The sequence below is a fragment of the Cinclus cinclus genome, chromosome 5 (genome assembly GCF_963662255.1).
Source record: "Cinclus cinclus chromosome 5, bCinCin1.1, whole genome shotgun sequence".
Classification (NCBI taxonomy): Eukaryota; Metazoa; Chordata; class Aves; order Passeriformes; family Cinclidae; genus Cinclus; species Cinclus cinclus.
In genome coordinates this window covers 58955152-59024299 of record NC_085050.1, presented here as the reverse complement: position 1 = coordinate 59024299, position 69148 = coordinate 58955152, and the positions used below count along the sequence as shown (strand labels likewise).

General features: G+C 40.5%; 1 pseudogene; it reads left to right on the top strand.

Annotated features, from left to right (window-relative positions):
- The first annotated feature begins 22943 nt into the window (after positions 1–22943).
- LOC134044432 (U4/U6 small nuclear ribonucleoprotein Prp31-like) lies at positions 22944–61876 on the top strand (annotated as a pseudogene).
- Positions 61877–69148: the final 7272 nt, after the last annotated feature.

The window sequence follows — 69148 nt, the reverse complement described above, 5'->3', positions numbered from 1 at the left end:
AAACAGCAAGTACTGGCTGGCAGCATCTCTGCAGATACTCAGATGTTCAGAGCAGGAGGAACCTTATCTCTGGGTGCCTCCATAGAAGCCTCAGGGGGAAAAAAGGGAGGTTCAACCCACCTCAACTCAGCCCACAATGACCTTTAAAGTCTTACATTACTTCACATTTGACAAGTAGAAATCCATAGACTTATTTTGAACATATTTGCTATGAACATTTCAAGCAAAATTACTCCCTTTGCTTTGTTATGCACAATGCAATGTTTATCTCTTTCAGTACAAAGAAGCTCAAGTAACAGCAGCACTTGGTGATCTGCTGAGAGACCCCTCTGAAGCAAATCTCTACCACTTCCATGTGTACCCCAGAAGGATCTTGGCATCACAGATGGGGACGTGGGAACATCCTGCCTCAGTGTATCAGAGGAACTGACAGAGTCAGGACCATGTCTGCACTGAAATCCAGAATTACCATGCCCATTTCCCAGCTGTCCTGTATGCATCCAGAGGAGTATATGGATATCAAGCAGGCAGGCACATACTGTACACAGGTAGTGAGCACCCACCCAGCCTCAGAGAGTATCTTGGCACTGTCCCAACTCAAATAAACACAGGCAAGTCAGAACCAAAGGCTCAAACTTGGCAACCTCAGAGGTGCATCTGCTTCCATTCCTACTAAACTTAGTACCAGAGCCAAGATTTGTGTCCTCTCTGCATGCCAACCCCAGTAGGACCTAAACTTTAAATAGACATACTTTTAAACAGGAATCGGTATAGTTTTAATGCTGTTCAGAAATATTTTATGTAAACGGTAATTGCCTCTGTCACTTAAAAACATTAACCATACTGACATAAATTTCCATGCTAGAATACTGGAGACAATATAGTCAAATTTTGTAAAAGCAGATGTGTGTCTTTCCACTGAAAAAGCCAACTCTAAATAAGCACCATTACTTTGTAGTTAACACTTCCATCTTCTGCCCAGAAAAAGCATTAATTCATACTTAAAGAACTAACAATTCACTTTTTTAAACCAAGTTTACATCAGAAAAACAGATTCCACAATCCTTCCTACGCATTTCAGAAAGCAGCAGTGTGTATGTCATGCCACCTAAATTGTTTTAGTAAATGAAAAAATATCATGTATTAGTAAATGAAAAATAACACCATTGTGGTATTGCCCTTTTCAGTAAAGCTCTAAGCGAAGTGAATACCATCCCTGAATTTCTAAATCTGCACCAATACCAACACTATACTTTGACTCTAAAATGAACTCATAAGGGGAATGGAATAGATTCATGGGGTCATTATCCTTTAAAAGGTGAATCTGTGCATGGATGCTAACACCTACTACTCCAGCTTGTACTGAAGGAACCATTAAAAGCAAAGCCAACTCAGCTGTGCTGCATCTACAGTCTTCACACTCCACCATCATAGCCCACAGTAAAAAGGTGAATGAGCCTTCCCTAAAAGCATTTTAAGTTCATGTGTCTCTTTCTGGTCACTACTGTGCTATGTGAGCTGAAGGAGAACCAGAACTGAAGTCAAGAACACTTCAGCAAGCAACTGGTTACCTTCAGAGACCTGAAAGCCAGCTAAAAACAAGTAAGCATCTTCTACTGACATTGCTGCACCCCAAATGAAAAAAAGGGAAAACCAAATTAAGTTATTCACCTAAAAGGATTTTTTTTTTTTAAAGGCACCAACTAGTAACAAACAACATTCCCTCCAGGTTTTAGACAGGCTACAAAAAGAGAGGGTGACATTAACTAGGACTAAGACTTCAGAAAAATAATCCAGAGATGGCAGGTCCTGGATCTGTAGCTACTCAGAGACTGTGCTGAGCATGTTCATGTTTAGAGTTCAATTTATCTAATTTAAAAGAGGCAAGATATCCTGAGAATATAAATTTCTCCTGCTATGAATGACAGAGGTCATTAACAGCATAAAATAGCATCAAGAACAAACCAGCAAAATCTACCTTTCCTTATTAACTCCCTTCACAGTAAGGAGAGTCTGTGTTTTACGTAAGCCACTATCTGCAGAGAACAACATCAGCATGCCCAAGGGAAAGGAGATTATCACCTCCAGACAGACAGGCCTTACTGTTTCACATTACTGCAGCCAAAACAGCAGAGAAGCCTTGCCACCCAATATCCCAAAAGTGCCCCATCTCTCTCCATATGACCATCATGCCTCTGCAGCGTTGCCTTCTTGATTTTTTTGTTTGTTTGTTTGTTTGGTTGGGTTTTTTTCACAAAGAAGAAAAGGACACCTTTTTTGCCTTGCTTGGAACCTTCAGGTTTACCTATACCAACACCATCCTGCATTTCAAAAGCAACATGTTTCATCAGTGCAGGAAACAAAATGAAGCTTAAATCAGTGTCTCACAAAATCAAGCAGCTCCTTATTTGCCAAAGCACAGACTGTTTGAGGATTTATTTTGGCAGAACAAGGTGCATTCTGGAAAGTATGAATTACATGAGTTGACTGCTAAAAGAAGCAGCACCACAGATTATTCCGTTTGCAAAGCCAGTTCAGTAGAGATGGGTGAAAGCTACCACTGTGACTTCAATTATTTTACAACTACCAGTTATGGACAATTTTCCCCAAGGAATCATACTCACAACCAACCTGTAGAACAGACACAGCAGAAAAGACAATCTAAGATAAATTAATCCAGCCTCCTAGTAACTTCCTTTTTCTCTGTATCTGCAAGCCTAACTACACCCTTACTTTCTCATCTGCTCTTGGTCAGGTAATGATTTGAAACGTAACTCTACTCTTCTAAGTTGGAAGGTAAAATCTCTGGATTTCAACCCCATAGAAAGCAATTTTTTACATAGAGTTGCCTGGTTTATCAGCTTGGTCCATCATTCACCCAAATTTAGGAACCAAGTTAAATTAGAACAGATGCAGTCAGAGTTAGATTTTTCAGATTCTCTTACAACAGACAGTGGTTCTCAATATTTCAACCTTTACAAATGGAAAAATACAATTAACCTTTTAACAAAACAGATTAGCCAGTGCAAATAGACAACACTGTAGCAACAGTTGGGTTTTCTTGAAAACACGAAGAACTTAGAGCTTTGGGAGGTTTGCAGAACAGATGCCCTGATTATTGTCTTGTGACCTTACTTCTCTTCTTATATTACCTCTGGCAAAGCTTTTCTAATTCTTCACTTTTTTGTTTTCAATTATTCCTAAATCCTTTGTTGTTTCAAAGACATAATACTGCTGGTGCCGCTTCAGTGCTATTAAGTGTAAACAGCAAGATTCAAAAACATTTATTTGACCTTGCATTTCCTAACAAAACAGTCAAATGCCCTGGAAGTTTCAAATAAATAAAAAAAAAAAAAACCACTTTACACATACAGTTTTCAAGTTGACACAGAGAAAAACAATTCAGCACAGATAACAGATGTCAGACATTGTTTGTGGAAGGCATTCAGCTTCACAGCAATAGGCTGGTAATGGAATCTGGACAAAACACATCAATGCCTACAAGCACGAACACACTTTGCCTCTTCGTATGATGAAATTTGACACGTGTTTCAGCAAAACAAACAGGAAAACTGCTAATCCAGTTGCTATTTGTGACTAGACACTGCAGTAGAACAGCATCACCTACCTACCTTGTGCACCAAGGCGTGCTGAAGAGTCTAAGTACCAGCCACTGAGATATCAAACATCACCAAGAGTCCTTTGCCAGGGTATGGGAGAAAGCTCCAGGAGAAGCCAGCTCATTCAGAAGATGAGATCCCCACACAAATACCTGCATCAGGAGCAGAGCAGCAGCAGCAGGGCTCCTCTGCCCTGCACCAAGAGCTAAGTGGAACCACAGCTGGCCCGATGGCTCCGTCCTGGGCCCTGGGCTCACTACAGCCCTCCAGGCTCAGCCCATGCTGAAGAGATACAGACCAAAACCTACAGATAAACAAAAGCAGCTAGAACTTGGACATCTCCGCTTTGCACAGACAGAGGAACAACTCCAACAAGATGCTTTTGCTCGCAGCTCTATTTCTTCAGGAACAAAAACATGTTTCCGGCATTCCAGCTCTCTGCTAAATTGGATGCAGATGATGAAGGGTTTTTTCCAAACATATGGAAGACAATGCAGCTGAAATCTCAGCTAGGCCTTGAGAAATCCTGTACATAAGGCATTAAGCTTTCTACAACACACAAGGAATCTAGGCGGCAACTATTATGATTTCATTTCAGAGTGTGATTTAAGATGATATTACGAGACAGAAATGTTAAAAGAAACTAATAAAAGCCTTTCATGTACTCTCAAATGAAGTCAGATGTTCATATGCCATGTATCTGGACAACCTCTGTTTTCAATGGAAGTCTGATCTCCACTTCAAAGGGAGGAAATTAGACAAAAGGGGAAAGAATGTACACCTCTTGGTACTAGAAGCCCCAGGAAACCCAAGACCAAAGGACTAAATCCATCACTTTCCCAACACCCCCAAGACAGACAAGCCTACAAGATATTTAACCAAGAGAGGTATCGAAAGCACAAGCATTTGCAGTCCTTCATCTCAGCCACCAGTACATAAACTTCACTCATTTTTTCAGTAGTTACAGCATAGCAAAAAATATTTCTGTGCATTCACTGCTAATGTAACTTCTGCTTTTTGCTGTGAAAAGAAGCCATTCCCTCCAGCAAGTGTAGGTGGCTTTCTTGCTTTAATTGGTGTTGCAGGCAGGATATATGCTTAGTTTTCTCAACGTTTAGTCTGTACTCAAATATTAACATAACAGTGACCAAATCCAAAACATTAAAAGCAGAGTTAAGTCCCAGCTCCCCAGGGTCTATTGTTTTTTTTTTTTGGTTTGGTTTTTTTCCCTATTCTGAAAGTACTTCTACAAATTAGAAGTTATTTAATGGTGAACAGATTCTTCCTCTGTAGCTCCATCCTTTGGTACATACCTTGACAGGAACTAGTTTTATCTGTAGGCTCTGCAGGAAGTAGTTTAGACACTTGGAAGCAGAAGTAAATTTTTCATGAGATACCTTGCTCTAGTACTTGCTGATTAATCAGAATTTTGTCTATCCATGCTATGAGTGGATACTTTAGTCCTTACACAGTCCTTACATATTCCTCCAGAATATGTCTGAAACCTCTCAAAAGGAGCAATTATTTCTGCCTTCAGTGGCACAAAAATCTTGTGAATAGCCTGAGAGTTCAACCATTACCACTGCATTCTCAAGAACACATTCACTCTGATGTCCGAAGAGCATCAAATATTTCTCATCAGACAAATATACACTTCACTGGGACAATTCACATGACCAAAACACATTAATATGGCTAGTATTACTGATTTAGCCATACAGATAATCGTGTTCACATTGAGACAGATTTCAGACAGCTAATGAAGAAGTTTATTTCCAAATTCCTTAAAAATATCTGTGCACTGCTAACTCTCCTTCTCAACTCCAATGACAAGACAGACATGACTGCATTCATCTGGAACTGTCACCAAAACTCACTGAAAAATACAGTCAGTTTTAAAGCTAAGCACAAGACAGAGAGCTGAATCACCAAACTACTACTCCTTAATTTCTATCACTATTATCAGATCTTTGTAGAGACTGCACCAAAGTTATCCTTAGGCTTGACATTAATCAATGTTTTCTTCCAGCAGAGTGGGAAAAGATCCAGTAAGCAGTTTTAAAATTAACAATAAAATAAAAAAAGGACATCTTTTACTCTCTAAGCAAATAATTGGAAAATTACACTTGCAATAATTCACACTGTTATTTGAAGCTTGTTTAACAACCTATAAAGATACAACAGCTTTTATTTTTAACTTTTTAATAGTTTTACAGTGTGTTTTGGTAGATTTGTTTTGGGAGGGGTTTTTTTTTAATTCTAAAACCATTTTGAAAAACTAGTATGAGCAGAAATGAGGCCTAGGTTCATTTTCTCCACTCAAGAATCTGCAGGTGGAAGAGGAGTGTGTGTGACTGGTTTCAAAGCACCTCCTTTTGTCCTGCCCCCTCTTCAAACTGTTCTTTTGTATTTTCACCTCGATTTATTTTCTTCTGCTCAAAAATGGCAAATGAGCAAGCATTCCCTTTGTAAATATTTTTGTACAAGGGAAATAAATACATTCCCAGGAATCTACCAGGCAATGATTTGGTTACTGCTCCTTTATCCCTCTCAGCCACACAACTTTTCCTGCACAAACACCCACGCAGGGGATCCAAGCATAACACTGGCACAGCTGTGCAGCTGTGCTCAGCCCTTCCCAGCTCCACACCTGGTCCAACAGTGCAGAAATGCAAGGGAGGTAGGGATAAAACTCCACCTGCCCCTCTCAAACAGGGGAAGCTAAAACCAGTCCACCTTCTGTCCCCACTTCCTAGCAAACCTGTACACCAGAAAGAACAGGGTAAGAAAATCCTCCAGTCCACACTAAGTGGTTCATTTCTCCAGGAAGGGTAAGAGCTAAGAATGCACAGTTTTGGTAACAAAAAAAAAAAAAAAAAAAAAAACCTGTCTTCTGTCCCAAGAGGGCATTTTATTTGCTGGTCCTGTAATAAGAGTGACAAGATCTACCATGGGTACACAATTTTTTGTAGAAAATGGCACAACAGAAATTTAATAACTATATATAAAATAGAAGTAGATATATTTGTCATGGCAATCACCTAGTAGTAAATTTCTGTATGTGAATCACTGCCAAATCCAGGTACAAGCTCAAGTACACATAAGAGCTCCTGAGAAGATGAGAAGCATCATTTTAAGACTGTTAAATGTGCAATTATGACTGCATTCTTATTGAGCCTTAGCATATTGTCAAGAACCCCCCTCACCTCTCTCAGGCTTTTCTCCTCTCAAAGGTGAATCTAAGTCCTACTTTTCATTTAAACTCATTATTTCAGATCCATTCCATTATCCTCAAAGTGAACACACACTATATTATTTATTACATTAGTTTTACAACATACTCTCAAAATCAAGCAGTGATTGCACAAATAGGAACCCAACAGCATAAAAAAGTGACACACTTAACAGCTCCTCTGTGCAGGCAGAACTCCTCAACTCCAACTCAGAGCAGATGCTGAAGGGAACCTGACCATGTCCCCACATCACAGTTTATACGGAGGACTAAGCCACAATTTATCCTTTGAATTACTCAACTGTGAAGAACACAAAGTGAAAGGAAAAGAAGAAAACAGATGCTGTCACCACAGCTGATAGACAAAGGAAGGTCTAGACACATCTGGATATCATGAAAGCCAAATATTTTTAATATGTATTCCAGCTCTTCTCTGTGGCAAATACGCATTAGATACCCTAAACTCGAATCCCAAGTTATCTGAATTAGTTTAGAAATACACACCGAAAAAACACAACCACCAGGGAAAAAAAAAAAGGGGGGGGGGGGGAGTGGAGCAAATTTCTGCTGGAAAAAATCCCACAATAAGCAGCACAGCACACAATGGAATGAAGAAAAAAAAAATCAGAAACAGTTCTAAGATTTCAACACAGCCTTCTAGAAACAAAGCTGGTTTTATCATCTTTACTATGGTTCACTGCAGAATTTTATTTTATTTTTCCTGTAAGGAAGGAAGGCTGCAAGTAGCTCTCACAGCACCGTGACATTTCCTGAGAGACTGCCAAGGAATCTGGGGTTTCCCAAAAGATATCTCAAGTCTGGGATCTGGGGAACATCCTGGCATAATTCACTTCATGGTCCTGATTTCCAGAAGAACCTACCATTCAAGCAGCCCATTCAAGCTTAAATCTACAAAGCAAAACCATAATAGCCTGTACCAGTGACCTTGAAGAAGAAAAAAAAAGAAGGCTCAGATAGTGGTAATTTGGAAGTGATGGAATAATTTGCAAAACTCAGATTTTGTCAAAACTAACATGAATTTTCCCTTCCTATCCTGAGGTAGTGAAGTGATTGCTCTTGGACAGACATCTTACCTTTAAGATTTATAAGACAATCTGATCCTCATGAGAACTGCAAAAATCACATTTGAAGGACAGAACGAACAGAGAAGACACTGCAACTCTTAGCTATTTCTTGCAAGATTCACATTTGAAAAAACACTATTTGCCTTCTCTGATAAAAATAGCCTGGAAGGAAAACAGAATAAATATAAATCTTTTTTCTCCACTAAGTTCCCTAACAGTTGTAATACATAACAAGCTATTTGCAAACTCACTTTCCAATTCAACACGGAAAATAATACACTGTATCAATGCATCAAGATCTTGTTTACCAAATTTCATTTTTCTCCACTGGAAACAACAAAGACAGCTTGGCAGGCATTCAGGGCAGGGAAACCGAGATGAGCATTTGGTTGGACTGACACCCTGACAGCCAAGAACACAAAACATTCCACAAATGTTGGAAGGGTGCAAACAGCAAGGAGCAAAAACAACTTTAAAGGGAGGATGGCACACCTCAGCTCACTAAAGCACACAAATCAGCAGCTCAAGAAATACATCGGGAATATCTCTGGCAGCAACATAAACCAAAGTTACCCTTCCCACAACAATCCTGAGTGAGCAAATAGCCCCTTGTTCAGAGAACAAAAACAAGCACCACCTTTGTGCTGCGAGGAAAAAGCCTCCAAGAATTCAGTGAGGACTACTCCTGCACCAGATAATTTCCTCAGAGCCAGAAATTCGTGTACACCATTCAACACAAATTCAGCTTGTCCATGCTTGACACCTGCACCCAAATTTGCACTATAAAAAGATGCTCTGAATAGTACTAAAACATTTCTGTCATCCAGATGACAGTTGCCTAAATCCAAAAGCGACAGTAATAATTCTGCAAACCATCTCACTAATGAAGTCCACTCTATGGAAAGAAACCATCCCATTTTATTATGGCATCACCTACACTGTACAGGTCAAACAAAAATATTTAAGCATATGAAGAAACCAGCGGATGTGTGGTAGACAAAAGAGCAGTAATGATAAGCATTTTTACCTGTGAACAATTAAAAGAATTTTTATTCCATGAACTGCATGACTTTATTTGCAGGCAGTTTTCCTCTTTCAGTCTGCAGATTGTCACAAACAAGCGGAATTACCATAAGAATGTGTAGCACATTTTTCAACTCACTACTGACTCAATACTCTACTGAGATTATTTTACTCAATTCACCTGATTCTTCTTTTATTGGTATGTGTTGCCTTTTTTTCTCAGTAATACTTTTTCTGTCCTTTTTATTTGGTTTCAGTAGATATCGAACACAATATAAATGGAAGTTTTCTTCAGGGAAAAATTACTTCACCTATCAAAAGCCCAGAGCAGACAGATCTTCTGGCAATGAACCAGATCCCTCATGCAAACAGAACACCAAGATAGTGTCAGCAACACTTAAGGTAACAACATCAATACCAAGTCCAGTGGTGATACCTCTTTTTGAAAGAAAGATGTGCCAAGATACATTGGTAAAATAGTATGGCTCATGGAGCTGATTCCACCAACCTCTACAGCAGGTCAACATGCTGAATAACACCAAGTCCATAAAAAGTGCTGGAAGCACTTAAGTATCCACACCTAACTGTCCCCAGTTTTCTGCACAGCAGCCACTGGGTCTCTGGCAATTTTTAAGAACCTGTGTGAAAGCAAATGTGGCAAAATCCTGCTACAGAGAAAGGACAGGAGCTGCTCAGTGGGAAAGGCCCACAATTTTATCACACATGAAAACATATCCTAAACCTGCTAATGAAATTCTCAGAGCCCTCTCCCATGTTAAACCTGCCGCCCAGTACATCACCTGACTGAACACACAGAGTAATGAAATATTATTTCTTCTGCTCCATCATACATGGAGTCTGCAATTACAACCAGTTCTCAGGTAGTTACAAACACAAAGACTCTTGGAAGATCTGTCAGAGCTTCTCTGTCCTCCACAGAAGACTTTTTTCATTTGACAGTCCTTCACACCCACAAATGGGCCAGTCAAGAATGATAAAAATCTGCTCTTATTACAGTACACTGTATTCAACCATCAGCTTGCAAGAGTTTTTTGTACTTTGACAGCAACTAAAACTTTCCTGATTGACATTTTGTCCATTTTAGCTGCAAAAAACCCACCATAAAATTAGTACAACTCTGCAAAAAAGCCTAAACTATCCTGAAGATCTCAGTTGTAAATTAATAACTGAGAAGTGACTGAACCATTCATAAGGTACTTTATAATTTTTTTATGCTTAAGCCTATTTATGTGGCTTTTAAAACTTTGCACCAAATCCTAACTGGTAACAGGAATCTACAGGTGGTTATTTGAAACAATGGGGGACCCACTTTCATCATGGCTTGAGAAAAAGCAGCAGTTTCAAGTTCATCATAACATTTAAGAAAATTCTCAAGGCACTAAAACACTTAAGATCATTTGCAATCACTTTACTCAACTTTCCATTCCCCCATCCCACATGCTCAAATTAATGAAGCGCTTCTGTAAAATACCAACCCTGAACTATGCAGTATTTTCCCAAGTTCTACAGCAAGACAAAATACAATATTTTGCTTGGTTGTGCTTGGTGTTTGTGATCAATAACACTACACTACAGTGTCTGCTGACTGCAGAGAATTTATTTTCTTTCAAGGGAACACTTACACACTTGCCACATTTAATATTTTCTTTCCACAAATGCCTAAAAAAAGTTTAAAAGCAGTGTGGAGTCACACATTCATGCTACTAAATGACATTGAGCATGACAATTAAGAAGAAGCAAATGCAGGAAGTGCCAGCTTGAGTAAGGTGAGGTGGTACAAAAGACACGGAAATTAATGATTTTCTACTACCAAGGAGATTTCTGCCCACCTTCAGCTCTGCAAATGACATAATTCGTATTTCCATCTAAATTTTTCATCTATACAGACAACCAGAATAACAATTTCTAAAACAGTTCAACAATGACACATTTCGAGGAGGCAGCTCAAAGTCTCTTATTTTTCCTGTAACATGTTTAAGACTCCACAATTCACTTTCAACAGAAAGTTTTGTAGAACTATAGTCTTACACATCATTTTGCAGACAGCCACATTAACTTACCTCTCTGCAAATCAAGGTAATTTTACAAGATTTTCCCAGAGCAAACTAGCATTGACTATGGCAGATCAATGGGGGACAAAAGATAAATTGGTAGAAAAACGTTATGAGAAAATTAAGCACTTTTAGACTGTGCATAAGAAAATATATAATGCTAAAAAATGTAATGATATGGCAAAAAGAATCAATCACAAACATCTGAAAGTCATTTGTTAGCTGACGAAATGGTGCCAAGTCAAACAAAGAAGTTATAACTCACTTACAAAGCCAAATTTAAAGCTAGATACAACTGGCAGGAGCTGCCAACAACAGATCAAGGAGTGTTTTGAGGATGTCTAAACCAGAGTAGCACTGATGCATCTATAAACACACAAAGCATGCAACAAAAATCCCTGTCACCTTGTCCATGGACTCCTAACCTGAACAAGAACACTTTATCAAGGGTATTCAATGCTGCCCTGTACAAATGGCTAAAACCAAGGCCTTCTTCCCCATTCTCCACTTCAAAGGAAAGTACTTTAGTATTATTGCCCCATCTCTAGAACACCTACTGTGAGAAATGTTTCCATCCCTTATTTTCTGATTTACAAAATTCATGTTTATGACGAAAAGTAAACATTCTAATGTTACAAAGGAACCCAAAAGTCTTAGAGAGAGATACTACTTAAGAGTAAAGCTTTTTTATTATTATTCCAAAGGTAATTTAAACCAATTAAAATGAAAATTTTATTGACATATATATTCTATGTCATGCGGTACATTAAACAGTGCCAGCAAAAAAAAAAAAAAATACTCGGACCACTCCAAGCCATCAGTAATTTTACCCTGTGCTTTTTTTGTCCCAGGATGGCAAATGAGTATCTTCTATCCTAGAATTCTGTAACCTTTTAATGACAACTTGGTCAATACTAACATATTTTCACACAAGCTTTCAGCTGAACACCCATTTGTTTTGTAGAGGTGTTTCAGCACTACCACCACCACAAATATGACAAGTTAGTGCTTAAAAACATTCTCCAAAGAGCTCTGTTGAATTTTAACGGCTCATTAAAGGGGAAAAAAATTACAGGACCATGTCCCAATTTACACACTACTTTTACTTTTTCCTACCTTATTAGCCAAAAAAAATAATAAAAAACCCCCTGCAAATGACAGGCTAGCCAAAAAACATTTTCTTTCTGTTCTACTTTCAATAAGTCTCAGAACAAACTATTTGCTCTTATCAGTTTCTAAGCAATCTGTCTAGGCATCCAAGTTTATCAACAAGAACCATTCAAGTCTCCTTGCTTTTAAACATACCCAAAGTGAAAAGCTTGTTTAACTGGCTTATTAGGCTCAGTGATTGATTTCTTGACATTACCAATAAATCATCTTTCCGGCTTTGTGATAAGACTTCAACCCTTCATTGCTTACAATCTGTATAGCAGCTGCCAAAAAAGCTGTGTTTTTAGTGCTCCTGAAAACACACAAAAATCTACTTTTTCTAGACCTCCAACAGAACATACAGCCTGTTTCCAAGCTTAAGGTCTCACTGTATTTTTTAAGCACAGATACCAATTTCCCATTAATCTACAGACCAACCTTCCTACCACCAGCTCCACACTAAATATTTTCAAGTTAGCATCCAAGACTGCTGTGCTGTCATGCCATGGACAATACCCAACATATACTGTCTGAAACTGTCAGCAATCTCCCCACGCAAATCTGCTTACTTGATCATGTTTTTAGGAAATTCTCCAACACCTAACAAAGCTCAGTAACACAGTAAAAAGTGTTCCATGAGAGAGAGATGTAGATTTAACAAGAAGCATCACGTGAATTTTCTGAGTACAGGATTGCTTTGCATAAAATGCACATGAACCATCTCTCACCACTATGGAGCTCTGATCCTCAGAGAAGAATGAACCATAGGACACATGCACATGACACTGCACACACATTACTCTGTTTTTCAGGTACATGACCCAGGGGAAACTTGTCACATGCACTATAGTCCAGCACGTGGCACCTCCACGACTCAGAAGAAAAATTCTAAATTCTTTCTCCAAGGAAAAAGTACAAAAAGAAGAGCACTGTTCTTGCAGCTCAAAACCAAATCACTCATTGAATACACTGTTATCACAGATGCCATATTTTCCCCCCAAAATACTAATTAACTTACGCTCATAACTGAGTGGCCTCACAGGTCTCAGACACTGAGTTTTGGCTTATTTCTATACAATCCCTCCAACCTAAGACACTCAGCTTCAAGGCACAGGAAGGTGCTCAGCTCCTTAATGAGGTACAGCACAGTGCCACAGTGGTGAGCTCAGGTGCCGGAGCTAACTTTTCCTCAGAAGTCTAAGATCATGGGACACCAGAGGCCTGATCCAGGTGTGCATTTTGAGCAGCATAATCTCCTACAAAATACCTCTTCTAAACCAGGAACCCTTCCTTCCCCTACCAAAAATGCTGTAGGCTTGGTGCACAGCCCTTGCCAGACTAGAAATTATTTCCTTTCCTGGGTACTTCCACCAGTTATTGCACAGCACTTTTTCACTGCTTACTGGACCTAAATAATGTACAGAATACTGCCTAGCTGTATGTGGACTAACAATATCTATTACGTTGTTTTGGCTAATCTGTCATTTTTTTCTAGCAGTCTTTATGAAAGTAAGAAATGGTAAAACTCACGTTTCAGAGCCTTCCTGTGGGTGCTGGGAGATGAACATCTCCAAAGCAGTGTCCCAGGAGTGACACCATCAAACATGATACAAATGTCTGAAGTGAGTCAGAGAGGATTTAGGATTTTATTTCCAATGCTGCCAGAGGATCACACCTATGCCCAACTCGCCTTCTACACTTTCCCAGTTGCCAAGGAAAGGTGTCAGAGCTACATGAAACTGCATTGTACAGCAAAGCTGCACAGAGGCTTAATCTTGTTACGTGATAAACAGTCTTGTCACTGAACGTGCCACGTGCTGCACGCTCAACTGGCTGCTTTAGTCCTCTCCTGGTGTCAGCTGAGTGCACTATGAGCTCTGTGAGCCCAGCCTGACAGCAAGAGGCAGGAATTCAGCCCATGGGAATTCAGCACATACTAAATACGAGAACAGCCAAACGCATGAGAAACCACCAAGCTCCCCAGCTTACAGCAGCATCATCATCACAACTGTCCCTGCTCCTTCACAGAAGTGTCCCTCTCCCCTCATGCCTGGCAGAAGGCAGCATTTGAAGGGACCAGCTACTCCCATACAAAGAGCCACTGATCACTGCAAAGGGCAGAGCAAACAACCCTTTCCCAGTATGGTAAATCCTACCAGTAATACCAGCTGACCAATTCGGGAGTTGAATCACCATGGCAAATGACCACACTTGTAACATCAGTGCTAAAACCTAGGAAATTCTTCAAAAGCAGGAAAGCTGTTGAGAAAGAAAGAAGTGACATCACTATCCCTGAAAGCATTCAAGTAGTGACTAGATGTGGCACTTAGTGCTGTGGTTTAGTCAGCACAGTGGTTGGTGCTCAAAAATTGGACTCCATGATCTTGGAGGTCTGCTTCCATCTAAATAGCTCCATGATTCTATTAAATTAACTAAAAGTTGACTCATTGCAGGATGGAATAATCACAGTGAAAATAATAAGGGTCCTACTACTGATGTTGATGTCAATTATATTTTTGTCCTAGCACATCCTACAATGCTTGTAAAATATTCCCACGGTTCAGAAGTAGAATTATTTTTTCCCAGCTGTTCACATATGACAAACAGGCAGGACAGGAAAGGATCTCCCTAGTCATTAAGCCCAACTTCTAAAACTCCAGTGCAAGCCAGCAACAGCTACTCTCTGACAGAAAAAACATCATCAGAACAGCTATTTTAATACTTCCCCTCACCCCCAACCCAGCAGGCCCAAGGCTTCCCAGGAACTCCTTACCCTGTTAGAATTTTTTTCTTTCATCACAGCACACTTATGGACAGGCTACATAAATTTACCTCTTATCACCCCAAAATAGTCCTGTTCTCTCCTTGATGGTTACACACCTGACATACTCGTGTAGAGTCTAAGGCTGCTTTCTCATTTCCACAGAATACACAAAGCTAGGTCTGAACTTCTCTGAAGAAAGAGGACTTGAGCGAGGCTGGGTAAGTCTAGGCAGGAGACATCACACACATAGCAGGTTACGTGGAGAACTAAAGAACCCAAAATCACCAGGTCTCATCTGCTCACAAACAGGTATTTGTTTTTCTTAGGTATTCATTACTCAAAAACACTACTTACAATGCGTGCCTTCTTAGAACTTCTTCCTGCTTACTCAGTTGTGACCCCCAAGAGAAAAAACCCAACCTAAGAAAGCTACTGGCATCAAGAGACATAGATGTCTATTTATACAAATGTATATTTTCCTAAACATCAGTTATTAAACATTTCTGGGGGATGAGGTTAACTGATTCCAATTTGAGCCCTATATTCTCCCAGGAGAAGGGGTTTCACCATTGTGCATCAAATGTTAATAATGTTCTACATTTCAATTAATTCATTGACTTCTAAGGAATTTTTACTTGAGCTGTATTTAAAATAGCACTTTCAAGATCTTCCACAGTCGTATAACAGGCTTGTATTTGTTTTTTTTAAAAGAGTGAACAAATGCATCTTACATACGCACAGAGTTAGTCCTCAAGCTTGCAATCAGTTACTGACAGGAGGTTGGGGGGGTGCTACCTTGTTTTCATTCCAAGATTTCACTTTTAGCCACAGGGCAGAGCTCTGTCACAAGTTTTTCTGACCAGGATGTTTCCTATTCACTTCTAAAATGAGTAAATTAGACATTGAAGTTGGGTCCATCTGGGTTCCAGCAATGCTATTAAGATCCCAAATGACCCCAAGCAGATTCTTACTCTCAAAGTGTATTTGCAAAGCTCCCACTTAAGGACACTTCCATTCAGCTCTGCAGAGCCTAAGCAGGCTTTGGACTTGGCAAACAAAGTAAGAATTCACAGTCATTTTGAAAGAACGAAAATTACTATGTCCAAACTGAAAGGTATTGCATTTTCTCTCTCCTTCTCCAGGCAGGCAGGCCCTTTAACATTTCTGCCTCAGTTTGCTTACTCCTTAGCAGAAATTAAAAAAAGAAAAAGAAAAAAGAAAAAGGAAAAAAAAAAAGCCAAGAAAGAAGAAACATCTGTGGGAACAGCTGCACAAATATTGCAACTGCCAGAGGAATTATTTCTTTCTAGCATCCAGGATTTCTGGGTTTGTGTGTCGCAAGAACACTTAGTAGTGGATAACCAGTGACCATCCATGGATCTGACACACAATTTTGATCTCAATCATGCATAAGAGGCAAGGGCTCAACACCAGCCCACCACAGACATACAAACACACAGGGAAAACAACCAGAAACCCAAACTCTTGAAGGAATTGTCTAGTGGCTCCAGAACAAAAAAGCTTATACAGCAAGTAGGCTGCTTGCTCCAACTTCTGGACAATCAAAATTCCATGGTAGCTAGTTTATAATTACAAGCAAATGTACAACACAGCTTTTCCCTTCATCGTTATCTCACCTTTAACAACAACACTAAAACCCAAAATTGCTCAGAACACTTTCCAAGACAACACTCTGAAATAAGGCAATGATGTCATTAAATAAATAAGATTTCCAGAAGTGTGTCTTCATCTCCTAGATACATGTCTGTGCTCACATACTTGTCTTTGAACTGCAGCAATTTGTTATGCTCCAACAGGAAGGATTAAAAATTAGTTTTATCATGTTCTGTGTTACGTATTGATAATTACACAATTCTTATTTCTCAGTCCATGCCCAAGTATGTACGGTGAATATGATTAAAACTCCATTACAGTAATAATCAACAAAATTAAAGTCACTAGTTCTAAATATACACAGTAATAAAGATCTTGAAGCTACTGTACAATGCACAGTTTTGTTTGGGAATTACTGGAAAAATTTTTCCCCCAAAATACTGAAAGAATTATCAACAATATGGCCATGGAGGGAAGTCACCTCATCCAGCTGATCCACAGAGCAGGATTTGAAGAATGAGAAGCAAAGTTAATTGCCTGGAGGTTCTGCATCATTTTTCTTTCTCAAGACACTCGAGAGGGGCCTTAAGCATACTTTGAGTCACCCTTGACTGTAGCACTCTCCCATTTGCTAAGCAATCATTTAGCACACTGTGATTGCTGCAGCACAGCAGCACTTGTGCTTCTTCATCTTCCACCTCTACACAGTCAGCTGTCAAGCTGGGTACATAGAGGAAGCCTTATTTGACCAAGCTCCAGCAGGCTTCAGGGGGTCTCTGCTCCACTTGAATTTACATGACCATTGTTATACACTTTCTAAAGTCTCATCCTGTAAGACTATGCCTACACATTCCTGCAGCACTGCCTGGAAACAAAATGGCAATGAATCGTTTGATTTTTAAAGATCACAACTTGTTTTGCACCAGCAGCTCTTATCCTTCCTTGTATCCACACATTCCTAGCTGAAGAAGGCAGGCCTTCATGATCTGCCGTGGTCATTCAGCTCCATTTCATCAAGCCACACTAACAGAATATGAGACCTTTTTTTCCCCCATATGAGTAATACAGAAACAAAGAGGGTCAGCATTAAACAAATGGAAGGCTACAATGGGACAGAAAAAGCCCATCCAGCCCAGCATCCCATCTCCAACTGTGACTGAAGTAGAATCTCAGGGAAACAGGATAGCTAAGTCAAGCAAGCAGCAATACTTTGGGTTAGCTACCCCTTAAAACTGAGTTTTCCTTCTACTAACCCCTACACTGATGTACTTATTACACCTTACTTACATCTTGTGCACAGCATTACCTCCTTTAATTTGTTTTGAACCTGCCACCATCACTCCTGGACACACCCTGAGACTTCTGAAAAATACATGAGGAAGAACTAGTCTCTGTTCACCCTTTACCTGACACTTGTTAGTGAAGTTTTCTCAGTCATCTCATCTCCAGGCTGAAAAGTTCCTTTCTGCAGCACTGTTTTTTGTACAGAAGCTGTGCTGCCCTTGACCATTCTTTTCATCCTTTTTAAGACCTTTTCCAGCTTCAGCTGCCAATTACTAGAACTTTCCTCCCCTGATGTCACCTCTATCCTCCACGTTTTTCTTCTCACAGCACAGCATGTGGTAGCTGGGGGAGGTCAAAGATACAGCTGGAAAGGCAGCTTACGGAAAATCCAGGATGCTGCTGCCAGAGCTGAGGTCAAGTCAACCAAGGAAGGATTAACTGGATGGCTACTTTCTCTGCCTGCTGCAGGAGCACTCTGCCTCTACCCGAGAGGCAGTAAGATTCCTCTAAGTACCACTAACTGGGAGAACCAAACGTGCTTTTTTTCTTTGTGTCGTTTGTGTTGGCTACTTCCTTGTTTTGAGCTATTTCCCTGTTTTGCAACGAGGCAAATCACTGGGTTTTATTAATGCTTCATGACTGCTCAATTTGATACCCCAAGAACACCACTCCACCTAAAACTTAAGTTCTATTTTCTTTTCTTTTTTAATTAATTGCTGTTCTAAAAGCAAAGGTAAATGTGGGGGGAAAAAATGGGAACACACCAACTACTGCTTGGAAGTAACACACATGAAAAATGTCTTTGCTAAAAAGCTACTAATCATAATTGCCATTACACAAAATCACACAGAACTCAATATAGGAAAACGAAAGGTATTTCATGACAAGAAACTGCACACATTACCAAGGAATTTAACATGTGCTGATGTTTGACTCACTGAGCAATGGAGCATGAAAGCCCCTCCAAACTAACAAATACAACAGTAAACAGAAGTTTGCTAAAGTTAAAAGCAATGGGCTCGTGTGTTCCTGCTCATGTGTTCCAAGATCTCTGGCTTGATGGTGCATGACATTTTCATTAGAAAACCTCAGTGAAACTAGAGCTGAGCCAAGCAGACAAAATTAATTCAAACATTTAACAGATGAGTCGAAGACCATGACCATAAACAAAAAAAAGCACCACACTGCAGGTGGCTTCCAGTCTCCAAGCAACTATCTTACTGTGTAGTGTAACCAACGACTTGGAAGAAAAACTAAGAAGAAAAAAAAAAAAGAACATGACTGCAAAGTTGTGCAGGTGACAAATACCAAAGAAGCTGTTAACTACAAAGAGGAAAGGCCACCGACAGCCACCCTCTGTCTGTCTGTCTGTGCACCAGTCTGTGTCTCCTTGTTCAGCAGGTGCTCAAGTTGGGAAGCGCTGATGGTAGCTGAGAGCATCTTCTCCGGAAACCATCTTAAAAAATGTTGGAATAGAGAAAGAGAGAAGAAAATAAAGAAACTGTGTTTTACACTTCTAAAAAGAGAAGGTAAAGAATAAACAGTAATTCGAGAGAAAGTAGAAATTTGGATAGAGAAGGCTATTAAACATACAAAGAGCTAATAAGGACCAGAGCTAACAAAGCTGGTAGTCAAAAAAACGCAGGAAAGCTAACTGATGATAATCACACCAAATGAATATACTGGAGAGTCTATCAAATGACTTTGCTGGCAAAACAGGGTATTCTTCACAACTAAATGATCTAGCTCATAATGGAAGCTAATCAAGGACCATTATGGCTTATTCTGGATCCATAGTCAATTAAATACAAAATCAACTTACAACTTCACTCCAGTCCTTGCCACTTTGATCACCCAAATGTAACTGGCAAAATGATGAAACAGAAAAAAAGAGTCAGGAAATGTACAAGAAGCTGCTATGCTGCTGAAGCACATCAATCTTTGAGATGCCTGATACTTTAATGTATTTTTTTAGTGCTTTCAATTAAAAAGTAGTGCAACTTAATCAAGATTTTTTTAAATAAATGCAGGCAACAACTGCAAAAAACAATTCTAACTTGAAATCCTTTAGCACGATAAGAGAAGCTAACACACTAAATCCTACCTCTTGCACTTTCCACAGCCTTATAAGAAGGAAGAAAATCTAAGCTGGAAATTTGGCCTCTATTGCCTTTTTAAGTTTCTGTCTCTCCCAAGACTGGAAGCAGAGTAGCAAGTGTCATTAAAAGCTGTGTGTTTCTTTATCATCCAACACAATCAGACACTCACCTTACCTGGAGTCTTTGACATAACAGAACATCAAGTTCCAGACTTGGAACTGTTCCAGATACACTCCTGCCATGTTTTTCTTGGTTTACAACACCAAAGGACAACCTTTTGTTTTTCTCCCTGGCTGAAAGCTAACATACATTCACCCTCAGAACAGTGTACAACACAAATGCCACCCCAATATGATGAAGTATAACACTCTGTTCCAGGAGATTATTTTAAAATAAAAACTGCATCAAGCATTCCCTCTGTTCAATACAGAGAAAGCCAGTTAATAGCACCAGGAATGTTCCAAAGGCCATCAGCTCACAATAAACACAAGAAAGTCTACAGAGAAGACAGTTTAAGTTAGCAGATGCAAATCGCTTCAAACTACACACTGTTAATTTCAACCCCCCCTTTTTTTTTTCCTTCCACCTGGTATGTTTAAACAAAAAAAAGAAAAAAAAACTATTTTGAATCGAGCAGCAAGACGTGCTTGTATGCTACAGCTAGCTGCACATGGAGGTCACAAGGGGTTTTGATTCTGGCTTCTTCTGAAGACATGAGCTTATCAAGACTTCAAACTATTACCTGGTCCATTTCTTAAAGGGACCCTAATCTCTGTCTTTCTAAACTCCGTCTTCAGAAAAATGAACCTAGCTATAGAGCGACTAATAGAAGTAATCTTCATGAACCAGTCTGCAAACACAGGAGAGGCACGTGTCAAAGGAACAAGCCACAGCCTCCCTGTCACCTGGCCCCAGCAGCACATCGCCTGACAGCACAAAGAAGTCATGCCTTCCACACATGATTATGTTTTCAGTTGAGTTTTCTATTGGCTTTATATTTTTTACTTAATTACCATGTCATTTTCTGGGGGTATTTTTTGTTTGATTTGGTATTTTTGGATGGGCACCCCATTTATTCCAAACTAAACCTAGTTAGTTTCATTAAAAACTCAAAGTCAAGTAAAGAACAGGAGAAAAAAAAAATGCAGCTGAGAAACAGGACAACAGTCAAAGAGGAGGCAGTCTAATAACTTTAGATACATGCACAAAGGAACAAGCTCTAAGCACATTTATTTTTAACATTAAGTCACTATCACGTAACAGAATATGCCTTTTGCAGTAACAAACCTGCCACGACATGAAAATTTCATGGGACTGGAAGCAGGCACTTGACTCTCAATCCTTCCTTCTCTCTACCTCTGCCTGTAACTCTGCATGTCTTCTGTGACCATGAGATTCCATTTAAATGATTTTTAGCTAGGACAAGATACTTTGCGCTCCTTGTACTGCTCAGTCCCACTCCCTTAATTCTTACCCCAGGAGGAAGCCTGAACGTACAGAAGTTTCTGTCACCTTGTTGGCACAGAACTACTGTGCAACAGAAGGACTTAACAGCGTCTTAATACCTGCAGATCTAAGAGTTACCATCCTCTCCCTGCAACCGTGCTACTTCACAGACAAACAGAATTCAGATTAATACTAGATAAATTCTCTGTTATGAAGTCACTGTGCTACACAGGAAATTTGTTTTCTTATTTCTGCCTATTCAGGATAAAGATACCTATCTAAAAAAAAAAAACAAACCTAAAAAAAATAAATAAAAACAAACAAAACCCCACCAACCCTGCTGTTGCTTACTTCCAGTCATCTGTTGCAAAATTCTTTTCTAACATCACCAAACATGAATTATTTAGTACTCTCCACCCTGCTGGAAGAAGAAAACTCCCAAACTGACAACATACATACATATTACTGCAAAGGAAGACAAAGACAAATATTACCTTCAATTTCCTTCCCACTGAAGGAAAAAGACAACTACTCCTTTATGTTAAAAAGAAAACCACTCAGTGGCTCTAAAACTCCACGGAAGGCTGTAATCACAGAAGCGTTAGGGAAAGTCCCCATTTCAAAATCTGTCCCAATGAGGACCTTATCTCTCCAATCCTGCTACGGACACTTACGTAGAAGTGGAAATTTCAAGATGAGTTGGGTTTAAACAAGCCCAAGACTGCAGAAAGCACAAAGGGCTTTGACTAATACTCCAGTCAACAAGTAGTCAGACGACACACACTCAGCCCGCAGCCCTGAAACCAACAAACGCGGGTCCTGTCAGGAAGCATTCGGCGCTCCTGCGGAACAGCAGCGCAGCCGAACACGTAAAGCTGCCTGCACCGACGCGGGGAGCAGCGGTGTCACACAGACACACACACAGACAGACAGACAGCGCAGTCCCGGCCGTGCTCCGTGCTGTCCCCGGTACCGGTACCGGCCGTACTCACCCGGCGCTGCCCGCTCCGCGCTCCGCCCGCCCTCACTCAAGGCCGCCCCGCTCCCCCATGCACGCGGCGCCGGCTCGGGCCACGCTCCGCACCGCCGCCAGCTGATCGCAGCCCGGCTGCGCTCGCAGAAATAAAGCTCACAAGTTTCTCCTCCTGCCCCCTCCCTCCGCCGCTCAGGCGACCTGTGCGCGGGCGGGGCCGCCACCATCCCACGGGGGCTGCGGCGGTGCCCCGGGAGCGGCGGAGTGTGAGGGTGATGGATAAAGTGCGAGGCGTTGTGCGCGCCGGCCGAGGGGCCGGGGCGGCCTCGCGGGGCCAGCCCCCGGGTTTCGGGTTTCACGGGCAGCTGGCAGCCCCGGGGCGCGCCGCCGGCCGCGCCGCTGGAGGAACGCGCCTGCCTTCCTTGCCGGAGCCCCTGGGAATGCCAGCGCCGGGACACCGCCGGCAGCCGTCCCGGGCTCCCTGCTGTCCCTAACCCCGCCACGCTCCAAGGCGACACGCGGACAGCCCGAGATCCTAGGCAGAGTTCTGCCGCCCCCTCGCCTTTCTCCTTTGTGCCTGTGATGCAGCTTCAGTCGGCCGAAGGCGCTCCGAGCAGCCCCGACCCATCCACCTCCAGCAGCACCTCTGCGACTCGGCACGGCTTAGCTCTCCTTGAGAGGGCCTCGGGATTTTACCCATCCGTGGGCCGGCACAACGAGGGTCCGAAGGCCGAGCTCTGACTCAAGTGCGCAGCAGAGATCAGGGGATTAGGATGGGAGCTGCGGGCGTGTTTAGGTTTCTGGGAGCCGCTGTCCGCTCCCGGGATGGCAGGAGTGATGCCTGCTCCCGGGTGACTCAGGAATCATCAGGCTGCCCTCTGCTTTTCTCCATACTCAGAGGGGGCAGCGAATGACATGTAACCCTCCCATCTTCCACCACACCACAGTGCTGGTTTTCGGTGGAAACAGCCTCTCAGAAAATCCTAGATGCTGTGTTTTCCTGGTTTCTTCTTTCAGATCCCCGTCTCGAGACAAAAAGCAGTTTCTAACTCGATACCACAATGCGGTCATTAAAAAGAGGTTACTAATAATGGTAGTTGAAGATGGCACAACGTCACATTTTGAAGCCCGAGCAGGGTTCAGCCTGCTGTACACACTAACAACAGAATCATGTGCATTTTCAGCTATACCTATCAGGCCCACGCAGTTCCTCTAACGACTGGAGCTGGAAGATCCGTAGAAGCTAGAAGAACATTTTGCACGAGAATCTCAGCATCTGATGAGTGCAGCTTGGACAAATGTAGACACACTCCCACTGACTTCCCTCCCATACCCATTTCTCACAATTCTGTGTTTGCTGGTTCCAGCTCCACCCAATGTAAAAACACTAACAAATCCCCAGTACCACAAGAATAGGTACAACCTTTCAAAAGCGATCAGTTTTCCGATTTATTCCTCAGATTTATGAGGTTTTTCAATAGATGGGATCTGAAGAATATTTACTTAGTAGCAGATGACAAACATGTCAGCTTGCAGCAGTGATAAATGGGATACCACTGTACTGGAGAAGATTCTACTTTTAACAGAAACAAAATAATTCATGTACCTGGTTATCCATACTGAATCAAAGTTCTGAGCTCTGCCTCTCAGTAATGATGCAGGAAGGGTTGGGGCCTGCAGCAGTCAGCCGAGATATTCATACATTTATAAAGGAGAATACCCAAAGCACTCTCCTCAGCTTCCCAGCTTTTCGTGAGATAGCCAGCCAGAAAAGAGAATTAAGCAAGCCATTAAGCATGAGGACTGGTCCCTGCTCCTGCCTCTGGAAGAGAAATCCACAGAGATAAAGCAAGGAGGAGGCAGAGCGAACTCATTCCTGTGATCTCCCTGCCAAATGGAGAGATTTGGCCAACAGAGGTCCTCAGCATCTGGAAGAGCATGCTGTATCTGGAAGAGCATGCTGCACACCCCACCAAAATTCAGCTTCTCCCAGGAGCCATACCAGTTTGAAGAAACCACTGAGTCTTGCTGACTCTCTGCCAATGTAATTTTTTAAGAATAAACAGGGTGAATCATACATGGCTGCTCAGGAAGAGAAAATAAATGTGCACAAACTTTAGATGGTGAGGAGGGCAGAATTAAACACACGCACAGCAGGATACCTATGCTGGCCTTCAGTTTGCTTGGTTGCCAAATTCAAGCTTAGAGGGAGAACAGCCAGAATGACACACTAGAAAAAACATTTTTTAGTGGGCTGGAAAGCCTTCCCCCATCAAGGACCATGCCTGCTCTGTTGAGGCATCTGTATGTATGGCAGCCTCACTTTATGCATCACAGTTATCAACATTATATAAAAATTTAACCCAGGCACTTCTGTAACTTTTGTCTCTGCAGTCCTGTGTCTTTATCTGAACAACAGCCATATTAAGACACAAGTCCTCTTGTTTAAATTATAGGAAATTACTGTTCTGTTACTGTGCTGTTCTCTTTAGAGAAGTAACCCCAGGGAAATTTCCAGCTACCGTAGGGAAAGGAGAGTGGTGCAATGCACTTCGCAAGCACAGGGACACACAGGAAGCAAGCTGCAGGGCAAACTGGAACTTCTGGCTGCAGTACTGGGTAAATACAGACCCCTTGGTGCTGTGCCAGACCTGCTCATGCACAACAGGCAGCTCACAGCCTTGTGCCCACAATGCAGGTGCTTTCAAAAGCTGAGCTGCAAAGCCACTCACATCCTTGAACAGCTGCATATGTGAAGTCTGGCTATCAATACAAAATTACAAACAATAACAATGAGGAGACCCTTTGTAATCAGCATTCCTTCCTTACTTGGCTTGTGGGTGGTCACTTGCTCCTGTTCTTTCTGTTTATGGTTTGCTGATACCCTTCCAAAGTTGAGGTTTAGAGCGTAAACCAGTTCATATTTGCAGTTTTATGAGCATTGAAATCCTTCAGCCTGAGCTATCTTTTTTATATGTGCATCATCAATATCCAGTCATTCATTAGCTACATTACAAAAAACAAAACAAAACAAAAACAACCAAAAAAAAAAAAACCCAAAAAGAAATAAAGAAAGAAAAACAGTAGGAGCCGGCCTATAACTGGAAACAGCTTATCCAACTCCATGTAGTGCACAATTAAGGCACCTGTTTTGGTGCCAGTAGGTACCAGCTCATGTCAGAACTACTCCTATCTAACTCCTTCAATACCAAACCTAAGACTGAGACATTTTAAAGATTTGACCTTTGCGTGACAGGGAACTAAGATTTTCAGACTTTGCCTCTGGAAGAACAGCACATTGCCAGAAGAACAGTTTTTGCCAGAACATTTAATGACAAGAACTAGAAATGCTTTACCAAACAATCAAACAGGAAGGAGGAAATCTGCATTTGCCACAGACAGTTTGGCCCTGCTCAGGTATGGAATACCCACGGCCAAGTGCAAGCATTTCTCCAAAGGTAATCCCCCTGCTCTGGGCAAACATGTTCCTAAGGCAAGTATCCAGATAAACATACATATACACAGTCTTTGTAACACAACTTCTCTGCAGACATCTATGCAGTCTGATGAGCAAAGTGGGCAAAAGTCTAAGCAAGCAGGAAAAAACACCTCTTATTTCCCATGTAACTAAACCCAGAAGCAATCTGCTGCCCCTGCAGATTCTGTTGTCTAATACCAACATAGAAGGTCGTACTAAATTCACTTTACATTTCAGGAAATATCTTCTCATCCTATTCTCACTGGTTATGTTATTCAATAGAACAAGCTGGACAGTCATTTCCTATTCTCATTTTCATGAAAATAAATTCATCTTATTGTTAACTCAGGGACAAGCTCTTGTCATATTCCCCCAGCGCCTGGATTATTTTGGAGGAGGCGGTATTTTTTTAACACTAGTGTTTTAAATTTTGTTGGATATTTTTGAGTAATGGCTTGCCACTATTTCCTTTGTTAATCCAATAGCGCAGCTGACAATAAGGCAAGAACTGGAATTTCAAATAGCAAGTGTCATCAAAATTTAAGGCCACAAGGTAGAAAACACTACTACAGCTCACTAAATAAATATAATCCTCTATCTTTAGTCTTCAGCAAGAAAAGGACAAGCCACACACAGAATTAAGAGACAGCACCTAGAATAGTGGCTTAAATCTCTACTGTTTCCCTGGGGACAGATTCTGCAAGATGTTTGAAAAATGAGTAAAGCTGCTGATACTAACAGCCATAGAGCACAGACATGCAAGTGCTCAGAGACAGGGCCAAAACCTGACATGTTGAAAATGGTTTGAAAAATGTTAAGTTCTTCCTTCCACATACAGCAAACTTCTACTCCAATTAATCAACAATGTTTGAATAATTTCTGGGTCTTCAAATCTATCAAAAAATCTAGCTGTTCGGCTGGGAATGATTTTATCTCAAATAACACAGGGCATCCTTCCATTTACATATCCACTTCCCCCAACTGCAGCAAACTATTCCTTACCAGTTTGTAGATTTTTTTGCTTTCCCTGCCTTATAACTTGCTCCATCCCTGTGCTTGGCAATTGAACCTCACATACAATTGTTGCACTCAGTATCATAATTCCTAGCTACATGTTCTGTTTTTCAGTCCGGATAACTGGGACTAATGTTGGACTCAAGATGTGTGTGTCATACATCAAATCCCAAGAAACTGTGATAATACTGATTTTTTTTTTTAAGGCTTTTCATCACTTCTCTCTTTCTTTCTTTCTTTGCAAGTGGTCAGAGTAACCTCATGTTTAAGTTGGATGTCAGTATTCAGCAGAGAATTTCTCCTCCTCTTATAAGAGTCCTCTTATAAGAGTCCAAACAATTTTATCTGGTCTACTTCCTTCAAGTTCAGATTGTTGAGTCTAGAGTTGTACTAAAATTATTATGAAAAACAAAACAAGGTTATTCTGGACACACAGAAGGAAGCTGATTCCACTGTGCCCTGACTGAAGAAAAGACAGTCACCCATGTGCTTCAAATTATCCTAATACCTTAGAGCTGAGAAAGCATTAGAGGGCACAGAATAGAGCTTCAGTAGATAAAGTGATGATAAAGTTCGGCAAATGGATGCAAAAATGTAGAAACAAGACAATCAAGATCAGGAACATCAACACAAGGCTTTAAAACTAATGTTTTTGCTAAAGTACTCACTCACTACAAGACCTGACTCTTTCACAAGGCTGTTGCCAGGATCTCAGATTAGATTACACCACTTGGCTTTGATTTCCTAAACATCTTCCAATTTTTCTCCAAGATTACTTTGGAATTAGCCCTTACTAGTATAAACATACTATTCTTTCCCAGCTATAAAATAAATTTCATTTGGACTCACAGGGCAGGCGGAAGGTAACTGGCCTCGTGTCTTTGGTCAGAAGCACAGAACATAAGCAAATGCATTCTTACCTGCTGCCATTCCTAGTAGGAAAAAATAAAAATACTAAACTCTCTTCCTAATGCAGTCATTCCATCAGTGAATCTTGATTTACTATTGTAGGGCAGAGCTCAAAGCAGCAAATTCTGGATCCTGTTCAAACAGGACAGTTTAGAACTGAAAGTTTTGCTTCTGTTCCTTTCTATACAGAGAGTAGAACCCTCAAATATGCAAATATAACATGTTTTCTTCCTAATTTGACAATAGGCATTTTGAAGAGTACTTGTCACCATGCAAAAATAATGTTGGGTATCCAAAAAAAGAAGTTTTAAAACCCAAAGAATGGGATCTTGCTAGAAGCTGAAATTCACATGGAAATAAAGGGATTTCTGCCTGTACCTCTTGGGAACACTGACGTTGCAAAACAAGATTTCTTCCCCTTAGAAATTAACACCTATGTTTATATTCTGTGATACATTACAGAAAACGCCTTGTTTGTCTATTAATCAGCTGGAGTGGCCAAGATAAAATTAGCAAACCCAAAAATACTAGGTGTCAGGGTTAATTTTTGGTGATACACTTAAAATGTGTACACAGAAGAAAGCAAACAAAACTTAACTTCGAGTTCTGTTCCTGCTGTCTGGTGTTTAAATGCGTAGTCTCACCTTCTCAAAGACGCAGACTCTGAGCAACTTCACTTTCATAAGCAACATAGCAGCAGCTGAAGTAGAAAACTAGTAGGAAAAAAACAGTAGAAAGTAAGCAGTAGGGGAAAAAAAACAAGCATTAAGAGCTCAGAGGAGTTCACCATTGACCAAGCAATCTTCTCAAGTCACTAAGTTAATGTTTCTCATCAACAATAAACGGGAGCTCCAGTTTTTGTGGCCTCTCAATAGCTCCACCCTGTAAAGCAGCAGTAAATTTACAAGGGAAAAACAGGAGCCCAGGGTGTACCTGGAATAATACACAGGGATGACTGCATCAAATGTGATGAATTTAACAGTTAAGGCAGCAGGTAAAGAATTAAGAAAACCCTAAACTATGAAATTATGTGCCACTGTGTCCGTGCTTTGCAATTCCCATGATTTCTAACAAGCTGTCTGCACAGCTTGTGCAGAAGACATTCATGCACCTGTCAAGGCTCACCTCTGAGGAGAAATATGAAAACACCACCGAGCACATCCTCCTCTGGTGACCATGTTCTTCCTATGCTTTCTTGTAACAAAAAGCCTTTATAAAATGCACAGGTACAGTTACTGAACAAGGCACAATTTGTGTCTGTTTTAAAATGCTCAAATCCACAGCTATCACAGCAATTACTTCTGCTGACATCTGCAGCCAGACATCATCCTCTGAGTCAGTCACTGCTACATTAAATCAGCAAAGAACAAGCACGGGGGGTAGGAAGTGTCTCTAACAATTTGCACTAGGAAATGTATTTTTTTTAGTTGAGAAAACCAACACAATCACTGCATTATATTTTACCCTGGTGGCATGTGAGGAGGAGGGTTCTAACAAAACCCACGTTTAACCCTAACACAGATTCACAGAGGTCAGTCCCAACATCTTGGACTTCAGCTCTGAAGTGACTAGCTCCACTGCATGAACTACATCATTTAAGGTGCAGAGCAGAACAAAGGTAAAATGAACATGACCAAAAAAAAAAAAAGAAGGGAAAAAAAGCAAATCAATAGATACCTGTTACCCAATTCACCCATTAAACACTCTCCTGCACAAGACAATAGGCTTAGTCACCAGGGAGAAATAGAAATTAGAAATTTTGCTCTTGAAGGCTTGGATGAGGCAGTTTTTTTTTAAAAAAACCTAACAAATAGCTTTTTTGGGTCAGCTTTCATTAGTGAGCAAAATCAAGAGGGATGGAAACAAATCGTATGTTCCGCATTACCAAAGGATTATTTTGAAGAGTGAGTCAAAAAGGAGTACTAAAATAGCTTGAATTCATCCAATGAAGTTATTATGTCAAGATTGCTACTATCAGGAGTTGCACAACGCCTTAAAAATGAAGCATGCAATTTTCAAGATTGTGGAAATTTCACCTTTTCCCAGACATTTTTCCAGGTGCAAGCATCCTTTCTAGCATTACTGCATCATCATGATATCAATTGTCACAGACTGGGTGTCCTGAATATATGGTACTTGCACAAAATCTGGACCTTTTAGCACCAGAATATTGTATGCCAGAGGAATCTCAGTCCTTTGGTAAATCCACAGATTATTTTCTTGCAGGACATTGACTGCAGTATCTATGTTCTGTAATAATTTTTGTGCGATCCTAAAATATCCATCAGCACTTCCTTGAAGGACAGATGCAATTAGGCTGTGTCAGTGGTTGAATAATATCCAGCATCTTACTACTACAATAAATGTTTCCAGATAATAATTTCCTACCCCTCTGAATAGCTTACCCCATCAGTGTGCCATTGACTAATATATCATAATGTATTAACATTACTGATTGACATCTGTAGTGCACAATATTTACTTCATCTGTCTAAGTCCTTCCAGGAGACTCACCATCTTTCTGTTAGTGTTATGATGCATTCTTATTACTCAAGCACTGGAAATGCTTTTATTAAGGCTGCTGTTGCTTCCTTTCACTTTACTTTTTAAAGTTTTATTTGTGATAAGTGGTGATCAGTAAATGTCTGGACTTCTTTCAACCATATATTAATGCATATCTCTGCAGATAGTCTAGTTAAGCATCCAGTGGAAAAAATGCTTAGTAATTATTCAGTGTCTCACCAAAATACAATGCCTTTTGCTAGTGGGCTGTTTGCTTTCTAAGTTTCACTAGCAGTTCTTGCTGCACTTCATCTTGAATGCGCGATGCACTTTTTGTAGTACTGTAAATCTGGTCTTACTAAGAGCAGAGACTTAGACTAAAGCAAGAAGATGAGAGCTATCTAATTGGCAAAGATAGGATGCAATCCCAATCATGTTTGTGGAATGCTGATCCTACTTAATGTCATCACATTTTCACGGTAAGCTTGGTTACCCTTGGAATACTGGGAAGCTGAGTACTCAAGGCTGCAGCAGTGTTTGCCATTCCTCATCATGCATTTCACAAGAACTACAGGTAAGTAAAGCCTGACGATCTCCCAATTAAAACGTTCAAATTCAGACAGGTGATTCAAGTAAAAGATAGTTCTAGCAACAGATTAAGCATTAACAGAAAACACAGAAGTCCAAAGTAATTTCTCTCCCTTTCTTTTGGATGAATCCTGAGGCATGACTGATAAAGACTTGCATCTCAAACAGTGACATTTACTTCAAAATCCTAGGGAGAGTTCTTGAGCCATTTGATTTTAATAGCAAAAGTAAGGCTTTTACCTTTAGAGTCAAAAAGCCCCATTTGCCACTCAGCACACTCCCTTTGGATCAAGCATAAATAGGAACCTCTTTCAGCTATCCTATACATAAAAGCCATTCTAGCAACTGTCTATTCTTCTCCCATATACAAGCTGTTTTCAAGGCCAGTCAATTGACTCCAGGTACTTGAGATGTATTTTATGCCTTCCAGGTGCTTAATAAAAACCTTTCAGCAGAAAAAAACCCTCAACTAGCTCTTGGGTTTCTATTGCAATACCATTGTCATCTGTTCTTTTTCCCTTTAGAGCTCCCTATGGATACTCCCCCTCTTCATCAAGACCTTTTACCCAAGAACAACCCTGCCAACAAGAGCAAGATTTTTACATTTGAATGTTTTAAAGTTTAATATTCTGCTTGCCACAGAGGTCTATCTTAAGCCCCTGTCACAATTCCCTCAACATGACAAAATAGATGCATTGAGAGTGGATGCTATGAGCAGAGGCTACATGAAATCAGAGAGTCAAATGAAGCAACATAACTGGATACCTAATCATGGCAATAAAGGCTGCTGCACTCATCTCCACATGCCTCATTTAGTTTTATGAGTATTTTCCAGAACCTAATGTATGCCTGATGACCTGTGTACTCAAAGTTTTTAATTCCTGAGATTTTTATCAAAGTGTCATGGCAAACGACCTCCTTCTCTAGGCAAGCAGCCACAGAAATGAAACAGGTCACTTCTTGTAACAATGAGGTAATTAGGGCTATTTCTTCTAGAAGAAAAAATGTTCCCCTTCCTTAACTAGTCAGAATAATGCTTTAGACAAAAATAGTGGAGATTACTACTACAATGCAGTATAATCCAGGACAGGTGACAAACAGACCCCTCATATTTTGCCCCCACTATTTCATCATGCACTCTAACCAGAGCTGGTGAATAAATACATATATAAAAGACATAGGTTATGTTGGGTTGTTGTTTTTTTTTTTCTTTTTAATTTAATCTAATTTTTGCAGTACATACTGCAAGCACTGAGGTTATTGCTTGCCCCTCACAAGCAAGATACAACAGTCAAACACTTGCTGCTCCCCAGCTTCTTCAGTGCTGTGGAAGAAGGCTCCTGTGGCAAACATCCAGATCCAAAAATAGCAAAACTGAGATCACACTTGGTACCTCCAAAGCTAAGAAACTCACAGATGCTCCCAGAAGGCCTTGGTCTTGCAGTTTTTCTCATTGTCAGGGAAGCTGACACCTTTCACTCTTTGAAGACAGGAGCATTTCCAAGCCAATACACAATTCCAGCATTTAGACTCTACAGGAAATGATGAAAAACAGGGGAGTGATCTGGCAGAAGCTCCCAGTGATTGACACCTGCCTCACACTGCGCATCACTGTCTGCATCAGGTATGGGGGAAACAGAAACTAGTGATATGAACCCATACTAACTCCCAGCAGCTAGCAAGTGAGACTAAACAACCAGATAAATAACACTAAGCAGAAATTATACTTCAGAAAGTACCTTCAGGTTTCCTTTCCTTATGTGTCTGACCACCTCTGCAACCTCATGCGACTCTGCCAATTCTCTATTTTTGCTACTAGAGATCTGTTTATCTCCATTTAGGTAGAAGCAGTTCTGAAAGACTTTCAGACAGCAGCAAACAAACAGAAATTGTCCATTTACAAGGACACCTTCAAGGAGCATTTTCCACAAAAATAATAGCTGACAGAGGAATAGCATCATATGCCTCATGTACACCAAGCCTTTCACAGGATATTCCAAGCACTAACAAGTTAAAATTTGCTTCTGTTTTTAACCCTTTTTCTGGGTAAGTCACTTCCCCCTGCCCCAGGCTAGGATGTGTCAATAAATATGGGATTGCATTTTGTGAATCTCTGACTCTGAGGTAAAACTTTTGCCATCAGCCAAAAATAAACGACAGACTAGTCCTTGTAAATGACAGAAGAGCTGTGTGATGATAATACTTAACTGAGACCTATTTTTTCACCAAGCTCCCCTTGCCCACCCAAGCCCCCATCACCCATCTAATTGTGATCAAACAATACAGATTGAGAAGCAGGAAGAAAACGTAATTGGTTACACAAGGAAAGAAACTTTCTGTGGAACCGGATCACACTGCATCTACCATTAAGCCCACAGTGGGATTCAAATCCCTTTCAGAGAGGCTGCCAAAACCCTTGCCAGCTCTCAGCCAGAACCAAGCTGTCAAACACAGACCAGGGCTTTATAGCAACCAGAGCCTTCCTGCTTGCCAGACCCTGGGGACCAGAAGCAACAGAAAATGGCAGTACTCTTGTGACTGGCTTCCCTGCCACTCCCAGCAAGCTGCTACACTGCTAACGCAATAACAGAGCTGAAAAATTCAGAGTAAGAAAATGCATCCCAGACTGTAAAACCATTCCTACCTGATGTTTGCCTACAAGTCATGCATAGTCAATCCTGTAATTGGAATATTTCATCAAAACTGGATGCTAAAAAAAAAAAAAAAAAAAAAAAATCACTGTTACTTCTCCCCCTTAAAAAAATTAATTGTGGTTTGGGAACTTAGGGATACTCCAGTGGTAACGTCCCGTTAATTTCTTTTCTTCAACCTACCTGGCAAGTCTCAAAAATGAGACAGATGTCATGAGTGGTATAAACAGAGAACAGGATCCAGCCCAAAAAAAGCAATGAGCTAGGGGCCTTGAGATTTGAGTTCTAGCCCAAGTTCCTGCCAGCCAAATCTGGGAAACCCATGCTGCTATTCTGTGTCTTTCTTCTTCCTCCCCCACTTCTAACACATCTGTTTCAACTTAAGTTCTCCAGGACAATGACTCTCTGTTGCTACAATGCCCATCATGTTGTGCTTCCATTAGGAAGCAACAAAAACCTTATATGCGTGTAGGATACCCAGGCTTAGTTCTCAAAGGTTCTGGCACAGGATTTTATTTTCTGTAATTTCTGCTGCAGGGAAACAGGATGAAGTCACCCACTCATTGCACTGGAAGCAAAGAAGAATTTGGACTGTGAATCGCATCTCGACAGATCAGGAAATGTATCTTCAAGTAACAGTACAGAGCACAAGTAAATAATGCCTTGCCAACTTTTACCCAGACCATAAAAATCAGAGACAACTCATTTTTTTCCATATTTGGTGGTATGTAGATGGCCTGGAAAAGGGAAATAAAAAGTAATGCAGTATTGGTCCCACTTAGTGGGGTGAACACTCTCAAAAGAGCAAATGAGAAGTGGACTCAATAACTAAACTCCATTAAAGTCTGTGAACCAGCTATATGCTGCGGGAGGGCATTAAAAACCCTACTAAAATACACCAGTACTTCACTGACCTATCTGTGGGCATCTACCTGCAGCAGCACCCTGATTATTGAAATGATACTGGCAAAAAGGACATAGGAAGGGACTCCCAAAGAGGAAATGGATATCCACAACACACATTAGGGTTTAGAGGAGAAAGCAGAATCATTGTACTACTGCTTAGTCAGATAGGTACTGCTAGGTAGGCCTGGTATCTTCTGCCAGAATGCTCTGCACTGTTGCTGCTTTAATACTACTTTACAAATATTTTACATCACTTTGTCTATCACTCTGTCTCAAACAAACTCAAAGGTTAAATGCTCTTGCACACCACCTGCAGACCTTTCTCTGTACCAGGAAATGTTTCTATTAATTACACTGAACATGTGTCATCACCAGGATAAGAAATACAGGACTGGGAAAGAGAAGAACTGGGAGGGTGAATTATAAGCTTTGGTTTCATAAAATGAAGTAGCAAAGCAAAACTCTAATATGAGTGAATCATACTTAGTAAAATGCAATTACATTAATCAGCTGGACATTTCCTGGGGAAGAAAAAGCAAGCCAAACTACAGTGACATCACAGAGCATGAAAATCTTTATAGCAGAATGAAGAGCTTTTTGTCCTTGCTTTACCTTTGTGACTCAAAGCTGAAAAGACAGCCATTAACATTCACCTTTCCAAGAGCAGGCCACAGGAAAACTTGACCAGATCATAAGGCAAACTCACTAGGTCTTTACCTTGTAATATACTGTTATAGAATTTTACTCTGCAGTCTCATTTTACAGGTATTTTGTAAATTCCTGTAAAATGTAAAATACTTGATGGTACAGGCTGAGACGTCAGTAATTCTGTGAGTTGCTTTTGCGCATATTATTGTCAAATAATAATTGCTTATATTATTTTCAGGCTGAAAGCAAGCATTTATTTTATATTGGCTAACTTTTAATGGAAAATCCAAACATTTTGTGTATGAGATGATGTATGAGACATTCTGTTATGAGCATGGGGTGAGATGCAACCAGCGATAACTGTGACAGAACGCAATAGACAGGAAAGAGATGCTGTGGATAGAAAAATAAACTATTTAATTGACTTTTAAATAGTTTGGCTTCTGAAAAGCAGCAATTGATTTCCTAATATGGCCACAATTCAATATCCAATTCCATTTCATTTCCAGATTTTTTAGGAAGGATTGATTTGCTTTGGGTACTTTCACTTAGCAGCTTTCCTGTCAAATAAAAAGATTTTTTTTTCACTGACAAGAATAGGGTGGAAAGACTCCAATGGTTTGAGACAGTTGAGGGGTTGGGTTTTTTGGGAGGTGTTTGTCAAGCCCAGGGAAAAAAGACTACTGTAACATCAGTCCATAAATCCTGAGAGATTTCTAAATATATTTCAAGGCTAGATTTTCAATTTCCATGAAGCATATACACTAAACTAGAAAGGGGGAGTTTTTAATAACATGGTAAAGCACTTAGACATGGTCTGGTGGTTTACAATGTCACCTGGACCCTTTCAAGGTGTGGTTATTCCTTGACACCCTTCTTCAGTCTTTGCTGTGTAGATCCCTTTTCTCTTTCCTAAAATTACAAGTTTGCTGCATGAAAGCAGGAATCCAGGAAACCACTTAAGTCACTGGTACAGCTTAGATACTTATGGCCTCTCAAAATCTTAATCACACACCATTTTTTCTAAGACTCAAAATTTCCCAACTCTTCTCACCCTCCTTTCACCAAACCCAAGATTCCCAGGTCAATCTGAGATGTTCAGGGGAGTTGGTTCCTGCCTTTCCCCACAAAACTCACACTTCCAGTGTGTAACATCACTTCCATAAGTATCTTACCATTTCTGCCTTGTGAAATAAATCCAGTGATCAAGCAAAAAGGACAAGAACACTGAAATGGACCTAAGTGAAAACCTATGCCTCGATGATCAGGTGTATTGATGAAAGCAATAATTGTTGTCTAAAATACAGTTATTTCTATTCAGGCTGTCCCCACAAGGGGCCATACCAAACTTCACCACTTGAACAAGTCCAAACAACAAGGAATCCTAGATCAAAGTGGCTATTTAATAGCCTTGAGCACATTTCCAACACTTAATTGATATTTCTGAATCTGTAACAAAAATAAAATATGTTCTTTTCCAGTATGTCAAGCAAAGACAGCTGTTTGCTTCATCAGGACAGGTCACCACTAGTTAACATTCAGCTGCCAAGCGTGAACACGTTTGACAATTATTTCAGTGGTACAAACTGCGCACAAATCTCCCATTTCTGTGATAAAGTATTGAATGCCTCATTAAATGAGAGCACACATGGGTGAAAATTACAGCCCGAGGTGCTGAAAAACCTCATACTAGAGTTTCTCCTTCTATCACTAGAAATAGGCCACACCAAGCTCCACACATAACTAAGTTTTTCAGATCCATAAATTGAGCAAATTGCTGCTGCGTAAGGGCATTTAAATTCATCCACACACAAGGCAAAAAAAGTAAGAAGCTACACTTAACTGCTAAGCAAATAAAAAACATGTCCTCAATTTCATCTGGGATCCTTTTCTTCGTATTTTCATGATGCTTTGTACAATTGCAGGGTGTTCTGTGTACCTCAGCTTTGTCACAAGACATAACACATTACATGATCACAACAGCCTGTTTTTGTTGCCAGTGGTGAACTAGTTAAAGCACAAGTCTAAAGTTTGACTGTGGGGATTGATGACAGCTCTGTCATTGTTGTCAAACTATAAAGCCCTCAACAGTTTGCAGCAGAGTGAAATTAAGTAGACAGTGATTTCCCTCTGTGCTATTCCACTGTTCATTTTCCTCTGGACTATCCCTCTCTGTTTCTTACCCTTCTCCAATTTCCTCAGGATATAATAGAAAGACATAGTACATATTTAAATAGCTACTGTAATTATCTGACTACCAGGAGAATGGAAAAATAAGAAAAAGGCTGAATCCATGCTGCTGAGCTTCTCTTGATGGTGGCGTTCTCCCTTTTTTTAAAATGGAATCTTGCCCTACAATAGCATCTGTGTTTCATCTCCCCTTGCTCAGCTTCTTTGAAGTGTGGCTTTCCATTGGGAATTTTTTGCTTAGAATACAGTAATACAGTGGGAGCACTAGCATGAAGATGTGCTCTTTGCAAGAGCTTAGTTTGATGGAAAAAAGAACTAGAGTATGTTTTACGCTCCTGCAAACCATTGGGACTACAGCGCTATCAGAGCTGGTCCAAAGCTGACCATGAGGTAATAATTAGCATCTCACAGCAACTTTACAGAGCATGAAATTAAAATTTGGATAACAAAGAGGAAAGACTGGGACCAGTCCACTGTCCAGAGCCTGGAAATGTCTGAATCAAATCATGGTGTTGCTCCATGGTCTCTAAATTATTGGGAATTGTAGCATTTCAATGATGCTTTTAGCTACAACTGATATTAATTTGGAGGGGTTTTGTTTGACTTTTTTTTTTTTTTTTTGTAATTTTCAACTGCACTATGAAAGACTGAATGTGAAAACGACAGCATGAGAGAGTTCTGGTAACAAATTATCACAATTTGCATTGTCACAGAACAATAACAAATTTCCAGATTTCTTTGTGACCAAACTCACAGTAACTGTAATTGTCCTTGCAGCAAGCATCTAAGTGCTAACTTTTCAAAAATTCATCCATTCCCATTACCATATCATGTTTTCCTCTGTGGCAACATAAAAAAATAAAATGTTTTGTAAGCTGTCAACTGTTTCTCACCTCTTCAGGAGCATTATAATAATTTCTTTTCTTCAGCTGAGTGAACTGTGCAACAAGGACTGAAATTTTCCACACACAAAAAAAGAAAAACATTTCATGATTAAAAGAAACCAGACTTGGTTCTCTGTTGTAACCCCTAGTCATTACTCTACTTTATCCCTTTAATTATTTGGTATTTCTTCATTTAAGCCTGTTAGAGAAGCTAAGCTAGATGTAGCACACTGTAATTAAAGCTAAGCTTCAGCATTGAGCTCTTTTCTATCTGGAAATTGCTATTATGAGACTCTTGTTGACCAAATAAGAACACCAATGTTCTCTTACAACAGAGCTGGTGATGAACTAAGAAATATCCCTCTCATTAAAGGAGCAGCCATCTCACTTAGCATTTCAAGTCATTGAAATCACTGGGGGGGAACTTCCTCCTGAAAGAATAGCCCTAGATTTATGGTGTCTAAAGAGAAGCTGATGCTTTGAGTGTTGAAAGGAGGTGTGCAAATATTAGATGATTGTAAATCCGCTTAAGAAAGTGTAAGGCTGTCAAGGCCAACTGTTGCAAGACATTATTCATTTATACAACTTAACAGCTCAGCATTCCTCCTGAATGCTATAGCCCCCCATGTCAACACAGGCAGTGTATTCTTCTGCTACAGACACACAGAAAAGTCTACTTTAAAAGCCAATACAAATGCAGCCATGATTCTTTGGTAAAAACTTAATTTTTCTGCTTTCAGGCTTTGGGAAATAGGAAACAGTTATTTCCTAAGACAGGTATATTGCTCTCTTAGCCACGTGCCACCCCGGGCCATGTACAAACAAGCAAAATGCTTACAACAGAAACTGTAAAGACAATACATACATTCTGTGCTACATGCTAAAACACTGTCCTGCACAGCAGTTCTGCCCTTACTCTAAAATGGATTAAACAATTCAGTGCATCATGCAGACTTTCAGATAAGGTTCTCTTCTGTTTGTGTCGTGACAAGAGCAGCACCTGTAAAAGGCTATTCTTAAAATAAAAAAAAGGTATATGTTAAAGAAATGCAATTATGTTCTGGACATAATTTGGTTGTCCATTTACTCAATGGCAATGTGCTGATCATCATGCTCACTCTGAACATCCAGTGCTGCTTGAAGAAAATGAAAACAGGATCTTAGAGTCCAGGCCTGCTGTGCAACTGGAACAGTACACAAGCTCTGCTCGGCCAAGCACCAAAGTATGGCTGTTGTGGTCAGGAAGAATATTTGACACAACTTTTCACTAAGGAGCCAAAAATTCGCATTTCTGATAGCACTGACAGTAGTTGGCCTTATCTAGAATGAAAATCCAATACTCAGAATGCCATACAAATTGTTATCTGTTAAATGCCAAAAATATTTCTCCCACAGACACTCCTCCCCACTTTTTTCCTTACAAAAATAACCTAATATTTCAGATATCCATAAAAAGTGTTTCTACCTGTTCTTCATCTCCATGTTTCTAGATCCATCATTACCATCTTACTTGAAGTTCTTCTGTAAGGGATCTCTACGACATTTAAGCTCCCATAAAAGCTCAGTAATTTTAACCTTTAATTAGTAGAGATTCCTACAGTGGAAACTGCCTTATCAGTGGTAACACAGCAGTAAGACTATTCCAATAACTGATGTTAGGGTGTTTACCTAGAACACAATTTTATGTAGCTTTAAGAACCCTTTATAACCTAAAATAACCTATGAACTCTGCAGTCTGCATGATGTGATCTGGGCATTCTGTGATGTTAGGACTCTCCATTTTCTTTCCTCTTCAAACTTCAAGCAACGTTTAATGGAAAATTACAGCTAATTTTCCTTCCCACAAAGTCCCTTACCTAAAAAGGTAAACCTACTCCTTCTTCACCATTTTCCAAAAACACTACATTGGCAAGATTCCCACAAAATCTTTTTCATTTATTATGTGCTCTGTCTTAGCTTTCACAGGTATTAGCAAAATAATAGCTCAAGTTATGTCCTCACCTCCCAGATGGTGAAAAAACCCCACATTCAATGGCCATGGTTCCCTGTACAGGCAATAATTGCCCTAACATGCTACACTGTGTGTTTGCTAATTAGACTAAACTCCATGCACGCATTCACATCAACACGCAGATTCAGGGTCATTTGTTGCAGGGATCTCCTAACCACATTTGAAGCTACTCCTGTTGATAAATTACTTCTTTGTATTAAAAAGAATATACAGACAAGTATCTGCAAGATCAGCCTCCAGGCCTCTTGTTTCTATCAGCAGTAATATTTCACCAGTGTTATTCAGCATTACTCAGCCTTGCACGGGGCCTCTGCAATAGCTGAGTTTCCCTAGTGGCTGTCGCATGTAATTTTCATGATCCACTTCTCCTACAGCATGAAAGCCTCCCTTCATCAGCACCATCATACAGAGTACCTCCAGAGCTGAACTTTTAAGGGCTGATACTGATGCCTGGTAGTTCAGCTGAGCTGCTGGCACACACATGAATGCAATAGTGCCATTCATCTGCTTGACTTTACCAGCAGAATCCCATCTGCTGACCATTTTGAACTGAGTGACTTCGGAAAGGACAGTCAGACCAGGAAACTCACACAAAGAGAGAGGGACTACAAAGCACATCTTAAGCTGTGCTCTGCAAAAGCAGCATTTGATGATTTTCTGTATGAAATTTTGGAAATTCTCTTTTTATCCATACTATTATTGCAATTGCAATTTTCACTGTAAGAAAACTGACATAACACCAACATCAGAGCCGCAGCCTGAATCTGCTTCATATCAGAGTCTCCAAGGAGGTAAAGGTTTACCTTAGCTTTAAAGAAAGAGAAGGGTAAACCAAATCTTTGTAAAAGAACCTACAGTTCAAGCATTACTTCTGAAAGCTTTGCTAGCTCACACCACCACACTGACATTCCTTTTCCTCAGTAATTAGTAGTACCTTTGTGCCTCAGCTGGAGGCCAGATCATCCACAGTTCTGAAAAGATGTAGTAAAACATAGATATTAGAATTCACTGAAGTATGCTGAGTTTTCTTCTGATTTATCCTTTACCAAGTGCCACACTAAGACTGGTACTCACACAGGCAAATGGCTTTAGGTAGACTGCATCATGGACACCTGAACTACTCACTTCATTTTGTTTTCAAAATTACTTGTCCCATCCCCATTGCAGAAATCATAAGTGCTCTTGTATTCACACTAACCTTTAGATTAAATCTAAATGATACAGCAAATATAAGTAACTGGCTGAAAAATTGAAGCCTGAAAATGTGAAAACCATTTCAGAGCATGGTTGAAAATCATCTGAGCTGACCCTGGAAGCTTCTAAGGAACTACTCAGTGCTATGTCTAATCATTATTAGAAATTTCCTGCAGTCTCTGAAGTATGGTCCATGAGAAAAATTAGGAGATACTGGAAAAAGGGTCAGCAAACTGCTGGTGAAAAAAATACTGTCTTGCACAAGAACTATATGTTGTTTCCATTGTATTCTACTGTTAATAGAGCTGAAACATTTGGTAAGGCATACTGAGAAGAAAAACTCAGCAACATCCAGTCATCACTAAACTATTTAATCAGAGAGGAAATATTTAGCAATAAACTTGTTTTAAAAGAAAATACAGCAACTGGCAATACTTGGTGAAGACAAGACAGACATGAGCAAGTATAGCTAGACAAATTTCTGAGACCCAGCAGGTGTGTCTGCTACCCACAGGAGTGTTTTAAATTAGGTTAAATGTATGCCTTAGAAGTTGTTTTGCTCAAACATATTCTAATCCTGCATCCTGGGAGTTCAGACTGGACATAAGGAAAAGATTCTGAGAGAGTGGCCCAGTGAGAAATTGAGTGGTCAGTGGAATAGGCTCCCCAGAGAAGTGGTCATGGGCACCAAGCCTGACAGAGTTCAAGAAGTGTCTGGATGATGCTCTTGGTCATGTATTTTAGTTTTAGATAGTCCTGTGAAGAGCAGGGAATTGGACTTGATGATCCTTATGGGACCTTTCCAACCTGAGATATTCCATGGCTATTACAGGCCTGGTCTGGTCCCACCAACTACTGTTTGTCCTTCATCCAAAGCATCCAGACAAAAAGCAGCAGCTTCACTAGTTAGAACAATTTGAGAATAACCTTTTCTCCTCGACCTTGTCTAGATTAGTAGTCTGACTTGTTCAAATCTTACTTTACCATATACACAGAAAATAGCTACTACTTTAGAGTTAATGAGGGCTAGAGATACAGTGTACCACAGCACTGAAGTACAAGCACAACACAAAGTATGTAAAGCACTGGTTCTTTGGATGAGGCAAAACAAGCATTTCAAGCCCAGATTTTCTCTGATGAACCTGCAGCTTCAACAGACTGCACAAGACCAGAGAGTTGTCCAGTGTTACTTGTCCTGTTTAATATCTTTAGTGGTGATTTGGGTGAGAGGATTGAGTCCATCATTAGCAAATTTGCAGATGTCATCAAGCTGGATGGGAGTGCTGAACTACTGGAAGGTACAAAGGCTTTGCAGAGGGATCTGGACAGGCTGGATCAATGGGCTGAGGCCAACATCATGAGATTACACAAGACCGAGTGCCAGGCTGCAGCTGGGTCACAACAACTCCAGGCAGCACCACAGTCTGAGGGATGAGTGGCTGGAAAATGGTCCGGTGGAAAAGGACCCGGGGATGCTGGCTGACACCAGATGAACATGAGCCAGCTGTGCCCAGGTGGCCAAGAAAGCAAATGGCACCCTGGCCTGTTTCAGAAACAGTGTGACCAGCAGGAGCAGGGCAGGGATTGTCCCCCTGCACTGGGCACTGCTGAGGCTGCACCTGGAGTGCTGTGTCCTGCTCTGGGCCTCTCAGTTCAGAAAGGAAAACTGAGGTTCTGGAGCAAGTCCAGAGACAGACAACAAACTGGCCACTTCGCCAGACTCACGAGAGTCTTTTTCACCCTTCCACATTTGCTGGTTTTCTCTATGAATGCTGACTTGCCTGTCCAGTTGTGATTATCCCCTCACAGGACACTGCCCTTATGCCTCTGCCTACAGTGAATGCAAGTGTCTGATAAAGGAGCATAAGTGCACCAAGACAGTCATTTAACTGGAGTGTTTTAGCAGACAAGAGGCTGCACCGAGGCTGCACTCCAGCAGGCTGATTACAAAACCTCCAAGGCAATAGTAACTCAACTCTGATAGCCAGAACATTGCCAGAATTATGGTAGTATTTCATCTCTGAAAGGAGTTGTTCATTATCTTGCCCAATGATCTCATCTCAGGATCCATCACTCACTTGTTCAGTTGTTTTTCTTTTTACTGCAGTATCTGGAGCTTAAATCATGAACTCCTTTTAAAAGGGCCATCTTGACTGAGCCAAACTACAGAGGCATAAGATGCAGAAATTAAATTCAGTCAGAGCTACTTCAGTTTATCAGAGTGGGAAGGTAGCAAAACATACTTTAACTGCACACAACATGATCCCCTTGGCTGGTACTTGTGCTCCCAAATGTGGGACAGCTGACCTAAAACAGGCATCAACTCAAGCAGCCTCTCCTTAAGCCTTTTCTCAGTTAAACTCTTACACAAAATTTACTTTCAGGCATGAAGCACCTGCAGCAGATCAGACATCCAGCTGAGCACAGACAAACACAGCACTCTCCAGGTATAAAAACAGAAAGAGCAGAGTGCAGAAGACAAAGGGTCACAAAGCTGGCAACAGGCCCAAAATTTGCATTTATACTCCTGAAAAACTTCTCCTGCACCTCCTAACAAAGCAGCCCTCAGGTAACTGGAGCATACAGCTCAGGAGCGTTCCCTGGGAATGCCAATATGGGACAATATTCATGACTACTTAATCCAGGGAAACATTTGAACTATAGTTAGACTAGATACTAACCTGCAACCTGAGTTATACTGTGATCCCAGAGTCTTCTCAGTTTCTGAAATAACTTAGAAAGGATACGAAGATCACTACTACATTATTTCTAAGAGGGAGGCAGACTCTGCAAATACACATCACTATCATCAAGTAATGCTGAGTTTTAAACAGTTAAGATGCACACTTGGACTAATCACAAACTAGGTAGAATATTTATTTTCTGTTTTCCAATTACTGGAGTCACTTTACCTTTACACTACAATAATGTATCAAGGTTTTTTCATTAGGCTTTTAATGTAGTCATTTTACCTGTACAAATGAAATATAAGAAATTACCAAAATACCTCAGAGGTTTAAATCCTTTTAGAAATGAACTGGCATTTTGGGTCCTAACTACCATTTTTAGATTTTAAAATTGCACATTACTTTGACACTCAAAAAAAAAAAAAAAAAATTAAAGCCAGATCTGAAATCCGACTTTACCTTTACAGGCTAAATGCCAGCAGTGTTTAACATTGGAAAATTCTGGTGCAGCAGTATAATCTCTACATCAGTGGAATTGAATAGGTTGGCTTATAAAACACATTCAACTACACAGATGTCCTTTACTAAAGAAAATATTTGACACAAAATTTTGCATGCCAGGGAATCCAGCACACAAAATACATTGAAATTTAAGATATATAATATTTGTTGGGTTTTCTTATTGCAGCACACACATAAATAAAGGGACAGGGAAATAATAAGTTACATGCTCATAAAACACTCTCAAACTCTGCATAGTAAATGGAAGAAAATGTGATTACTGTTCCATTTGAAGCAATCAGACATGCTACGAAAAAGTGCAATGGAGAAACTGGTTGGAGAGGAAAATAAATCAGGACATTTCTTCAGAGAACAGTAGTTGCTAAATACCATTATTTGGTGCTGTACATTTCCTATGGAACTCTTAGTGAAGGCAGTAAAGTTTAAAGATACATTTACTTCATAAAAGACTGATGACAATCCTCCTTCCAAGCAGTTCAGCTGACCTTACTGCTCCACAACTTTTTCTTTTGTGGAAAAAGTTAATCTGAGTCCTCTTGCTTGGCACTAGGAGGAAGGGCAGTAAGGCCTGGAAGGAAAGCACAGTAAATATCAGCTGATGAGTTTTCACATGTGCGCATGAAGACAACCAGCAATTCTTCAGACTTCTGTGTAACAAAAGAGTCTAGAGTGCTATTTCCCATTGAATGTATGATTTTATTTTTTTTTTAATTGAGCTGAGTCACAGCTTGTCAAATATGAAAGGCTGACTTGTTAACCTTTGGTTTGTCTGAATCATAACAGGAAAAATAAATAGATGATAAAACTAGTAAGGAATTTGTCTTTTTGGTTTCACAAAGAAACAGTTTCCCACAATAAAACTCATACTCCAATTCTAAGCTTCTGAACAAGACATTCTTCTAAAGCTTTTTATCCATTGATACTATTAAATCAGAAGCTTCTAAGTTAATCTAATTTATTTTAATGTATTTTCTTCATCTGGAAAATTTAATGCTTCAAAATGCTGTTCTTTTAAATTAGAAAAGAACTTTATTATTGCAGCTATGGGGAGGGTTATTGCTGCTTTAACCAGTAAGATAGATTTTCATCCTGACTGCTACCTCAGTGCTTGATGAACAGGAATCTGAAAAATCAAAGCTGATAACATCCATTTCCCAAATTATGAAAGCAGGTATACTTCGTATTTATTTTTTCCATGGATGACACTAAGCCATGCCATACCTAAGGCTCACACAACTTTGCATCAAAGAGAACGGGTTTTAGGTTTGTTTCATTGCTTTTATTCTAAAAGTATTGGTAAATTGATTTTTGGTTGTTTGGTTAGTTTTTAAATTTTTAATTCTTGGTGGCTGCTACATCCAGGGTACATCTTCCAAAACACTTTATTTTATTAATACAATGATATTTTTAAAACTTTCTTTTCGTCTTTGAGTTTTCATTAAATTACAAGCTAAAATGTGTTCAGAACTCTTGTGATGTGATCCTGGCCCAGACAGAGCTTTATAGTGGCTCAGCCCAAGCTTTTGCCTTCTGGGAGCTTTTTAAAATCAATTTTTGTTTTTCACCTGCCTCTTGGAGGCTCCCCCTGCCTGTTCAAGCTCACAGTACCTTTCTTGCTGACAGCCACAGCCCCAAATATCCCAGGCTTGCTTCTGAGGCAGCCTAAGAATGAGTGCAAGTGGAAGAAAAAATTGAAAGCAACCACACCGAGTCAAGTTTGTTACAGCTGAATATGAGCTCTATTATAAAATAAAGAAAAACAAGAACAGATGCAGACACCATGCTGACAAAACAAGCAAGAACCTAGATAAATGGTTCCAGCTTTACCACCGTGGGACATAGGGAGTTTTGATCTTAAGATCAGTGTGCCTAAATCCACTTAGGATCAGTTTAAACCACATCAGTTTAAAACAAATTCCAGCTGGTGCCACTAAATAGACACAAAGTGTGCCTGTTTTCTTCTGTCACATGATTCACACTACTGGAATACCAAACTTAGTTTCCAGTCTCAATTTTCTGCTCCAACCACTGTGCCAGACAGAATATCCACCCCAAAAAAAGCAGCGGCAAGAAAGCATGCAGTGAAAGACCCAACAAGATTATTCTTCACTGATTATATATGAATATTTTAGTTATGGTAATCAGATGTTGATAAACATCTCAACTGCAGGTAGGAGTAAAAGTAGGTGAGTTGTGGAGTTATTTTTTTTTAATATTTAACTTGGTAGCCCAGTGTACTGGGCTGATATACCAGGAAGGAAAATCTATGCTTCCTTTCATCACCTATGTGTTCATACCACTGTCCAGGAGCAGCTCGTCAAATACAGAGCTCAAAGTCAAATTTCAGCCTGTTTATAAAATCCTGAAATCAGACAGCCAACAGCAACAATTAAAACCACAAAAAACCTCCAAACAAAGAACAATCCACAAAACCAAAACAAAAAATAGAAGAGACATGCCCAATACATATAAAAGTAGTTTCAGGTGTTCTCAGTTTCCTGAAGCACCATCTTTTTACTTTCCTCCCTCACAAAATAAGGTGCTTAGCAAGCTACCTGCATTTTTGACCTATCCTGAAACCATCAAGTTATAACATCAACTGTGAAAACAAGATGTGTAAACTGTGAAACTTTTCAGTGTCTTAAAATAGAGCTGCCTGTTGTTTGCAACATCCTGTGTACATACAGGGAACAGGGAGATGAAAAAAAATCTAAATTAAGCAAATAATGTGAAGGCTGTTATGTAGGAGAACACTGCATTAATATCCTGATAATCTGGCCCATTATAGCCCTTTAAGGGGTTTTGATGCACAAGATGAAAGGAAAAGTTGATCAAGAGAGAATAAATTACTTTCAGTGTTACCAGAGAGACTTTTTTCCAATAACTCTACAGAGATCTAACAGTATGGTTAGGGCAAAGAGATTATCGTAAGAAAACTACCAAAGATTTTGCAATATACTGTGCCAAAAATATTACATGACAGTGTTTTAAGGCACTTCTAGACACAGTACTTGAGCTGTTTACTGAATAGTCCACAAGCAGCCTACTCAGATATTTGACTTTATCAACGCAGGCCACCCACATCTGACCCAGTAAAAGTGCACATGTGCAAGAAGAATCCCCCCAAAACAGTGCATCTTTTTTTATATAATCTGACCTTTAACAAACAAAACCTCTCCTTTTCTGTCATATTAATACAGAAAGAAATCCAGTATATAATTTCATGGAAAATACACTGGAAATATTTCTGTATCACTGAGCATGGCATTAAGTCAACACAGGGTTTTTTTTCTGAGAGTTGTCAATGCCTCAACATTTCTTTTAGTTCCAGTTTATGAAAGAATATCAGTACAAAATGTTTACACATCACACATGTACCTAATGGACAAGGTAGACCTGAGACTCCATGAGAAAAAATAAATGGACAAAGAAGTGCTCATTATAGAAGGTTCTGGACAACATATGCTGACAATTATTATCACTGATCTGAAAATGTGTATTTTGCTTATGCTTCCCTTCCAGCAGAGGCAGGGTGAAAAATAATAAACTGGGTTTCATCTTTTTTCTTTTTCCAAAATCTACAATTTATTCATATAAAAACACTTGCGGGCAATCTGTAAGGTTTGAGAACAGGGAGAGCAGAGAGAAATAGAGCCTAAAGCAGAAAAAAAAAGTTTAAAAAATTTAAATGCAGTGAACAACCTCCATCAACCACCAGAGAACCACCACCGTGTTTCAATTTGGTTTAGAAACCACAGCCTGCACTGACTGAACAATTTGGTTTATACTTTCAACTTATTCTTCACGTGGGGATGCAGTTCTCATGTCTCAAGTCAAACACGAGTACCTGGGAGAGAATAAGCCCTTGGCATAAAATGAACATATGATGTTTCCATGTACAGCACTAAAAGGAACTTCCTCTTCTAGAGACAGAAAAAGTGAAAAATACACAGTTCTACTGCAAAAGTATTTGCAGCACCACACTATTCTCATGTTTCTTATCAGACAGCACAGATGTCAACAGAGACACCAGGGAAATGAAGATCTGTGGGATGTAAGGCCTTCCATCAGATACAGAAATGCCTACAGGACCGGGTCATGGGGAAACTGAGCTCTGCTGTGGCCAGCGTTGTGTTTATGTAACACCTACAGAGAAAATCACTTTTGATTACTGTAGAGTAATTGCCAGCCAAGAGGCATTCCCTTCCCTCAAACAACACTTCAGACACATACTGTCAGAAGACAGGAAGCATACCTAAGGATTTAAAAAAAAAAAAAAAAAAAAAAACACATTGCAAATAAGATTATATTCAACATTAAAGGATGAGCAGCATGAATAGCCTTTTGTGAATTAGATGGCATACTGCAGCTGTGCCTCAAAGCAAACTGGGCAGCAGAAGGTACTGTGTAATGTGCAACTAATAAAAGGTAAACACAGCACACAAGTGCTGAAAGATGGCCTCGCCTATTTTATGCAGTGACTTTTAGCTTCCATATACACCTAGACACCTTGATTTGCTCATCTCTAGATTTTTTAATGACGTAATAATCTCAAGCCATCTGAAAGTGCAACAGGGGGGGGGACATCCATGAACAACTTCTTAAGCACAGCAAGCATCCATAGTGACTCACCACACTCATCCATTTTTCTTCACCTGAATAAAAACATGCCGCTAAATTTTTTCAAGGAAAATTCAAGTTTCAAAAGTGCTAATTATAAAATCTTAAGAGGCCATGAAAAATGCTGTCACTAGTCACTTTTGTATTTCACTTGAATTACTGATCTGTCTCCATGACTTCATACTGTATCTTTTCAACAATTAATCCTACATCTGAATTGTAGAGGAACAAGACAGGTCTAATAGGATATTAAGTAGCAATGGCACTTTGTTTCCCATATCAATTATACTTTCTCCTGCCTATTAATATTTTATGATACCAAGTCTGTTTACCAAATAGCTACAAAGTTCAGATGAAATGTAAAGGAAATTATGTTACAGTGTACATTTTATTAGCAGACAGTGTGCAGCTGTGGAGCAAGCCTTTTGTAGGAAGAGTGGCAATCTGTATCCTCACTTATCTAGTTGGACAGCACAGTGGTGACTGATGAAAAGTTTTTTCCTTGCATCCTACAGGTTGTTTCCAGGGCAGTTAATGTCTGGCTATACTGTAATGTTAGCTCCCAATAAACATCGCATTATTTTGACATCTCACTTCCGCTCAACAATCCCCTTTCAAAAACAATCACCCAACCCCAACAAAACTTATTCCGGTTTTCTGGTTTTTTTGGTTTTGCATGTCTTAGACTATGTAATTCATTCAGATGGTGGCCAAGGGATTTAGTATTGAGGTCAAACAAGTTACAGAAGAAAAGAATCTTATGCTGAGAAAAACTGTTTCTTGATGTGTACTTAACTTTTAATGCAGCATGCACATGAAAGCCAGGAGAGAGTTAAACCTGCCCCAGACCTTGCCAGCTGCTCTGTGCACTTCCGAAATAACCTTGGGAAGGAGCTAGCAACAATCTGTGTCCTAGCTCCCAGAATGCCAGTCATTCACACATTACAGCAACACATGCTCAATTACAGCACTGCAGCTTTCTGTACTGGCACACTTTCATTTGTTCCCAGCCATCATCCCCCACTGACCTCCTACAAACCTCAGATCAAAAACAAAGCAGGGAAAACTGCATTCAGAATCCCAGACAAAATGCAGCTTTCCCTCAGTATGATGTTACCTGCCAAACCAAAAACAAAAACACACCAGATATCAGTTACAGTCACAGTATCACAAGCTGACAGTGTCATTAAGACAGTACTCACTTCAACAAAATTAGCATATAACAATTGAACTTGGCAGAACTCTTTCCATCCCAAGAAACCACCATCAAATTTTCCCAGTTACTTAATCATCACAAAACAAGATGGAATTGGCCCATACAAAACCAAGAAGCATATTTTGTTTGTTCAAATAGGTCACAAGGTTTCCTCAGATATTGTTGAAAAAGATGGCCCTTAACTTCAACTTCACCCCCAAGAATCTTGGAAAATACAGTGCTATTTATCAATACCCCAGAGAGCTGGGTGAAGTTTGTATTTCTGCAGACCTTCTGTGTCTTGACTGATACTGAAATATTTTTTTTCTGCTTTATGAAGAGATTTCAAAGTAAAATCTTCCCAAGCACACAGAACAGTCTCCACAGCAGCTCCTTTTCACGTAAGTGCCAAAAAGATGATACTCATGGGAAAATATTCTTTTTACGCTCAACTAGGAATGTTCAAACAAGTTCGTTCCTATAACTGTATGAAAATTATGACTCAGAGCAAGCATGAGAATGAACGCAAACAAACCCTGTCTGTGAACTGACACTTAATGTCCAGCTGGTACAGAGAACTCAGATACTAGTTAATTAAGGAGCACCAACACTTGAAATTTTTTTCCAAACCATTTATAAAACAGTTAACCCAGAGCTGGTTGTATAACCTGAAAGACCCTAGGTTTAAATCCCCTTCCCTTCTATAACCTGCTCTTACCTATACTAAAAAGGTATGTGTATCTGAAAGGCACTATGCATCATTTCATACTTTTTGTTTCAGAATTTGTACCACTTGCAAGCAAAAGGATCTGGAACTCAAGCCAAAAACAAAGCCCCTGAACTGGTATACATCAGTTTTCAATACACAACATACAGTGGTCAAACAATTTTACATTAGCACAGTCAAAAAAAAAGCTCTGAGCTTTAGAGGGCTCCCACGACATTTGATGTGGAAATCTTCAGAGGGAAGATGAAGGGTCAGAGAATGACCAGCAAATAGTGGATTGCAGCCACCTCCAGTCCTCCAGCTCTTCACCTGATGAGCTCACCAGCCAAAAGTCCTATAAACCATCTCCCCACTAGGTCTGCAGAGGTAGCCTCTGATTTGTGGATAATATTTTTATGGGCCCCCTGGCTCTGACCAGACAGAGGTCATCTCTATGGTCACTGTGTCATGCAGCTATTCCAGAAAGCTGGAACTGAAAACATTGCATCTGGTCAGAGAAGTGTCAGGAGGCTGAGCTATTTCATTCATGGGCCTGACAAGTTCACGTGATGATATTTTGTGGCCTTTTTGTCTCCTCTGTTTTTTTCTTCTGCTCTCTCCTGGCAGGTATTATTAATAACCTTTTTGTGGATTTCACTTGGTCTGGCCTCTGTTTAGGAGGGAGACTACAGTAAATCCCCTTGAAGGACCAAGGAAAAGCCTGGGTGCTATTCCAACACCAGCTCTGCCTGCTTTAAGAAGAGAACCTTCAGAGTGCCACATGGGTTAGAGCATTTAAGAGGGTGTGTGGGAACATTTGCAGTTCTCCTTTGGAGGGTGTTTCTTATTGGCCAGTCACCATATTAAAGGAAATAATCCATGCAATCCCCATTTAGGACAGGACATATGTACACACAAACAAATCAGGGGTTTTTTTGGTCCCATCACCAGGGTGTCAAGTGGCAGCACAACCAGCACAAAATGTTCTGCCCCATAAAAATCTCAGATCTTAATGAAACTATAACAATTGCCAGGGAGCCAGCTTTCCTATGTTCTGGAAAAGCAAACACAGATTTGAAGTGCCAGGGGTCTCATATTCCACCAAAAACAAGCAGCTTCAAGGATTAAGGTCAGCAGAAGACAGATGTGCTGCCTTTTCCCATCAGCCACCCGTATCCTGCGACAAGTCTGCTTAGGACCACGGTGACAACTAACTGGAAGTCAGCTTACGCAGTCTATGAATCTCTTGCACAGCAGAGGTTTGGAAACATTCATCCTTCCCTCAACAGCTGCCTTCAGAAGGTCTTCAAGGAATAATTTGGAATACAGAGGCAAGTGGACAATGAAACCCTCAGATCATGGCTATAAATATTTCCTTTTCCCACTGCAATTTTAGCTGAGGTCCAGTCATGCCACCCTTACATATACTATTGAATCCACTCACATTAACTACTCAGAAAACGTGTTATCAAGGAATTAAATTTCCAAAAGCTCATTTAGCTTCTAATTCCACTGGGTTTCAGTAAGATGCCCAGCTGTGATACATCTCAGAGCCCGTATTGCTAATGGACAGAATCAAATGTCTCCCCGGTCTCTGCTGGGAAAGTTTCTGCACCTAGTGCTTTTTCAATCTAGAAATGAAACAACACACACTTTCAAGACAAGATTAGCATAGGAGGTAATATAAAAGCTGATGTTCATTGGAGGCCTCCAGAGGCAGTTACCGATAAATGTCCACAGAAGTCCACCCCCTACAGGGGTGAGAGGAAATCGAATGTCTCTATGAACAACTTGATGGTGAAGGTCTGGGTGTTAATGCCTTTGAAATGGGTCTTAACATGTCTACCAACTTTGGGCAGCAGGTTGGTTGCAGAGCCCAGACAGCTTGGCTCCTAGAACAGTCAAGGGTGTGCACAAGCCTGAACTTCAGGGTAATATAACAGGTTCAAGGGGAGAATATGTGGTAGGTGGTTCAGGAAGGCTGAATCTTCCTAGTGTCACCGAAACTGCGGGAAAAACAAAAGCCCTCCAATAATATTTTCAATGTTAGAGAATCAAGGCATTACTTTTTCCGGCCAGGATGTGCAAAAAATCATTTCATCCACACATAGCCCAGGTGTGCAGAGAAAATAATTCCATGACACGTGAATTCTACCTGATTTTTCACAAACTTCATACAGTCAAAACCCAGTGAGATATATTGGTTCCAAGTTACTTTTTAGTGTTCGGTTTCCTGTTGGTTACAGATCTCTTCATCTCGGATGCTAATTAGGTCATCATTCTTATCTCTCCTTTCCCAGACCAGGTGTCTCCAGCTGTAGCAGGTTTATTGTTCGGAGTTGATGGTTCATTAATGGCCCTTGATGGGCGTTATCTTTTGTGTATCTTCTTTGCTACTCCCAGTCTGTTGAGCTTGTTAAGATCATCAGGACTTCACCTGGTGGAACAATGCCCTGGAAAGAAACAGAAATTCCCTTCCCCTGGGTCAAAGGCTTGATGCTATCAAAGGTCTTTTCCACTGTAATAAATTCTGTGAACATTTCAAATGTCCTATCTCCAACACTAGTTGCCAATGCAGTAGCCAATGGGGAAAGGAAGAGACCAACATGCAGCCAGGAAGATAAAACCAGGCTGCACCCTCCAAAACCTCAAACCTCGCAGAAAACTCTACAGTGCCCCAGTAGACTCTCTCTCCCAGTATTTGAATTAAGGATGCAGGACTCCTCTGTTGCTTTTTGGGGATTTTCCTGGCAGGCAGAAGTGGCATCAGCACGGCTCTGATGGAAACAGCAGGAGTAGGAGGGCTCCCGGTGCTCCCAGCTCAGCCTTGTCGCTGGCAGAGGAGCTGCTGGAGGACCTGGAGGAGGTGGCAGGGGAGGAGGATGAGGCCGAAGGCTCTAAGGAAGGGGAGGAGCTCCTGACTGAGGATGTGAGGGAGGAACTGGAGCTGCCTGAGGCCACGGAGTCCATGCAGAGCATCACCAAGCTCTGGGGGTCCCAGGCAATTGCTGAGATCATGCAGAAAATTGAGGAATACATTGGACAGAAAATTGAGGAATTCATCATGCAACAGCCCAGGGTGGCCGAAGTTTTGAGGCCAATGGAGGCAGCCCCTTAGTCCAGCTGATCATGAACACCAACAACTTCATGGCAGAGATTGAGAACGAGCTCAACATCACCCACAAGTTCATATATTCCACAAATATTCCAAACGGTTCCCAGAACTAGAGTCACTGGTGCCCAACACCCTGGGTTACATAAGAACCATCAAGGAATTGGGTAATTCCCTGGATAAATGTAAGAACAATGAGAACATGCAGCAGCTCTTGACCAATGTCACCATCATGGTGGTCAGCATGGCAGCACCTGTTGGAGGAGAAGCTGGGCAGGATGGAGGACACGTGTGACATGGCACTGGTGCTGAGCAGGGCCAAGCTCTGCGTCCACAAGTACGGTGAGTCCCTCATGTCCTTCATCACTCATCACCCCCAGCCTCTCCCTCATCCTCAGGGCCTCCACAGCTGCCAAGATCATGGGGGTGGCATGGGGACTGAGCCCCTGTCCAAGCTGCTGGCCTGCAACCTCCGTCCGGATCCTTCCAACATCTCCTGATGTCCCTGCTGCCAGATTCGAGGAGAAAAGTGGTGCAGCTCGTGGTGGCCAAGGACAGCTTCCATGAGAGCCTGGCCAGGAAGGTGGGCTAGGAGCTGAAGGAGAAGGAGCACAAGTTTGACAAGGGCAGGAGCAGCCCCAGTGAAGCCGCTGCCAGCGCTGCTGGACAGGCTGAGGGAGAAAAGGGGGGCTGGCAGTACTGGAAGATGAAGAAACGCTTGGGATGATGGACATCTGTGAACAAGCCACCAGGACAAGCTTTGGGGAGATCGAGGAGGATTCCTACCAGGAGGACTTCGGATTCAGCCTGGGCCACCTGGGCAAGGCTGGCAGTGGCCACGTGCGCCAGACCCAAGTCACTGAGGCCACCAAGGTTGGGATCAGCAAAACCCTGCAGAGGACCCTGCAGAAGCAGAGTGTCATCTATGGGGGCAAATCCACAATCCAGGACCACAGCTCGGGCACAGCCTCAAGTGTGGCCTTCTCCCCTCTGCAGGGGTTGGAGATGGTCAGACTGCAGGCAGCCAAGAAGAAAGTGGCTGAGGCCACCCAGAAATATTTCGCCAGCATGGCCAAGCTTCTTAAGAGTCAAGGGGTACAAAAATAGGGTCTCCATTCCACTGACCCCAGTGGGATTCCTAAATCCCACCTTGTTACTACTCCCAAATTCCCAAGGATTCCACCCCCCCAGTGTCACTTGGCTGAACTCTTTATAAACTTAGCAATTTGTGGTTGGAGCATCTTGGAGAAGTTTTGGGAGGATTGAGGGGAGGTCAGGGGGTCCTGGAAGGATTTTGGATGGTCCTGGATGGATTTTCAGAGTCCAGGGGGAAAAAATTACATGTGTGTATAGATGTGTATATGTGTATATATGTATACATGTGTGTGTGTATAGACATATATATATAGACATACATTAACATATACAGACATAAATAGACATATACATAGACATATATATATGTGTGTGTACATAGACTACAGAGTTACAAATATGTGTCAAGAACATAGAGAATATATTAAAAAAAAAAAGGCAAAAATCAGTAGGCATCAGACCCAGAGTACTTTGACACTTAAGAAGTTACCATGGTAACACCTGCACTGCAGCCCAGAATGAAGCAGGCCTTGCTACTAGTCCTCTGCTAGAACTACTGGAGCCTGATTTTTTATTTCTTACAGTACCGTCAGGGCTAAAATATCAGGCCAAAAGCAGAAAACACAACCCTGGCCACTGAGTAGCACATTTAATGAGCAAATAACTGTATGCGGAACTGTTGATTTTCCTGAGCATGCCATTGACTGAATCTTATGCAAGAAACTTAAAACAACAGAAACTGATTAGGAGCTGGGCTTGGATTGAAGTTATGTTTGTGGATTTTACAGCCTCAAAATCAATCTGGAGCTACAGATGCCAAACTCTTAAAGTAGTATAGCTTCTCAAAATGAGAAATATGTTCCTGGGAGAGTATATCAATGTAAGCAGGTCTCATTTATCAAGTGTTTGGTTTCTTAAAATATCTCAAAAATATATATGTAGTCTCCTTGTAATCCTAGGAGCCCTCTCCATCCCCTTGAAATCCATCACCCATGGCACCATGAATTCTGGAGCACCTGCACATGTTTAGTTTGTAAACAGAAGCCCTATTTATTTTCTGTCACTCAAAGCAAGCAGCTGCTCACACATTCTGCACCAGTGAACCCTGGCTCACTGTTTCCTTAACTCTTCTACTCTAATCCCAGAAGAGGGCAGATGTGCAAGATACTAACCTTATCTTCTGAAGGGAGGTGTGGAAATACAAACATGTTCCACAACATCAGCTTTTGAAGAATTACTTGACAGAAGGAGCAAAGTCCTGTCTGCTTTGTTGTGTCACTTCAGGCAGGCTCTGGTTATTTTGCACACAGAAAGTTCAAAGACACCTCCTGTGACATCTTCACCTGAGCCTGACACAAGCTGCTAAACAAACCTTCATAACATGCAAAGGCTTCTCGATCATTACTGACCTAAAAGGTTATGAGCAATATCAGGTCTAAAAAAGCCTGCAAAATTTTCTTTCCACCTCAGTGTTATTCCATGTTCTACCCAATGATGCAACATAATGGTAAATAACTCTGTAATCATGGATTAAGAAAAACAAAGAGGCATTTATCAATTTTATCAGTGTTTCTTTCTTGATAATCAGCTCAAAAGACCCCTTATCTTCTGACTCTGTATCAAAATCAATAAGTAATTGAGAAAGCTAAAAGGATAATTCATTTCAGCCAATGCCATAAACTTCTGTATCCATCACAAAATTCAAATATCACTAAAGCAAAAGATCAATAAAATAGAAAACACGCTACAGAGGCACACACCTTTGTAGCCCATAAAGTACAGCTGTCACTGTTACATTTAGTGAAAGAAGTATCATGGTTCTGCTTACTGGGGGATTTTGTAATTCTAAATTTCATTTGAGCCTTTCTTCCTGCTCCTTCCACTGCCAGTCCTTGTGGGTTTTGTTATGCAGGCCCCAGGAATACATGGACCAGGTGCAACAGCTGGGATCCAGTTTCACTTTCTGTCTGATCTTATAGAACTACAAACACTTAATGTAGGCTTTCGGAAATTAATCCAGATGACATTCTTTGAAACAAAGCATGATGCTTTCTGCAGCTGGCTTTTGTGGGCAACTCCTGCAGAGGTCCAGGCCTTCATCAGCTGCATGTTTCATCCTAACATCTGTGGCACTGGAAACACCAGACCAGATACCTTGAAGACTATTAGTAACAGAATGAGGTAGCTATAACAAACAAAACAGCAGTAAATACGCTCAGCTGGTTCCAGTTTTCTCATCTTACCCCTGCCTAACTTGCATTTTCTTCCACCTCTCTCATGCCGTAAAGTCAGCTTCCTTGCGTGCGCACTTTCTGTTTATAATTTGAAGTCAATGCAGAAGTTATTCACCATTAGAAGTTAATTTTTTTTCTGAAGATATTTACTCTTGTTTGTTTCAAAATAAAATGCTATGTGTTCTGAGTTTCTCTTAAAGATGTTTACAAATCATAGCACAAAGTTTTTCTTTGGAATTCATGATAACTTGGCTGTATACACATACCTCTCCCACTGTTTATAGCAAGGTTTGTGACAACCTTCTGCTGCTTTCCTAAGAACAGTAAAACTCATCTATTTCCCAAAAAAATGCTGTCTACTGACTTCTAAAAATTAAGTAGCTGAAGAGTGCTTTTGACATCATATTTTGTCTCACAGCTGGCTACTAAAAAATGCTCCCAAACACTCAGCTTTAACATAGCAATTCAATACCAAAGGCAACAAGCTTTAAAATAACGGATTGTGAAGGGAGGAAATCTGGAGAAGGGCACTGGACCTGGAGTAGGGTCTAAAGGGCAAATCCTGTAAAGAGAAGCTCAGGGGGCTGGGGGGGTTTAGCCTGGAGAAGAGGAGGCTCGGGGGACACCTTATCACTCTACAACTGCCTGAAAGGAGGTGTAGAAAGGTGGGGTCAGTCTCTTCTCCAAGGCAACCAGGACAGGATGAGAGGAAATGGTCTGAAGCTGGGCCAAAGGAGGTTCAGGTTGGAGTCAGGAAGAATTTTTTCTCTGAAAGGGTGATTGGGCATTGGAATGGGCTGCCCAGGGAAGTGGTGCAGTCACCATCCCTGGAGGTGTTTGAGAAACAACTGAATATGGCACTCAGTGCTGTAGTTTAGTCAGGGGGGAGTGGGGTGGTGGTTTTTGATCAAAGGTTGTGCTTGATCCTGGAGGTCTTTTCTTTCCTATGAAGTCACAAAATGAACTAAGAGAAACAATTGTGTGCCAGTGCTGCCAGAACAGCTTTACCTGAACCCTGCCATAGTCATATACTGTTTATATTAACTACAATTAACATTATAAATTAAAAGTTTTCTGCCAAAACAGAGCTCATAGCAAGAGGCATTGATGTAGAAATGGACAGCCCTGCATTGTGCTCTGTAAAGGTAAGTGCTTTCTTTTGCCAAGCTAAGAATCAAACCCAACCCTCAACATTAACATTCTTACAAATAGCTTGGTCCATTAATAGAAAGCATATTAAATTAACTATTTGCACTTGTTTATTGCATTATTTTACCAAGTCTGTTAAAAATACAAACCTTAACCTCCACCCCATCTCACTTGGAGAAGCATTACAGATGTGAAAGCATCACCTTGTTCTTCTCAGTTTTTGTTGTTTTTTTTTTTTTTTTTAAACAAACCACAGAGACCCCTGACTTGCACTCTGTATCACAGACAGTATTAGTCTTTCATGCAGCAGGCACATGATTGCAAACTCTTAAAAGCATTCATTTCTCTGCCTGTACTGTTCACAAGCCCTAGCAGAGCAGAAGGAAAACTGTCTATAGGATAGGGGAACATCACAGTTGTACTCATCCAGTAATACTGGCACATAGCAGAAGACAGAATGGCTTCTATTTTGAGATTAATGGAATTCCAATGTACTTTAAATTCAACCCCACAGTGAACTTGTATATACTTGATGCTTCTGTAAGCTAAACTAATACTCCTCAACTCATCCTATTCAGGACAAAAATCAGTGTTGCAACACAATCTCCCGCTAGCACTCAAAAAGAAACATTTTAAAGTATCGCTAATGCCTACACACGTCGCAAGTGAAGCCAAAGACCCATCCCTAATTTTAAACTCGAGTTAAAGCCTGGTGATAGATCAGGTTAAACAAGCTTTAAATCAGTACTAAGGGAATTTTAAATCCATGAGGGCAATTTTCAGGTAAAATGCATCAACTCCACAGCAAGCTTTGTTGGTATGGTTTCAGATGAGGTTGCCATTTCAAAGTCATACATTTAAAAACCACTTTTATCAAACCAAGTGTTGCACCTGCTTTTATGCACATATTTTAACAGGACTGTCAGTGTAACAAGATACTGAAAACACACCAGTTTAAAACTGGAGACCTGTTAAATGTGTCATGAATCAGGCTGTGGCAAATCACAACACTGCTTAATAGGCTTTTTCACGCAGGTACAGAATCTTAACAAATCAGCCTATTTCTACAGGTAATACTACAAAGTCTAGAATTTCTCAACACATTTTATGGCCCATTACAGGAAATTAATTACTGGGAGTTTCTGAAAGAGGACAGCATTTCTGCGTCCTTTTTTTTTTCCTTGCACAGCTGAGCAAAAACTTTCCTTTAACTGTAGCAAAATAATGAGGTTTCAACCTCACATAGCTGCTTACAGGGGGAATGACTAAAGCCTGCTCAAAACAGTAGAGGACTGAGCTGGAAGAGACCTCAGGAGATAATCTGGTCCAATGCCCCTATTTAACACAGGCCATCTGCAACAGACTGCACCCAGGTTCATATGGGGTTTGAACAGCCCAAGAATGGAGATTTCAGTGTCTCTCTGAGAAACCTCTGATCCTTCTTGGCCCCTCTCACAGGAGAAAGATTTCTTATCTATTGCCTTTTGCCCTTCCACTGGTGTGAGGCAGAGCAATTTAGCTCAGTCACTTTTAGTGCCTGTAAATGATGACATTTTCTATTACTCAGAAGACATCCCGTAAAACCTAAGTTGAATTACCTAGATAAAAACCAGTTACTCTTAAATTTGAAGTCAAGCTTGTAGATTAAAAACCCATTGGAATAAAAGAGATGATTCAACCTCTGAAAGTCTCAGCTCCCATACAATCTTTGCACAGGCAAGTAAGAAACACTTCTAGCCTCTTTTCAAGACCTGCACAATTGACTCAGTTGATAGAAAAGGATGTACAATTGCTAGAAATGGGCACAGACTGAGCAGCAGGTATGGAAACAGCCTTAAGCTCCAAAATTCTGATTTAGCCTTGAAACAAACATGAGCTTAGTGAATTCACAGGGGAGGGTAGTCTGCCCCACAGGCTATCCAGGCAACACAGAAATGGGTTGCTTCTTTTCAAACTTTCTTGTACTATAAACTTGAATAGTCTTTATTTAGACACACTAATAAAACTAACCACTACTCTGATCTGGAAACAGGATAAACTTGAGATGGCTGTGTTCAATTAGCATCTTCCCTACTTCACTGCCAAATCCAAATTCTTCTCTCAAAAAAGAGAGTAAAACCATTTTTTAAAAAAAAAACTACTGAAATTGGCATATTCCAACTGCTTAAGCTGTGCTCATATTCAGCAAGTACAATTATTTTACTATACCACTAAAAAAATTAAAAGAGAAGATAAGGGACTTAATTGCACTTTGAGTGTTTAAAATTAGACTCAAGCTCAAGAAAACATTGACTAATACTCATTTCTGGTCTGGCAAAGGCAAGGAGATGATAGGATGAAAGGATTAGATATAAACTCCATTAAAGCACCTAATTATATCAGTGTTTTCCTGCAGATGTTATGACTGTGTAGGACAGGTAGCTATCTAAATAAGCTTCAGCTTGATGTTCTCGGCAACTTCTAACAAACTTCCTTCCCCCTTCCCTGCTGAGTGGAGTAGTTTCTGCTTCCCTATAAGATGATGAGCAATCCCTACTGGACAGAACACTTCACAATTTCAAAGAAAACATTATTCCCTTGACTGTACCCTTTAATATTTCTCATATTTCCTTGATTTGGTACCGGTAATACCAAAATTGGATATTTATTTCAACAATTTTAGGATTTTAACAGTACATTTGATTGAATACCGAACAAATACAGCCTACAGGACCCTACCTGCATTAAAAGTTCTGCCTTTTACCCTGAATCTGACTCAGAAAGAATGGACATTTCCGTAAATCTCAGAGCAGCAGCCAGCCAGCAAGGACTCAGAAAACAAGTCAATGGAGGCCAGTTATGTAACTAAGTAAGTCAGAAGGATGAATTTAACTCAGTACTTGTGAAATTCATTACTGGAGATTCTGCCTATGCCTCAGTACAGCTTGAAGATAAGAAGTCTGGCTACTTTTTAGCTAACAGGTTTATTTCCTTCTTCCCTACCCTGTCCCTCCACTTTAAAGCAAGGCAGACCAGCCTTCATTTGTGAACAACTGGGTGGAACCACTGAACTGAGGTCATGTGCCCATCGGGATTTTAAGTGACTTCCATTCAGCCCAGTGCCCTTGGTCCTCACTCTTAGATTGTTCACATATGACTTTCTGGAGTTAACAAAGCCATCAAAAGTATCAGTGCAAAGGAAAAGTCAGGGACAAAAAAATTAAACTGGACAGAAGCATAAAGTCCATTCCAAGAATGATTACAGGAGATGCTGGTGTCTGCTATTTGCTGAGCAGCCAAGTATCAGACTTCAGTGCCCCTGAAATGCAGGATATTAAATCCAGATTGAGTCTCATAGTTTGGAGCCTCAGCCCACCATCAAAACAGCACACTAGTGAGCAAGGTGAAAATAATCATATGCACTTGACTGAAATGCAATTTACCCTTATTTCTGCTAAAAATGTTCAGATATTATTTTAAAATTGATAGAAAACTACCTTCCTTAGGCCAGACTAATTTAAATAGTAAAAAAAAAAAAAATTCAAGAGCCACTAATTCATGCCATTTATGCTCATAACCCTTACAAGCACACACCATTAAAATGACAAGCTCTTTCAGACTAAGTCAGAATCTGAACACTTCAGAGGATGCCTGCAATTCACCTGCCAGTTTCCTGCACCCCAAAGCAGACAACTGAAGCAATTACCACATTGCTGATAATCTTGCAAGACTATTTTTTTTCCTCCTGTTTTCCAGATACATCAGGAAAAACATGTTTCACCTTCAGGTGCATAAAAATATTTTAAATTGTTAATTTCCTAAAGGTTTTCGCTGCAGAACTGACTTCATCAGCTTACTATCCAGGGCTCTGGTGTTCTGGTTTAGCAGAAGGCTCAGTTTTCTGGCTCCAACTCACTGCACAGAATGAGCTACAGGTCATCTGAAGTAGTCTCTCATTTTGCCCCAAGCTCTGTTCTCTGCTGTGAGAAATATCGAATGTCACATAGACAAAACCTCAGGGATCCGGGGCTGCCTGGCTCAGGTTCCTCCAACAAGTCTTCCTGGGCTGTGAAGTTGAAGGGCTCCCTTCCCATTTTTTGCTGGGGAGACTGCTTTCCCTCCAAAATTCCTTCTGTAATCTCCCAGACCTGATCTCCCCAAGCAGAAAGGGGAGCCCATGGAGAGGCAGTTTTTCCATCTCCATCCTGTTTCTGCCTGGAGTCACTTTGATTGCTGCTTGGGTTGCTGTATTGTACACCCTAAATGCCTCCTCTTCTGCTGCCTGAAGTACTGGAAGACAAAAATACCATGATCCCCATTCTTCACATTCACTTCCAATCCCAAAACATTTGCTACAGCTTGCTGTCCAGACACCATCCCCAAGGCAGTTCCCAGCCCTTCTCTTTTTTTCTGGTCCTTGTTCTACGGTCTTAAATTTCCATGTTATTTCTCCCCAGAAGTCTCCCCTTTGATCTACTTTTGATCCAGCAGGGAAAAAAAAATGTGGGAAAACAAGATGCACTGAAAAGCTGCATTTATCACAGAAACATTCCATGAAAGTCTACTAATTTAAAACATGGAGAGACATCTCATCTAGAGCCATCACAAGACAGGTTTGTGGCAGTAACACACACACACACACACACACAGTTTCTAGTGAACTTTTATAAATACAGTTACTCCACCCTCCCTCCTTTTTAGAGGAGAAATTCAAAGGGATTGCCAGCACATGCTCACTCCAACCTTGTTCAGAGCAAAAGACAAAAGTCTTTTGTTCAGGTTCAGAAGGCTTTTATTGCTCCTCTATGATGACAAAAACTTAATTGTGTTAGGCTAAATTGAAAGGTTTTCTTGGTATCAGGATAGACTATTTTATACATCCATATGAATTTGTGCTATTAAAAGCAATCATGGAATTTTTCATGGTACCTTAAGGAGACTCATAATACCCAAAAGAAGAAAGTTCCATTACCAGCAAAAATTGAAACTAAACTTCTTTATGCTGCATTTTAGTGTACCACACTCCCTTATGTTATATAATCTTATTTTATTTTGCCATCAACTTATATTCTTCATTTTTCACTTTACATTTTGCAGCACCAGATCATAAGCAGCATTTCTAATGAGAAGCTGCATTGCATTTTAATTGAAAATAGAACATTTCTTGCTTAAAACCAAGATACTTCTTTTATAAAATGACATGACATGAACTACAAAGTCTTCCCCAGCCTAAGTGACTCTATGATATTCTGGAACTAGTCTTAAAAATGACAGCTTTCACTTATAAGTCTTAAGAAACCCACACCTCTGTTGTCCATATTATATTTCTTCTATGAATAAACCCAGTATTTCACTTCAAGGGCTGTGCATCCCAAAGTTTCTCCCTTGATTAAATTTAATTTGTTTTTCGTACGGAGCAGAGCAGCTGAAGGTCTCTCTTCACAACATTCACAGAGCAAAACAAGACCTCATTATTACAGTAGCACTCCTTGTGGCCCTAAAGATGACGTGCCAGTCTTTCCCTTATCATAACCTCCATTTCTCAGAGGTTAATAACTCATGTGTCACTCTGCAGCTACACAGAGCAATCCACAAAGTTTCCACCAGGGAGAAGGCCCACAGGATATAGCTGAGTCTTTTCCAATTAAAATTAATTTCTTCAAGCAAACAAGTCTGGTAACATTACAATGTTAAGGTAACTTCAAAAACATCAAGGGAAATAAAACTGTCACTTAATAAATTCATAAAAATGTTGGACTGGGCAAAACTGCATTTTCAGCTGTTGCTATAGTCCAAATTCATGTTTGTCTTTAAACTGTTTGGAGCAGGGGTTTTTTTAACCTGTTTTCTAGCTATGAAGACAAAGGCTTCTATCCTCACCAAAATTCCACACTTGAACTTTATGATACTTGCATTTCAGCAGTCCTCACAGTCCTAACCAGTCAAATATTGCAGTTACTATGTGAAGATTCCAATTTAAAAGACTTGTTGCAATTCTATGAGTACTTGAAACTCTTCAATCAAAAAGCATTCACTTGATTATAATGCTTTATTATCCATCCAAATACTAGAGCAGGAGGTCATAACCAGCTCCATTTACTTCTAGCACTTACAGAAAATTTGCTACAACTACAGGTTCTCATGCACTCCTAAATTATGTGTTTAAAAATATTATTTCACATACTGTTTTCTAGAACTACATCTTTCAATTCGTCATCTACATTCTTTGCTCTTCTCTGTGACCCTGTTTTAGGTACAAAGGCCCCCGACCCACAAAGCTGTTGGTCCCTTTCTGACAGGAATACTGAATAGATATTAACACGTGGCAAAAAACCCACAAAAAACAACAAACCCAGTGAGAATTTAAAGCCGTGTTAAAACAATGTACTGCTATATGCAAAGCAGATGTCCAGTTCTGATGCCTTAGCACAAAGGTCCCTCAAATCCCTCATGTCCACCTGAATACATTCTTTTAGAGGATGAAAAGAGATTTATACTGGGGAAGTCTGAACTCTCACATAAATGTTAGACACACAATTGCACTTCCCCTGAAAACAGCCCAGTTGTGATTCTGCACTTGTAACACCTGACTGATATGATAACTCATTTTCCATGTAGGTGAAAGACTTAACAGAGACCCTCTGGACAAGTTGGTGCTTTAAGGACATTCTAAACATCATGGAGTTCTGCTTCTTGGGATTTTCTCCTGCTGATATGACCATTCCACAGGCGCTAAGGAGATTTAAGTGTAGCTAAATCCCCACCACATTAAATCCACACTTTTCTCACACTTCCTGCATTTGTAAAAACTTAAGAACAGATTATTAGCAAAACAAAAGAGTCCTCCCCCCCCATCTACTTGGCTTACGGCAAGAAATGTGGAATTGTAGGATTATGCTTGATCTCTCTCTCACTGCCATTCATGAAAAGCACACATGAAACCTCTCAGAGCTCAATGGGCCTTGCAGCCTCTCACTGGCCAGCTTACACGTAACTTGATGTTCTGCTGTGTGAAAAACAAGAAGGCATTGAACGCTTGCCTTGCTCTGTGAACTAGACAATAGCTGCATTCTTCATCAGTGAAATAATTTATAATTTAACTATGAAGACAACTCTATTGTAAAAAGCACAGTCAATAACTTACATCTTTCTAGTTACGACATTAACATAAATGTCTAAAATGCCACCGCTGCCCTGGGCAGCCTATTCCAATGCCTGACCACCCTTTCAGTAAAAACATTTCTTCCTCATATCCAATCTAAACCCCCTGTGGTGCAACTTGAGGCCATTTCCTCTCATCCTGTCCCTTGTTACCTGGGAGAAATTACTGACCCCCTCCTTGCTACAGCCTCCTTCCAGGGAGATGCAGACTAACATTAAAGTTTGTCCTCAAAGCTCAGTTCTGGTTAACCAGAGAAATTTAATTTTAAGAATGGTATAGCAATTACTGAATTCAAACTCAACAGGCTCAGTACCAGTGAAAAAGTCAACAATAAAAACTCAAGTAGTTAGGAAGCAGAGATATTGAAAAGATTTTTCAGCTCTCTGCTGGTCTTCAATTTGTAAAGTGATAGAAAGAAAAGCTGTAGATTAGAAAAACACTGAATATTCTATTTCAGCAACAAGATGTGAGCCACAGCAAGAAAAGGATGAGCTCATCTCTAACAGCACCAGATTTTTCCATCCAGCATGTGCCACTTGGGCACATCACATGTCAGATAAGATCTCAGCAGTGCAACACAGCAGAGTACACATTTGCACATGCCTTCTTCACTCGTCACAAATGAGTCACCCACTGCAAATCACAACAAAAGAAATTTTTATTTCACCTCGAAGAGGCAAACTCTGTTACTTCCAAAGAACAAAAATGCAAGTAAGATCCTCAGCTGATGGAATAATTGCAAGGCTAGTCATCATGTCCACTGTTACCTATGCTTCACTACTATACAGTAGCATCTTATGTATTGGTGTAACCAAATACTGATTAATTAAAATGTCCTAGGTAATTACTTATTCTATTGTAAAATTGGAATCAGGACACAGAACAATATTGTTATTACCACTTGCTTAACTGCCTGTAAACTACCTGTTTATTATACACGTTATTTGATTATACCTTCCAAAAGAGGTTTAATACCAATACTGAACACAAAATACATGCTCATTGTTGGCAAAGCAGCCACAGAGCTCTTCCCAAGAGCCGCACTGTCCACATCCAGCTCTATGCTGTGAAATTTTCTTCAGCTGCTCCATTGCCCTCAGCCCTGCCTGCCCACCCCATGGCACCAAGGTCCTGCCATAGCCCAGCCAGAGCATGATTTTGAACTGTAGCTCTGAGGTTTCCATTTGAGATGTATTGACCTCTGAATATTTACTGCAAAACCTGTTTTCCTTCTAACAAGAAATTGCATGACACTAAGTTTGGGATCTGTCCCTGCATGTCACATTTCTTTAAATCTTTGATAACTTCCTCTTAATTGTAAAGTTAGAGAAATCTCTGAAGAATTCAGTAAGAAGCAACAGAAGAGAAGGAACTTGTTTTTCTATATTCTTTAGCAGAAAAAAAAAAAGCTTATTTGAGCTTATTACTGGCACAATACTAGGAGGCAAGAAACATTTTTGCATAGTTTCCAAAACTCACATATCTTGGGGAACTTGGCACGACTCCTTTTAAAACAAGTCTTGCTCTCCAGTCACCTTTGACAGAGACGGGGTTCACTGCACCCTCACACTTCACTGGAGGTGTCAGAGCAAGCTGAGACTGGGGAACACCTGGCCACAACAAGTTTACAGAGGAAGCAGATGAAAGAATACGATCTATAGACCATAAAGTGTAGGAAGCACCTTAAGATCATGCCTCATTAGGGGCTTGTTCCAAAGCAAGTAAACTCCATCATGATCAAGAAGCCCTTGAAGTGGATTCCAGACAATTCATACAGGGGGAAAAAAAAAATGTTAAGTCCTTTCAAAGGGAAGAATAGCGAACTAAGACAGAGAGAGGCTGCAGATAAGTGAGTGCAGCCAGAGGTAGCATGAAAGGCCGTGCTCAAGATACAGCAGCCTACTGAAGCATCTCAAAGTGCCATTGCTCCATATATTGTAGAAACCATTCTTTTTATTCTTGCTCTCTTTTATTATTTCTTGAGCCAAAGCCAGGCACTCCCTGAGCAGATCTCTGATTTCAGAACTGCTACACTCAGAAGAATAGATACCAACTCTGAAAGGACATAATTTGAAACTCCAAATTATGACACAACTGCTCGCTCCTCAAGAATTCCCAGGGGGGATGGAGCCTTTTCCTCCTTCTCCCAGCACAGGGTGGACCAGGGCAGAAAGGATTAGGAGAAGGCAGTCAGTGTCTCTCCCTGTTTTCCAGATGGCAGAACTGAGACTGGCCTGGCCCACAGCTTCCTTTGTGTGATGTGGCTGGACAGTAGCAGAGCTGGCACTGTCACCAGACCACACAATCTTAGAGAAACTATATATATATATATATATATATATATATATATACACACACACACACACATATGTATATGTATTTCAACCACCTGAGAAACTTCCTTTCCTGATCATGCTGAAAGGAGAAACCTTAGGTTTGTAGCACTATTTCCATGCAAAATAATCTCTCCTAAAATATGAGACTGTGCCAAATTAACTTACATCTCTGGAGCCCTGACACACACAGAGTGTTGCTGTGAACATACACACAAGACACTTCTTTTGCTACTCTTCCTGTTGGATGTAATCATGTCTCATAGATGTCTTGTTCCAAACTGATTAAACTCCTTTATGAACAATGAAGCCCTTGAAGTGTATTCCTGACAGCACCTAGTGAGAAAATGACAAGTTCCTCCAAGCAGAAGGAGCAGCTGAACAGGACAAAAGCAAGCTTACATAAGTATTACAGTTGATCCTTCCAAAAGGACTTTCTAAAATACTAAATCCTGCAACACAGATCTGAGTGAATAACAAAAGTCAAAGCTGGTTTAACTGCAAGGTCATTTTCTAATTCAAAAGACTTCCCCTTACCAGGATCAGTCTCATAAGATAGAGCCGCTGAGGAAAAAAACCCTGGGCAAATATCCTAAAGTGTCAACATTTTTGCCAGCCTGCATTCCCAAGACCTCTCAAGGAATGATTTATACTAACAGAACAATACAAGCTTGTCCTAGCAGGAACATGAACTCTGTGACTGTTCCCTTCTAAAATATACTCCTTTTCTCATCTGTTCTCTTTGCAAACACCTTGAATTGCCAAAATCATCTGACTCACCTGCCCCCAGCAGTGAGCAGGCCATGAGCCCTTCTCATGAATTACACTTTCTCCTTTCCCTTCTGACTGCAGTTCAGCTGAGGTCCTAGCACAGGACCCATGGACCCTGCAGGAGAAATTGTGCACATCCTTGAGGACTGCCCATTATACGAATGTTTTTAGCATTCATTTCATCCACCACTCTATGTGCCCAAATGGAATCTTTATGGTCCTTTACAACCCTAATCATGATATGTAA